This window comes from Phoca vitulina, unplaced genomic scaffold, assembly GCF_004348235.1.
Source record: "Phoca vitulina isolate PV1807 unplaced genomic scaffold, GSC_HSeal_1.0 scaffold1, whole genome shotgun sequence".
NCBI lineage: Eukaryota > Metazoa > Chordata > Mammalia > Carnivora > Phocidae > Phoca > Phoca vitulina.
In genome coordinates, this window is record NW_022589704.1 from 50,000,185 (window position 1) to 50,072,273 (window position 72,089).

Below are 72,089 nucleotides of genomic sequence, written 5' to 3' on the forward strand. Positions count from 1 at the left end.
CTGTTGTGTTCTTTTTTCCCCCTCCTAAGTGGAACAAACTTTCTTCTGCAAAAATTTACTTTAGTCACAAACTGGTGTTTATGGTCATTTTAGAGAGAAAATTCCATAAACCCAAGTGAGCACTGCTGTTTTGTTATGCCATCAGGTCAATGCTGGCGAATGGAAACCAGCATCTCCCAGTGCTCTGAAGTGGGGGCATCTTTTTTTCGGCTTCTTACTGACTGTGAGAAATGGCTGGATTAAAGCAGCAAAATATTTCAATGATGCAGAGCAAAGGTGACTTCCTGTTTTGTTTTAGGGTTTGTTTCCTTCTCTTCTCAATGAAGGCTGTGTTTTCTGACAGTCTGCAATCCTTTTGCTGGGTGAAAGGGCAGGGTGCAGGGCCTCTGTAGGTCATTCCATTTACAATATGCCCTGAGAAGGCAGAGGGGGAGAGGAAGGAAAAGGGGTGGCTCATTAGTGGAAGGAGCAGACCAGGAGGGGATCTGTTTTCTATTTTCTTCTCTAGATTGAGCTAATTTGGATGGGAAGGGTTTTATTGTTGTCATCATCATCATGATTATTATTACCTGTATGGTGTAATTTTCCTGCGCGGTTCTCTCAAGTGTTAGGTGAAATTGTTGGTGACAAGAGATAAATAATTAGTGTCATGTTATTGTAGTGAGTAAAATCAGAATAAAAAATATCCAAATACTTCTAAGCAGGTAGTTTTTTACTCTTAAGAAGCAAAATTCAAAAATTCTAATTCTGCAGGGCAAAGAAGAAAAAATTTAAACCTGTTTCTTGCTTCTGGTGGCCTACTTGTAATTATGTACAGCATTTCTTCTTTCTTTTTTTTTTTTTTGAAAGGCAGTCCCCCCCCCCCCCCCACTTCGTTATTCATAACGCAGACTCGCGTAGACCTGACCTCTGGGTTGATAAGCCTCCACTGCTGCATGCAGGGGGCTGTTTTCTGTGACTTGGACATGTAAAGCGACATTGCTGCAGTCCATCCTCCTCAGGTCTGACTTTGTGCAGAGCTGGTGATCCACAGAGGTAAAGCTGTAGTTTGCTTAAAGACCCACCTCCAGGGAGCGAGGGTGCTTGGGCGGGCTCCCAAGTGGGGAACTTGGGGTACTCCTCCGTGAGGGATTGTGGTTGGCTTTCAGCGAGGGGCTGGGGCCTCTTCTTTGGAGCCAGTGTGGGGATGGGGAAGGAATGCACGTCTCAAGTCAGCGCCGTGTGGGGTTGTAGCGTCCGGGCTGCTTCTCCAGGCTGCCCTCCCCTCTGCCTCCAACCCGCAGACCTTCTCTCCTCCATCCCCGCTCCCTTCCCGGGAAGAGGAGCCGGCGTTGGAGGGCTGGGACTGCACCCGGCGCGGGGGGCGGGCGGAGCTGCCTCTCTGGCCAGGAGGTGGGAAAGTGAAGAGCAGCGGGTCCGAGGCACAGACCTCGCGTCGGGGCTCCTGCGGCCGGCGGGTCCTTCCAGCCTGCGGCGGTCGCTGCAGCCGCGGCAGCTCACACCAAGAGCTGGATCTTTTTGCTCAGCCTGCAAGACTTGAAAACTCTTACTGCACCCTCCTCCCCCATTAAGAGTCTTTTCCCTCTGGTTTCCCCTCCATCCCCCGCACCCCTCCCCCCGCCCCCGACCTCCCCCCTTGGAGAATTTCATGCTTCTGTTAGCACCTTTTCGTAATCCAGGGGACGTGACAGTCCAGAGCTCCAAGTGCCTCAGCTGAATTCTACTTTTGTTTTTATTTCTCCCTCGCTTCCTCTTGTTTTCCTCTAATCTGATTCATCTGCGAGGTCTGACGCTTCTGCCAGAGGGAGCAAGGAATAAAGAGATGCTGCTGCCCCAGAAGGCTTAGACGTCGGGAAAGAAGAGCCAGAGCGGCAGGGGCGGCGGCGGCAGGAGGTCGGCGGAGCTCGTGGGACCCCATTGGGGGAATTTGATCCAAGGAAACTGAGATCGTCGGGGGAGGAGAAGCTCCCAGATCATTGTGTCCACTTGCAGGAGGGGAAGAGGGGACCGCGGAGCGGGCCTCTCGGCGTGCTCGGCACTGCTCCACCCTGCCCCGTCCTGCCGGGATCATGGTCTGCGGCAGTCCAGGAGGGATGCTGCTGCTGCGGGCTGGGCTGCTCGCCCTGGCTGCGCTTTGCCTGCCCTCGGTGCCCGGAGCTCGGGCTGCAGCCTGTGAGCCTGTCCGCATCCCCCTGTGCAAGTCCCTGCCCTGGAACATGACCAAGATGCCCAACCACCTGCACCACAGCACCCAGGCCAACGCCATCCTGGCCATCGAGCAGTTCGAAGGTCTGCTGGGCACCCACTGCAGTCCCGATCTGCTCTTCTTCCTCTGTGCCATGTACGCGCCCATCTGCACCATTGACTTCCAGCACGAGCCCATCAAGCCCTGCAAGTCTGTGTGCGAGCGGGCCCGGCAGGGCTGCGAGCCCATCCTCATCAAGTACCGCCACTCGTGGCCCGAGAGTCTGGCCTGCGAGGAGCTGCCTGTTTATGACCGTGGCGTGTGCATCTCTCCCGAGGCTATCGTCACCGCGGACGGAGCCGGTGAGTCCTGACCTGGCCCAGCCTCTCTGCTGACCTCCAGCCACCCCGCTTCTCGCTTCTGGGAGTTTTTGCTACTCGCCTTTTACTTTCTAATTCTGCCTTTTTTTCTTGGGATCGCTTCTCTTAATCACCCCTCTGTCGGGCGCCACTTCTTTCTTCTGTCTTCCAGACTGATGCACTCCGTGCCAGTAGGTAATCTGTCTTTCTACAACATGCACTTCATTCCACTCCGGTTACACTTGTTGTCAACACTGACCCTGCACTTTCCAAACTTTACATGTCCACGTAGCCTCATCTTGTATGAGTGATGCTCCCTTCTTACTGTCTTAATTTGTTTACAGTCACTGCACTTTCTTCCCGGATTCTCTTGCATTCTCAAGCATCCATTTTCCATAGCTTTGCTGTTTTAGCCGCTTGTCAAGATTGTGTGGTGAAAACAGAAAACCGAAGCACCCTTTTCTTCGAATCATTAGAAATGCCTAGATAATTTCAGTAACCTTACTCCAACCCACAGATGTTAGTGGTATGTGTTTGCTGAAAGTCCAATTTGAGCAATTACTTTCACCTTAAATTTCCTCCTCCTTTCAATGAGATAAATTGTTCTTCCATTCCGGACTGAAACAGCTGTGAAACATTGCTATGCACTGCTAATTGGCTTCTGTGACTTGCTCCCAGCCACAGAGCTGGCGAAGTGAAATTGCTGGGCTCTTTTCACATTCCCACATGCCTTCAAGTCCCTTTGTAAGTGACATATGGATGAAAGGAGTTATATTTAAGGCGTGCTATCATCATTCACTCATGTAATGTTATTTTTAATCTCAGCCCTTATCCCATTGTTAGGCTCTGCAAGTATGTCTTTAATACCTTATTTCATGCCCTTTGTTCTGTGTGTGCATCAACCACACATTCATCTTAATCTTTCCTTACGGAAAGCTGGATTGCAGTTCTACATTTAATGGAATCAGTCACAAGTTGTTTTCTCACTAGTGTTTGGTCTAATTTTGACACTCATAACTCTGAAGACCTCAGCTAGACCTAGTTCATTATGGTTCATTTAATTCTCACTCAATGTCACTCTTACCAGTTACCCCTGAACTCAAATTTCACCCTCATAGAATTTTATATTTTATGGTTGGTCCTTTTTCATATCCGCCCCCCCTCCCCCCGAGGAACTCTGTTATTAGATGTGATGACTTGATTGCCTCTTCTGTTCATTTCCTGGGCATCAGTTTTTTCCTTCTTCTGCCTCTCAACTTGCTCAACCTATGCTCATGCCCTTAGTCCATTTCTAGGTAATAGTTCTTGGTTGTCAGAAAAATGACGTAGGAAAATTGCTTTCTGTGCACATTGACCTGCTTAACGGAAAGTGAGTGAAGAGGCAAAAAGTACAAATAGCTGCAAAACCAACACTGAACAGAAAGATTCCAGAAGCTTTTCCATCGTCCTCTCACTTAGCGAATCGGTCTTATATAGACCTATTGTCCTCTTGATTTTAATCAAGAGCTAAGAACTGGTTGTATACTATAAGCAGAAAGGAATGTATTTCTTATTAATCTTTGGGCTAAAAGAGCGCTCTTGAGCCTTTGTACTCACTAACGTCACAGGCTGCGCAGAATCTGGAAGAGCTTGGTCAGTTGCTGCCCTGGTTTGCCAGGCACTTAGAATCAGTTAAATGCTGGCGCTTCACTCAGGCCAAGGACTAGGAATGAGGTGGCTGTGGTTCACTCTGAAATGCTTTCCTCCCCTTAAAGGAAAAGACTTGCTCTGAAACCTCTCTTAGACATGGACCTCAAATGAGAGAGGTTTGGCAAGGGTAACAGCTTTCAAAAACCATGGTCAATATGGATGGGAAGCAGTTTCCTTAAGTGTCCCTGAATTACCTATCATTGGGGACCAAATGCAGAACAATTGCCTCATTGAAGCACTCAAATAGGCCATGCATGGAAACAATTTGTCAGTACGTGAGACCTGGTTTCTGAGCTCCTTTAAAATGCCATAATATCTGCTTTGTTGACAGCATCCTTGCTAGAAAAATAGGGATGGTTAGGTGGCAGTGGGAACCATATTTTTGTGATGGTCTCCCTTTACCACAACCTTCAGTGTAAGTCCAAGACACCAGCAGCAGGAGGCAGCTGCAGGGGAGGTGGGGATGGGGAACGGAGAGGTGGAGTCTACCCCCAAGGGTCTCCTGGCTTCCCAGGCCAGCTTGCTGAAAATTGCATTCCCTATCCTGGGTCAAACTGTCAGGCACCTGGAATTACTTAGTAACTACCATATGTGGCCAGTTTAATTTACAATGCAATATACTCTTTGGTTCAGTGGGATATGATAGTTCACGAAGCCCTTTTTTTCCCTTCCTTTAGGTATAAACAGAATTGTTTATGTTTTATGATTAAAAACCAGTCGAATACAAAAATGAGGTCTCCCTGAATAAAAGGGGCCACCTTCACATTCCTTCAATGCCAAGAGGATTTTTAAATCCTACCATTCACAGGGGTCTGTTCCTTCCACAAACAAGTTTAGGCCCATTTACAAAGCAAAGTCTTATTGAAATGGAGTAGTGCTTCAAACTATGTTTTGCTTTCAAAATACTAAGGGCCAGCATACATTTAAAAAAAAAAAAAAAAAAGCTCCTATCCTGACCATTACCAACAAATTCCTATGACATTTGTTCTTTTTCCACATTGTCTGTTTACTATGGAGCTGTGACTTCATGCACAACTGCTTCATCTGAGAATTCATTTTGGCCAGTTCAGACCTCGAGTCCAGGCTTCAGGATCGTGTGGCAAGTCAGGAGTGTAGGCCGGGAGCCCGGCAGACCAGGTGCTGAATCTGGACTCTGCCTCCTCTCGAGTGTTATTATGGGGAAATTCTGTAAGCTCTCTGATTGAAAGTTTCTGATCTGTACCATGGAGACAGCCCACCTCTACGTCCCCCCGGGGCCTGGTGAAGATGAAATGAAGCAGCATCGTACCTGGGACGTAGTCCCTGGCAGATTGTGCGGCTGCTTTGCTCTTTCGCCACGATGATCGTCGTTCTAGCAAAGTGAGGTGTTCTTTTTTGAAGTGGTATGCTGGTCAACGCAGATACAGCTTAGAAGTTTGATCACTTCAGCTCTGGAAACCAAGCTCTACGCCGGGCGGGGCCCAACTGGAAAAGCAGATCTTCCTTCTGAACACATAAGCTTAATATTGCATTTTCCACAAATGGACCTGGACCTCAGGCTCAAGAATAAATCCCTTTTGGGGGCACCAGGAAGAAGGAATGAGTCTGAGGGATGTCGGTCAATTACAAGTAGTTTATCTTGGAAATGTAGCGATCAAGAATTTAAGAAAACTTATGGTATGATATTTACCAGCTATTTATCCAACACCCATGGTTCGCCATGCCAAGGGCTTTATAATCAGTCCTCAGTCACTGCTGCTCTCCGTGGCGGTGTTAGCTCGTCAGCCCAGCTAACACACGTCTCCACATCTCTCTCGCCTGCCTGTGCTGCACCAGCTTTCAGGTGCAGGCACCGCTGTGCACTCATTTCTCCGTGCTCTGAGGAACAGGCAGCCTTTTCTTTAGCTCTGGTCTGCAAATATTTGAGGGGCCGAATACCAAGAAGGAAGAATTATTTAGTGTGATAGGAAGGCAAATGGAGTGGAAAGGAGAAATGGAAATTTTAGATTAAGGCCGGAGAGAACCCAGTTCTAAGGATCCCTCATTCCATAAAATACTGAAAGGCACTCTGGACGGGGTAGGGAAGAGGGTATCTCCGCGAGTTCTGGTATTTCATTATAGCTAACCTAATTAGTGGTAATAGAATCTTGCGTAGTCCCCAAATCTTATTTTAATAACTCCTTTTCTATTTCATTCCTACTACCAAACTTCCAAATCATTGTTGCTATAAATAACAAAATCGACTCCGTTCTGTTTGGCCTTTGTCTTTCCACGAGGTGTATAGAAAGAAGAGCTACAGTTTTGAATCATTAAGAATTGGTTCTGTTTCTGCAGTTTCACAGTTTTAGAGGTAGACGCCCTAAGTTGGAATTCCAGTTTTGCCATTAATGTTAGACCTTGAGCAAGTCGTTTGAGATTGACATTGGGAATAGAGAAGAACAAAAGAACTCTTCATATGAAGTGACTGACAAATGGCCAAGCAGAGTGTGAGTGTTTAGCAACAACAGCTAAACAACAATATGTCCTCTCAGGAGAGGGATCTTGGGCAGCAACAGAATGTACCAACATATTCTGTCTGCTGTTTTAAGTGTGTTATGCATATCGACTTATTATAATAACTCCGTGGTAGGTATTTTGAAGAAAAGGAAGCGGAGGCGTACAAGTGATTTGTGCAAGTTCATAAAGCTATTAAGAGAAAAGATTCAAGCCAGAAGCCATTCTCCACTACACTTCCTGTCTCATGAAGAAAGAGGTGATTCATAACTTTAGAAAGAATCGGCGTCTTTTGACTATCAGATTGCAGTTAAAGGATCAAATTTTGTCCATTGTATTTTGAAAGCCCACTTATATGTAGCTTAAGAGAATAGAAGACAGCCCTGGACAGGGATTCCAAGAGATTAGAGATAACTACCTCACTGCCCTTTTGAGATAAGAGTGCATTCCAGACTCTCACATCTAACCCAGAGCCCCTCAATCTCATCATGCCAGAAAGTGAACTCCTCATTTCCTTATCCTCATCTGCCTATACTCTTCTAGTATCTTTTATATGGTTATGAGGCCCCAGCATACCCATGCTCCAGGCCTGGGAGTCAGCTTTGATTTTTACCTTATTTTTTTTTTTAAGATTTTATTTATTTATTTGAGAGAGAGAGCGAGAACATGAGCAGGGGGGAGGGGCGGAGGGAGAAGCAGAAGCAGACTCCCTGCTGAGCAGGGAGCCCAACACGCAGCTCAATCCCAGGACCTGAGATCATGACCTGAGCCCAAATCAAGAGTTGGATGCTTAACAGACTGAGCCACCCAGGCACCCCCAGAGAGATGATTTTTGTATAGATCATTTGTGTGTTATGATTATTGGACTTGTTCAGGAATAAAACCATTGGCATGTTACTTTAACACTTGGATACATTTATCATGAATAAAGTCTTTGAATAGGGTAAAAGTCATTAAATTAATAGTATATGACTGAGTTGAACTAATGTTTTAGAATCAAGTATTTGTTGCCTATTTGTTTATTTGGTGGTTACTATCTTTCCTTGTATATAGCTTTTTAAATACCAGATGAATAAAAATGAAAAAAAGATAAAAAAAAAAATCAAATCCCAGATGATCATTACTAAGCCTGTGAAGGTAATTCATTAATTGTAATTTTGAGTGCTATTGTCCTAAAATGGTATTTAGCCACTCCTTTTTAATTTATTCATGATACATCCTATAAGGAAAAAGGACAGGGGAAGAATGTTATTTTCTGTTAGGATAAACAGATATTAAACTCATTTAACAAAGTGTTAATACAAAATTAAAACTTATATAAAAGTTTGGAGGTGAAGTATCAATAAGAATAGATAGCGAGGTGCAGCAAGTCTCAGCATGCTGTTTTGCTGAGGCACTCTTATTCACTAGAGGCTATGTTCTTAAATAGAACACAGAAGAACTTTATATAAGTACTATTTACTGTGTATCACTACCATTTTCTGGGATTATGGTAGAGTCATTGGCAATTTCCAGTTATTACCATGTCTATTTATCGCACTGGTCCTTGCATGGTATGCTTGCTTTCTGCTGAAGAACTGTTTGGTTTACAGGTAACAAAGGGCATGAGAATGTGTTCTGAATGCTTTCCTGATGCACTAAGAATTTAAATATATGCTAGTCACGTGTGATACATCTATTTATTGAAGAGATGTGTTTGCTTCTTTTAGTTAAGACACAAGTGTTAGGTGAATGCTTAATATGTATGTGGACTTTATTGTGTCAGAAATTTCATGAGACTCAAAAACTTACTAAATCCTGAAATTTTATGCGCAGTTGATGAGGATTCAAGAAAGTGTATCATCTCTCAATCACACAAAAGAAAAGATCTTGTTCTTATTTGACCTAAAAGTAATAGAGTGCCAAGCTCATGGCACTAATAAGAATCCACTTCCTGAGACTCCTGGGTTCTTACCCAAATTAAATTCACGAGTGAATTGGATTTTTATATGGGAACTTTTGAAATAATAATGAATAAAGTATAATTCTTTCTTTATTCTATCACCTTTCAGATTTTCCTATGGATTCTAGTAATGGAAACTGTAGAGGGGCCAGCAGTGGTGAGTGTATCACTATCTTCCTAATTTTCGTTTGTTTTCAAATTAGTCTTTGTAACCTAGATACTCAACTCTTATATGGGTACATTTATGCCCTATGTTTTAAAAGTAAACTTTAAAAATTATATTTTATTTTAAAAATTAGCATATAATAAAATTGACCTTTTCTCTTGGTCTTTAAAAATTGTGTGGATTTCGTGAGTTCTGTGGATTGTAATGCATGGGTAGACTTGTGTAACCACTACCATGATAAAGATACAGAATAGTTGTTAACACCTCAGAAGAAACTTCCTCATGCTATCTCTCCATAATTACAAGCTTCTCTCACCCTTAACCACTGGTCATCACTGATGTATTCCCCACTCCAGCTTTGTCTTTTTGAGATGATCTTATAAATGGAATGGTAGAGTATGTAACCTTTTGAGATTGGCTTGTTTAACTTACCATAATGTCTTTGAGCTTCATCCAAGTTGTTGCTGCATGTAGCAGTATCGATTCGTTTTAATTGCCAAATATTTTATGACTTGAGTCTATTACCATTTGTTTAGCCATTCATGTCTTGAAGGATTATTGGGCTGTTTCTAGTTTTTGTCAGTCATGGGTAGATCTACTATAAATATTTGTGTAAAGGTTTTTGTATAAACATAATTCTTCATTTCTCTAGGGTAGATATCTAGGAATAGAGTTACTGGGGTTATATGGTAAGGGTATGTTTAACTTTGTAAAAAGCTGCCAAACTGTTTCCAAAATGGCTGTTCAGTTTTACACTAGCAATGTGTTAGAGTTCCAGTTGTTGTGCATCCTCTCTGGCATGTGGTATTTTCAGGTTTTTATTTTTTCAATCCTAGCTATTTTAATAGGTTTGGAGTGATAGCTTACATCTATGGAAGTAGTGCTGTATTCTGGATATAAAGAACCATGTTTTGGTTCCATTGATTTTTCTCTATCGTTTCTCTGTTTTCAATTTTATTGATTTCTGCTCAGTATTGCTTTCCTCTGCTTGCGTAGGATTTATTTTGCTGTCTTTTTTCCCCCCCTTAAGCTGGAAGCTTAGATTATGATTTGAGACTTTTCTTCTTTTCTAGTATAGTAATTTAATGCTATAAGTATCCATCTAAGGATGGCTTTGTTTGCTTCTCACAGAGTTTGATAGGTTTTATTTTAATTTTTCTTCTGTTTAAAATATTTTATAATTTCCCTTGAGACTACCTCTTTGACTCATGAATTACTTGTGCTGTTATATTTGCTGCTATTTGGAGATTTTTCTCTTTATGTTGTTGTATTTTATTTTAATTCCCCTATGATTAGAGAACATACTTTGTATAATCTTGATTGTTTTAAATTTGTTAAGGTTTTTTCTGTGACCCAGGATATGATTTATCTTGGTGAATGTTTTATTTGAACTTGGGGAAAAATATGTATATTCTGCAGTTGTTGGGTAGAATGATCTTTATTTATTTACTTGAGAGAGAGAGAAACGGAGATAGAGCACAAGCAGGGAGGAGAGGGAGAAGCAGGCTCCCCGCTGAGCAAGGAGCCCAATGCGGGGTTTGATCCCAGAACCCTGGGATCATGACCTGAGCCAAAGGCAGACACTTAAATGACTGAGCCACCCAGGCGTCCCGGGTGGAATGTTCTTTAAATGTCAATTAGATTAGTTAATACTGTTGTTTAGTACTTTTATATTCTTGCCCATTATCTGTGTGCTACATCTATTGATCACTTTGAGATTAATATTTAAGTCTCCAAATATTGTAGACTTTTCTATTTCTCTTTTCAGGGCTATCAGTTTTCTTTCATGTATTCTGAAACTCTGTTATTTGGTGCATTCACAGTATTTTTATGTCTAATTGGGGAATTGACCCTTCATCATGTAATGTCCCTCTTTATCTCGTAATTTTCTCTGCTCTAAAGTCTATTTTCAGGGGCGCCTGGGTGGCTCAGTCGTTAAGCGTCTGCCTTCGGCTCAGGTCATGATCCCAGGGTCCTGGGATCAAGCCCCACATTGGCCTCCCTGCTCAGTGGGAAGCCTGCTTCTCCCTCTCCCACTCCCCCTGCTTGTGTTCACTCTCTCGCTATGTCTCTCTGTGTCAAATAAATAAAATCTTAAAAAAAAAAAGTCTGTTTTCTTTGATATTAATATATAGCTTCTTCAATTTTCTTTTGATTGGTATTTGCAAGGTAATCTTTATCCTTTTATTTTTAACATACTTATATTATTATGTTTTAAATAAATTTCTTGTAGACCTGGTATAATTGGGTCATTTTTTTGTTGGTATTGTTTTTTTGTCCATTTTACCAATCTTTGTCTTTTGATTGGTGTGTTGAGACCATTTACATCTAATGTGATTATTGATATGTTTGTATTTAGATCTACCATTTTATTATTTGTTTTCTGTTTATTCCTTATCTTTTTCATTCCTGTTTTCTATTTCCTAATTTATTTTAGATTATGTGAATGTCTCTCGCTCTCTCTCTCTCTCATACACACACACATGTATATGTCTGTGTTATATATTTTTTTCACATGATACATGTATCATGAGAATATATATACCTATATTTTTTCTTTCAGACATAAAAAATGTTTCTTTTAAAGATTTATTTATTTTGGGGGGGGAGGGGCAGAGGGAGAGTGAGAGACAGAATCTCAAGCAGACTCTGTGCTGAGTGTGGAGCCTGATGGGGGTTTGATCTCATGACCCTGAGATCATGACCTGACCTGAAACCAAGAGTCAGATGCTTAACTGATTGAGTCACCCAGGCACCCTGACATTAAAAATGTTTTAAACAACTCAGTAGGAGAATAGCCTACTATGTTTACACAGATATTTTTAATTTCTATCATTTTTCCCAATTTCTAGTATTCCTTCTACTTGAAGAGCATCCTTCAACACTTCTTTTAGAGCAGTTCTGGTGGCAACAAATTCTCTTAGTTTTCCTTTATCTGAAAATGTCTACCCTTCACCTTTATTCCTAAAGGACATTTTCATTGGATATAGAATTTTGGGTTGGCAGTTCATTCAGGCTTAAAAAAGTTATTCCACTTACTTCTGTCCTCAGTGTTTCTCATGGGACATTGGTAGTTATTCAAATCATTGTTCCCCTATATAATTCATCAGTTTTCTCTGGTTGATTTCAAGAATTTTTCTTGGTGTTTAGTTTTTAGGAGTTGGATTATGCTATGTCTGGAATTTGATTTCTTTGGGCTTATCCTGTTTAAGGTTAAGTGAGTTTCTTGAGTCTATAAGTTTTTGCATTTGTCAAATTTGGGAGGCTTTCAGCAACCATTTCTTCAAATATTTATTTTTACAGCACATTCTCTTCTACTTCCAAGTCTATGATGATGTGAATGTCAGAGCTTTTGTTATTATCCCACAGGTTTCAGAGGCTCTGTTCATTCCCCTCCCAATCTTTTCTGTTTCTTCAGATTAGATAATTTCTTTTGGTCTGTCTTCAAGTTCATTGACTCTTTCCTTGATCATGTCTGTTCTGCTATTGAGCCCATCCAGTGAATTTTTTAATTTCAGTTATTACAATTTTCCCTGTTCAAAATTTCCACTTGGTTCTCCATTGTATCTTCTATTTCTTTCTTGAGACTTTCTATCTTTCCATTCATTTCAAGGGTGTTCACTATTACTTTTTGGGGAATTTTTATAAAAGCTGCCTTGAAATTATTGTTGGATAACTTTAACATTTGTGTCATCTGATTTTTTTTTCCTGTACATATTGAGATTTTTCTGGTTCTTCATCTGTGGAGTAATTTATTGCATCCTGGTCATTTTGATTATTATGTTCTAAGAATTTGGGTCTTATTTAAAGTTCTATGAAAAATGTTGATATTTTTATTTTAGCAGGAGTCAATCTTGCTGCAACTTTGCTGCAACTTTGCTTAAAGTAGCAAATTCTGACTTGTCTTCTGTGGGTTGTGCTTTCAGTATCCGTTTAATTGTCAGTCTTTGCAATGCCTTTCAGATCCATTCCATGTGTATCCTACCCAGTGGCCAGTGTGAGATCAGGGCAATATCTATCCCATAATTTAGTTTTCAAAGTCTATGGTATACTGCTTAGTGTCAGATTCATATATACCCACAGGTGAACCTACCAGTTCATAAACAATTTTATGGAATTTTTTCTAAGTTCCTCCCTCTCTGTGGTCGTCTCAGTACTTTTCAGTTTGTTGGGGGCTCCCCAGCTTTGGGCTTTTGGCCAGAAAGCTGGAGCTTTATTTATCCCACTCTCTGATGTACTTCCTGTGACTGACTCTGCATCGAGGCCAGATGGTGGGAGGACAAAGCAATGGGACTTTGCCCCAATCTCTTGACACTACATGTTCAATCAGAAAAAAAGGTTCTCTAACATCAGCAGTTTAGGCTTCTGAGGGCCTCCCTTGGTGCAGCTATTGTCAGTACTGCCCCAGGATTTCTTGAGGGATACAAGAGAATGGAGTGTTAGAAGACCCTTTCCGACTTCTTGAGTCAGAACTAGAGGGCTTGTCTTGAAGAATTCTGTCTGCCTAATGCCCACTTACAGGCTATGGGCTGTGTTGAAACTAGGCTGGAGGGTACCAGAGGGGAAAAATTGATGATCCTACTACCAGTTTGATAGTATTGGTCTTCTTTCCCAATCTTCCTGCTACTATTTACTTTTTGGAGTCCTTAAGTAGTTGCTTCATACATTCTGTAACTGTGTTCAGTGGGAGAGACAGGGTGGAGTCTAGTTACTCCATCTTACTATAAAATAAGCTTTCAAATGAAGTATGATGTATGTGAAAAAAAAACCCCACAAATCATAAGCATGCAGCTCAGTGACTTGTCACAAAGTAAACACTCTTGTGTAACCACTGCACGGATTAGGATGTATACCATTACCAGCACTTCAGAAGCCTCCTTGTGCCTCTTCCAAATTGCTCCTTCCACCCTTCTTTCCAAAGGTAACTACTAGCAGAAATTCCAATAGCATATATTAATTTTGCCTAATTTTGATCTTTTATGAATATATATATATAGTGTGTGTGTGTGTGTTGCTTCCTCTGCTCCTTATTATGCTGTGTATAGTAGTAGTTCTGAATTTTCACTGCTGTGTAGTATTTTATCATATGAATATACCACACATTATTCTAATGTTCTTGGATATTTGGCTTGTTTCTAGTTTTTATTTCTATGATTAATGCTGTATTTGCTCTTACAAGAACATTATAACTACAATTAGTTACTGTATACCTTTTCTATTTCACTTTCCTCTAGGAATTTGCACTGATTTGGGTCTGTGTGTCCTGCCTTGTAAGGTGTCTTTTCTTTATTTTTAAAAGATTTTTTATTTTTTTATTTGAGAGAGAGAGAGAGAGAGAGAGAGAGGTGTCATTCCCCTCCACAGCCTTGAGATTAGTGGGAAATTCTTTTATATTTGCTTTCATTTCTGATTTAGCCTCCACAGTCGACACATTCTTTCCTTTTGGACTGGACAAGCTTCCCTGAGCACATCCTTTCCTTCTTTATAGCTCCTTGAGTTCTCAACATCCACCATTCAAAGTAGAAACAACAAATAACGGTTGCACTTTACCCACCCCCCCCCAGAAAAAAACCCAGCTTTAGTTGTCTTTCAGTGTGTTGAATCTCTGTCATAATAACAATATTTAATGAAAAAAAAAAGCAGGATGAATTAGGTTTTCTTTCTTGGCTGTGGAGGATGCTGGTGGTGGGAAGGCTTAAGGGAAGGTCTAAGAATGGGAAACGGGACTTCTCAGTAGAAAGTAGCCAATCTGGTTTTATTTGTGATAATCAGTCAACATTCAACTTTGAATTTCAACTTTCTTCCTGATTTTGTTAAATACTATTAACTCTATACTTCTCTCCAAATTCAAGGGAAAATGGAAACTTAGAGGGAAAATACCATTCCTTTTCTATTGAGAATCCTGTATCTTTAAACTATTAATGTCAGAACAAAACAAACTATTGATACCAAAAGAATTACTTTAGTTGTTAATTTACCTGCTCATCCTCTATAAGAATTATTCCACTGAAACGACCTGAGATCATGACCTGAGCCAAAATCAAGAGTCGGATGCTTAACCGACTGAGCCACCCAGGTGCCTCTGCCTTGTAAGGTGACTTATATGTGGAAGTGGAATATTTATTTTATTGAGTTGTAAATAAGTTCAAGATATGAATTTTCATTAGACTGCAGCAGTTTTCACTGTTGATTTCCATTGAATCTTGTCAGAGTGACAAGGGTTTGGCCAGAGGCAATGTCTGCCAAAGGTGCCCAACAAACATGTATCTTGTGAAAAAACGTAAGTGAATGAAAATGACTTATTTAGAATTATTTCATTACCTTCTTGATGCAATTGAGAATGTTTTGGCAGTGTCATAAAATCAGCTGGAAATTACCGGTGTCTAGCCTTGGTTCTATTTTAATGATCACTCCTACTTTATATTTGATCAAAACAAACCACAAGGCTCACTTGTATAGTATAATTGGTAAGTCAACATTTTTGGTCAAGTGCAGGCATGTGCTATCAAATTGTCCAGAAGTTATGGTTAGAATAACATAGCACTTCAATGTGTCAACAAGAGAAGATGGCATAAACAATACTATAAATAATATACAAAAACAGTTCAATGTGTAAAACTACCTGGAATGAATGTCATTTCCTGGGTTTAGTGTTTACTGTTCCTCTTTTACAAATGTTTCCCTGTTTCCTGGTATAATGGGAACGATGAAAATCAACCAACAAACAGGCAAAACCAAGATCATTCTGCTTGCAAAAAAATGCACTGACGTAGTCACATGTTCTGTAAAAAAAATATAAATTATTCACCCTCAAAATTTTATGCTTTGGAAAAATGGAGCAGCCGAGGTTGATAAAACAGGGAATGAGGAAGGTACAAAAACACTGTAACCCACATAACCTCACTTTCAAAAGTGTCAAGCTATTTCTGCCTGGAACTTGGAAAAGAAACTCCAGTTAATTTATCCTTTGTCTGGAAGTTTAAGAATTCTTTTCTTTTTTCTCTCTTTTCTCTGTTCTCTTATAGAAGCGTAACCAAATTACTTTTCTGATTTGTTTCCAAATACAAAATCAGGCTGTATTGACCTCTGAGTTTCCATCGGATGTATTTTCGAATCACGGAAACATTAGCAGTATCCCCAGTGTAAGTTGGGTGCTCTACAAAGTTTTCACTAACATCTTCCTGCCCCTATCTCAAAGGTGCTTCAGAGAAACTCTTCTGGGGGGCTGAGGGGCAGCTGCTGAGTAACTGGATTCCTGATTGCCTGCACCTGCCAGGTCTGCCCCGGCTACCCCTCTTTTGGGGATGGCCTAGGCCTGGCTTGGGTAGTATAGATTCATTCTCTCTCTCTCTCCTTCTCCAAACTTCTTTCTTCCCCTTTGACTTCCTCCTAATTTAGAGAAGGAATTTGTTTTTTTTCCTTTGGTGCAAATGTTTATTGACAATAGCAGCTGAATTAACCTGGGGGCAACTTCTGCCCTTTGCTGGAAAAAAATTAGGGTAGATAAAAAGTAGTATATTTACAATTTTACAGTAGCCTACAAGTATATGCATCCTTTATTTTATTACTTTGCAATATTTGACACTTTTGACTCATTTTTATTCATAAGCATTCTCCTCCTCGAGCTGTTACCCAAATCTGCTGGTGCTTCTCCTGCCCCCCCAGCAAGTGGGCATTCCCTGAGGCTCTGTGCTTGGTCTCTGCCCCTATCTCTCTGCAGTGGTTTCTTCCCACTGGAGTGCAGCCAGCTCCATGGGCTTAGTTATCACTCTTGTGACTCCAGGTCTTATCACTGCCACGGGGAGAGCACCACATTTCTCCTTCAGTAAACACTTCTACCCGGGCCACCTAGTTGTACTTCAAATACAACCTAGTTAATAATTAAAGTTATCTTTGTATCACAGATTTCTTCCTTGCAACTTTCTTTTTTAGTATGTGGCACCGTTGTTTTCTCAGGTCCCCAGTATCAAAACTTCATAGTCCGCTAATTGGTCCATCCACCCCACTGTTCCTTAGAAATGTCATGGCCGCCTCCTCTTGCCAGGCATACTGTATACCCGGGACATGGGGTGAGGGAGTGAGCAGTGACCGCACCTCCCTTTTCTGCCCTCTTTTCTATGTGCTTGAGAGGGCTAGATAGATACCTGATGTTCTTTTTTTTTTTTTTTTTTTTTTAAGATTTTATTTATTCAAGAGAGAGAGCGAGCATGCCAGAGAGCCCAGGTGGGGGAGGGGCAGGGAAAGGTGCCAGGGAGAAGCAGGCTCCGCACTGAGCAGGGAGCCCAGACGCAGGGCTCCATCCCAGGACCCTGAGATCCCAGGACCCTGGGATCATGACCTGAGCTGAAGGCAGACGCTTAACCGGCTGAGCCACCCAGGCACCCTGATATATGATGTTCTAAAAGACTGTGAAGCCCACTTTATGTTTTTGTTAATTGAGCTCTTTAGGGTATATCGCTGAACATAATACTTCAGCTCTCACAGGAGAAAATGGGCAAATCTCATTGATTATATTTTGTATATCCTGAATGACCCTTGGATCCAGAAATGTTGTGAAGGACAGTTTATTTAAAAATTTCCAAAGACCTAAATCCTAAAGGAATAAACTAAATTTCCTTTTCTTATTAATACAGTGTTAGTCCTCTCAATCTTAAACAGTTCCCTTTTACAAAGTACAAATTACTATGAATAGAGACCTTTATTACAATATTTGAGGTTTGTTTTTTAACTTAAACTGAGCAAATGTTATTTTTGCTTTTTAAAGCCTTATTACCTATGTTCACCAATCAACTGCATTGCATTTTCCACATACTGCTCTTATCCAAAATAAAATCTAATAGATTCTTTGCCTTATGCTTATGATTGGGAAATAAATATTATTTTAAACATGTAATGAACAGCTGCTAAGTCATGGCACAGTTCAGTTTATGGAAAAATGAAAGGAATGTCTCATGAATTTTTATGTTATTGGTACTTTATCGATGTATAATTCACTTACAGTAAAACGCATAATTAAGTGTATGCCACACTGAATTTTGGCAATATATACATCTATGTAGCTATCACCCAGATCAAAATAAAGACATTTCCATCACCCCTGAGAATTCCCTTGGGCCCAATCACCCACCCCACTGTGAGGCAAGCACAGATGTTATTTTTATCACCATAGATTGTCTGTTTTTCAGATTCATGTAAATGGAATCATATAGTACAATATTCTTTTGTGACTGGCTACTTTTGTTTTTGTGTAACGTTTTTGAGATTTATCCACTTCTGTGTATCATTTCATTCTTTTTTGTGGAATAGTAAACCCTTGTGGGAGCATAATACCGATGTGATTTCTCAATGCTATTTTTTTTATATAGTTCCCCCCCAAACTAAATGTAATACATATAAAAGTTTCTATCTCTAGGAAAAAATTTAGTAAATTTTTATCTTTAAACTTAAACTTTTAAAGTTTTTTTTTTTTTTTTAAAGATTATTTATTTATTTATTTGACAGAGAGAGACACAGCTAGAGAGGGACCACAAGCAGGGGGGAGTGGGAGAGGGAGAAGCAGGCTTCCCGCTGAGCAGGGAGCCTGACACGGGGCTTGATCCCAGAACCCTGAGATCATGACCTGAGCCGAAGGCAGACGCTCAATGACTGAGCCACCCAGGCACCCCTTTAAACTTAAACTTTTAAGTATAAACTTTAAACTTTAATTTTTAAATCAACTTGCAGATGATTTTGGTTAGAAAATCATCTCTTCTGTTTCATCATCTGCTCTTGAATTTGCATAAAATATCTTCAGATCTTTTTGTTTATATATTACTACTACTGCTAAGAGCTAACATTCAGTGGATGATTTACTAAGTAATAGGCTTTGTGCCCAATTCTTTAAGTGAATTATTCTTTAAATTCTTAACAATAACCCTATGAGGTAGACAGTATTAGTTTAGAAATAGGTTTTGCCAAAGGTAACTTGCCCAAGGTCACACAACTGGGAAGGAATGGAGCTGGGATTCAAACCCATGTGCCCTTAATCATTTTGTCATATTCTCTTGCATGCTAATACTTATTAGAATGGTTACATATGTGATCATTTTGGCTTGCTAAGTTTGATCCTTCCAATTTTGAATATGTACATGACAATTCAAATGGACTCCTTACATCAGGACAGAAATTAGCTTGGTCTACCTGAATCAAAATAGCAGAATCTGGTACTGTTGAAAAGCCTGATTGCTTAATTTTGGTGGGCACCACAGTTCTGTAGGTGGCAAGGAACCTTGGACAAATAGTCCTTCTCTTATTCATTAGGTGGTCTTTATATATAATGGATTAAAAATCCCAGTGAATCTTGATTAAATCTGACATTTATGAGGCAGGTATACCAGGTACTGTGATAAGTATTTTATGTGTCTTCCCTCATTTATTTCTCCCAGTAATTCTGTAAAAGGTAAGTCTGAAATTACCTAAGGGCGTACTTATTGACACCTCTTATAGGTGAGAGCTGGATCTCAGTAAGGAAGTCATAGTTAAGAATATAGAGGTTCAAATTGTAAAAATTTATTTTTTATGCCTGTTTTAAAATTTGTGGTTTGCTCCTGTTTCTTAAAATGGAGGGAAGAGGGCAAGTGGGCTTGTAGGGTCAAATGCCAAGATATAAAACATATAATACATTTGGTACAAACTAAAATTACTTAAACTCTAATCTGATTAGAATGAGTCAATCTTGAAAGAATTACAGTAGAAATTGTAAAACAAATAGAATTATATTTTCTTTAATCCCCACATACTTTTTGACAATAGATCCTGCACACAGATATAAGATGTCTTCTCCTAGAAAACGCAGAAAAATACTAATTCATAGATAGTAGTATTCCAAAGTCATGGTACCTGAAAAGCTATAGGGGTTTTAGAATCCAGCAGAGGAAGTCAGTTATAGTCTTATGGCTCTGGATGGGGCCCAGCAGTAGTGAATCTCAAGCAAAGGTCAAGAATAGAAAATTGTATCACCCTTAAGCATGAACTTGAACAGATTGCATTAAGTAGTGAAGGTCCACTGAGAATCAAATTTCATAGTTTTATCAGGTACTTATAATTCTTTAGATCTTATGAAACCATATGACTCTAAAAATACTATTATCACTGTTTTCAATAAATGAGCCCATTTTTATGAACAAAAATTCGAATAAAGGAGGATGTGATTACTTTCCTCTCTGAACTATCTTTATAAGAAGCCTTGTTGTTGAGACAGTGCATGGTGGGTGTGGGGAACGGGGGGGTATCTCCTCTGAGTTGCAAACCAGATTCTGTGGAGCTCAGGCATGTTAATTTTGCAAACTAATGTTTGCATGAGGGTGATAAACTCATGTTTGTATGAGGATGATAAACAATCTTCAGTTTCATTAGCAGAGAAGTAGGAAATCATTGATTCTAGGAGAGTGCCTGAGAGAACCAAGCAAAAACGTGAGGGAGAGCTGCCAGAGGTGGTTTCATGATGGAGGCCCATGAATGCTTGTGGGATATAGGACGCCATGCTGTTCTGCAATTCAGGATGTTATATTCGATCCTAGATGTTGAGGCGAATGAATTATTAATATAAAACCTTCCCCACATTTGAAGAATTCTTTTGTCACTTATTTTTGTTGCAGCCAGCTCCTTTAACTTGTTCATGTATTTTTTTTCCTGAGATAAAAACATCAAGGCAGTTCCTTTACAACCTTTTCTTCTCCACCAAATCAATATCTAATGGTTTTTGGAATGCAACCAAATCAATATCTAATGGTTTTTGTGCAAAGCTCAGTAAATAATAGATTTTATTTTGCCACTGTAGAAACCAAAATTTAAGAACCTTGTGCCGTTGGGAAGCTGAGAGAGGGACACTACTAGCAACATTATTAGCAAATTAAAGTAGAAATGATGATAATATTACTGGCTCCATAAAAAGTCTGAGAAATCAACTATTTATAGTAAAAGAAGAAAAAAAAAGGAGGCTGCTACTCTGATTTAGGGTGGCAGGTAAAAAAAACATAATGAATAATGCATGTACTATATCCCTCCATGATTCTTTGCAATTTCTCAGTTCCTGGGCTTTCAGGGATATATATGTAGATGTGAGTAAAAGTACTTTAGAGGAAGAAGAATCGATCTAAGATATATTTTTCATGAATACACTCTCATATGAATATGTTTGGTTTGAGTTAGCATAAATAAGTGAAAGGAAGTCCTTCCATATTTGAGACTTATAGATACAAATTTCCACTTCTCCTTTTATTCTGTTATTTTATTGAGTTATTAGTTCAACTAGGCAGATGTTTGTAGCAAGAGCTACAAACTGAAGCATGACAAGGGTCACATTTATGGCATGGCCTTGCCAACTCTGAGGCTAGCAGAGATAAGTGCACTCTAGATGAATCAAATCTAGTCCCAAGAATAAACTGCTTTGCTCCTTAGCTATTAGGAAATGGTCTAGCTATGTATATGTAGTTGTGTATATATAGGTATGTAAATACCTACTTGAAATCTTCCTAAATCACTTTATGACTTAATTTTTGAAAAATCTCTGCTTGGGAAGGTTATGGGATCTATTTGTTTATGCTTCAAGCAAAGTTGTATGGTAACAACATCCTATTAGACTCAATTCAGTGATGGTTGGTATAGTTTTGCCAAGAATTATTATTAGAGTATGAGCAAATTTCTAAAGAATTACAAATATGTAGATAATTTATGTACATGCATTATGTTTGAGAAATATCTATTTTTAAATGCTAGAAAAGCACAAATCCCTATGTGTATATCAGTGAGGATAATTTGTAAATCAGAGCATAGCAGTTATTTCTTCAGAAATGGTCTCATCTCGAGAATATCTCTCCTTGGGGCGCCTGGGTGGCTCAGTCGTTAAGCGTCTGCCTTCAGCTTAGGTCATGGTCCCAGGGTCCTGGGATCGAGCCCCACATCAGGCTCCCTGCTTGGCAGGAAGCCTGCTTCTCCCTCTCCCACTCCCCCTGCTTGTGTTCCCTCTTTCTCTGTGTCTCTCTCTGTCAAATAAATAAATAAAATCTTTAAAAAAAAAAAAATATCTCTCCTTAAAAAGGAACCCTTGTGAACTGTTCATGGGAAAGTAAATTGGCGTAACCACTGTGGAAAATAGTATGGAGGCTCCTCAAAAAATTAAAAATAGAGGGGAGCCTGGCTGGCTCAGTCAATATAACATGCAACTCCTAATCTCAAGGTAGTGAGTTCAAGCCCCACATTGGGTGTAGAGCTTACTTAAAAAAAAAAATTAAAAATAGAAACCCCATATGATCCAGTAATTCCATTACTGGGTATTTACCCAAAGAAAACAAATACACTAATTCAAAAAGATATATGCACCCCTTTGTTTATTGCAGCATTATTCATAACAGCCAAATAAGGAGGCAACCTAAGTGTCCATTGATGGAGGAATGGATAAAGATGTGGTGTGTACAGACACACAGACACACACACACACACACTGGAATATTACTGGGTCAAAAGAAGAATGCGATCTTGCCATTTGTGACAACATGAATGGACCTAGGGGGTATTATGCTAAGTGAAATAAGTCAAACTGAGAAAGACAAATACCATACGATTTCACTTAAATGTGGAATCTAAAAAACAAAACAAATGAACAAACAAAGCAGAAATGGATCCATAAATACAGATAACAAACTGATTATTGCCAGAGGGGATGAGGTGGGCAGGATGGGCAAAAGGAATGAAGGGGAGTAGGAGGTATCGGCTTCCAGTTATGGGAGAGTAAGTCACAGGGATACAAGGCACAACATAGGGAATATGGTCAACATATCCCAACATAATACAGGGATAAAAGGCATAACATAGGGAATATGGTATTCTAATAGTGATGTATGGGGACAGATGGTAGCCACAATTTTGGTGAGCATGGCATAATGTATAGACTTGTTGAATTACTGTGTTGTACTCCTGCAACTAATGTAACATTCTGTGTCAACTATATTTCAGCAAAAAAAGAATTATCTCCTTAAAAAAATTTGTAACATTTCAGTACAAAATAAAGCAACTATACAATAGAACTAGATAACTTTCCTTTTTTGACAAATAGGAATATAAATGTTTTGCGAATAAGAAAGTTATTATTGGAGGGGCGCCTGGGTGGCTCAGTCGTTAAGCGTCTGCCTTCGGCTCAGGTCATGATCCCAGGGTCCTGGGATTGAGCCCCGCATCGGACTCCCTGCTCGGCAGGAAGCCTGCTTCTCCCTCTCCCACTCCCCCTGCTTGTGTTCCTGCTCTCGCTATTCTCTCTCTCTGTCAAATAAATAAATAAAATCTAAAAAAAAAAAAAAAAAAGTTATTATTGGAGTGGGCTTCTTTAGAATAGCAACCAACACTGAAATTACCCATAATGTATTGATTTGAGATCTTTATTCCACGGAAATTGTGTGTTAAAAATTATCTGCAGAACAAGGGAAGTGCTGTGTGTAGTGTGAGAAAATCCTCACCTCTCTCATGGATGAGAATAATGTTGCCACTACTGCTTTGTAGAATAGCACCGATCCCCAGTAATGGTGATTTCTAGAACTTAAATGCTGCTAGGAAGGGTGCTTGCTACTCTTCTTGGGACTGCTACTTTAAAGCATGTTATCCATAAGTTCAACTGGAAGTAAAATTTATTTTGATTAGAAAACATCAGCTGGTCATCAAAAGCTTCTGCCTTTTATTGGTCTATGCTAACATAAAACATTTCTTAAAATACTTCTATTGGCTTTCTTTCTGTGATTCATGTGTTCTTTTTTCCTTTTTCTGTGTCAAAGCATAAACAGATGCCATTTATCCTTAATGAAGCATTCTCAGGGACACTAGTTTAAAGAAATCTTTACATGAACTAAAATGCCTCCTGAGATAATTGTGTATTATTTTCTATTTTTATATTGGCTTTAATGACTAACAACTTACAGTTATGATGCATATATGACCTATATTTGTTAGCTAAGTAATCTATGAACAGTATAGTAATCCACTTTCCAAGATGTTAAGTGATTTATCCTATATATGAAACATTTTGAGACAATTCAAATTTTAATTACATATACCTGTCTTATATGTAAAAATGTATTCTTGTCACTACTCACCAGATTTGAAAAGTATGGAACTTCTCATTTCAAATTATGTATTAGTAATTTCTTCCAATAAACTTAAAAATACCATTGAGTTAAATAATGGTTATTCGGCCTCTAGGTGGGATTTGTGGCTGCTCTTAAGAACATCATTAAGTTCACCGGGTTGTAATCATACCTGCTTATCTCATTGAGTTGCTTCTTTTAGATCAGGAACTAGGATTTGGAAAAGTGTCATGTGATCTGTAAGGCCTATATGAATGCAGGTGGTACCCCACAGAGGTAAACCAGTTACCTGAGCATCAGCAGGAAATTGCCTTTCAGTAGGCATTGATTCTACTTCCATAGGCACTAAACATGCCTCTTTCAGGATTCGGGGTTGATGCCCTCTTCATGCGTGGTGGTGAACAGGGTTTCCTCAGGATTTGGGTGGTTTGTTGAAGACTAGGAGCTTATGAGCATATTGACATTAAATAAGAGGCTGGGTAAATAGAATAAACATGAATGTATCCCAGGAGAAAGAGATCAGACACAGAATTATGAAGAGCCACCTCACCACCAAATTTGGATCGAATCTTATCAACAAATGTGAACGAATAAAAGAAAGCTCATGTTGAATTTTTGCTTATAGCTAAAATGTTGTATTTTTCAGAACGCTGCAAATGTAAGCCTATTAGAGCTACACAGAAGACCTATTTCCGAAACAATTACAACTATGGTAAGGATAACTTCATGGTTGACCTATAAACTGCTTTGCTAAGAAAGGGGTGTGTGTGTGTGTGTGTGTGTGTGCACGCGTGTGTGCGTGCACGCGCCCATGCACGTGTGAATTCATAGAGCAGTTTAAAAATAAGGCTTAAAACCAAACAAGGACAACTTTTAAGCACAAGTGCCCTGTTGCTCCCGAACAGTTAAAATGTTTCATGGGCAAAATTCTTTTTTTCTTTTTTCTCATGGGCAGAACTCTTAACAAATGCTTGGTTTTGCAGCATCTCGGGCAGCACTCCTGCTGTCTTAGCACCGTGTAATCAAGTAAGTACCCAGAGCTGCGTTTCAAAGGAGATGGGAGGGACTCTTCCTTCCCTGACGTGCTAAAGAGGGTTTGAGCTTGAGTGTTTGGAGCTGCACGGGTTTTCAGTCGTGCTTCGAAGTCCCCTTCACTGGGGTAAACGGAGGAGTGCTTTGATGCATCAGAGAGGGATGGGTAATAGAGTACAGCTTGGTTTCTCCAATCAGTCCATCTCATGGAACACATTGGCAGAGTTGGAAGATAACACTGACAGAAGTTGTTAGTAATTCAATTAAGGAAATGTTTTTTGTCTAGCTTGACCAAGAAAAGTGACATTCTGTTAAAGTATTAATTGAAGAACCACCACTCCAAATGTAGCTGGCAGACTTAACTGCAGGAGGAAAAGCCTCCTGTCTGTACCAGGTACTGTGCTGGGTGGTTCCTATACACTCTCTTTTATAGTTTTCTCAACTGCCCCAGGAGATGTATTGTTGTGCTATTTTTATCAGCGGTTATTGAACCCAGATTGTCCTTTCTTAAATTATTTAAAATGTATTTTTGGGTACTGGCATGCTTGAGAGTCACAGATATCAATTACTATTATATTTGGAAGGCTCAGTTAGAATTTTCGAGCTGATAAAATAAGGGACAAATCAACATCTGTTGTAATCCATAGGCATTTTATTGTGATTTTTTTTTTCCTAGCATCTGTGAGATTAATAAAGGTCGTGTGACTATCTCTGAAGAAAATTGTTGATGCTGAGTCAATGAATAAAAACATGACAAATAGATTTTTAAAGGAAACTTTATTATTAAAATGAGAATTTTATTATTGAATTTTTGTGCCTTATTTTAGAGGACAGAGGACATATAGCACAGATTTATTTTTATTTCTATACTGTTGGGAATTGGAAGGAGAGAAATTGGTAAGACTCTAAGAGTAATCTTTGATATCTATGAAAATACTGTGTATTAGAAGGTATAAAGTAGAAAATTCTCAGTGTAAATCAATCTTTTTGAAATAAATATACTAGTTTCCCAAGTTTTTCTTCAATGGAATCAATTTTTATTTTTTTGCTTAAAACTCATCTTAAGAGGAATCTAATTTCTCTTAGCCAGTGGTGGATGCACTTTCCAAGGTTGAAAGGTCATGTTTTTCTGAGAAGTCAAATGCCTGGCTGCTTATCTGAGAACCCATTCCTCTAAAAACTGATGTGAAAAATCACAGGGAAATGGAGGTCTTGCTTTTGAGGAGATTAGGTTTTTCAAGAGTGAAAAATGTTATGTGAACTTTTAAGTATAGGTATACTAAAAACAAAATCATAATAAAAATTGTTATTTCGAGGAATTTAGTTGACTTCGTATTTATTTTACTTCTCTTATAATCAATTTTTACTTTATCTCACTTTTTTAGTGCTGTGACGGTTGGTGCTGCTATTTTGGTTAAGAGTTAAAATACAAGTGGTTACAAGTCCGAGTGAATATTATAACGTAAAATGGAATACAGGTCACAATTAGTGGGAAGGAGATCATTTCTTCCTCATAGCCAAACAATAACCAGGTTGCCCATAGTTGAAGGATTTTCATGTATCTGTAGTCTACTTAGAGCTTCTTTGGGGAGAAAGCAGGCACTCAAATGATTAAATAGAAGGAAGGACTCTGAAAGGAAAATGCAATTTAAATTCTAAAATATGTTGATTTTTATCACTAGTCTCTGCCTGTGTCTCATGAGAAAACAAAGTGGGAGTGGGGGTGAGAGTAAATGATAATTCAGACAACCTCTGCTTCATTCAGATTAATTCAGTAAAAGCTCTTGAGCTTTAACAAAATTACTTGAATAATAAAGTAAGTCTTGTAGAGAGATATTTATTTTGGAGTGGGTACATGTGCTAAAAATTTCTAATGAAAGTAGTGGACACACTGGATAAATCATTAATTTGAGAACATTTGCACAGTTTGCTGATCTCTAAGAGTTGATGGATGCTCTGAGGCACATTTACATAAACCAGGACACAAAAAAATGTCTGCTAGCCGGGCTTGTCAATTTATCATCTGAATCTCCCAAACGACATTTCAAAAAGGCAATCTTATTTTTTGTTAAAATACAGACTTGAGAGAACATGAAGAAGGGATTCCTTTGCTCACAAGTTGCACCAAGCAGGGACAGCTGGGTAGTTCTCTTTCATTCACGGTAGTCCTCACACTTTCTCCGGAAATTGAAATACCCGTGGAGCAAAAATGAGGTTTTGTCCTAAAGTTTTTAGAACAAGCAACTTAATTTCTATCATCCATATGTCCTACTGGTGGAATTTTTTTTTTTTTTTTTTTTTTAAGATTTTATTTATTTGACACAGAGGGAGAGAGAGCACAAGCAGGGGGAGCGGCAGGCAGGCAGAGGGAGAGGGAGAAGCAGGCTCTCCGCTGAGCAAGAAGCCCGATGCAGGGCTCAATCCCAGGACCCTGGGATCATGACCTGAGCTGAAGGCAGCTGCTTAACCGACTGAGCCACCCAGGCGCCCCAACCTACTGGTGGAATGTTAACGTTTCTCGTTTCTATATGAAGTTGGTGCATTGATAGGAGGAATGGTTTATTAGCTGGCTTTATGTTTTCATGGATTACTTTTTTCTATTCCTTTGTAGTCCAAAAAACCCTAAAATCCATGGGAAGGAACTCAGACCAAAGTGGTTTGCAGATATGTGCCTAAGAGGCTTTGAAAAAGTGGATTCATTTGGATACGTTGTGTCTTCCTCTCTAACATCCCTGGATATTGGACTAGGGAGCTGGGCCAAAAGCCCCTGGCTTCTTGCTAATTGACATTTTTACTTCTTTGCTTTGCAGGCTTTTTCAAACCCCTCCTTAAAAGAAAGAAAGAAAAAAAAAAAAGACAAGCTCATTTATCAGAAGGAGGAATCTAAAACATGTGGCTCTTCCAGAGGACAGAACATACAGATTAGAAGCAGAACTGTACTTTGTAGATTCTGAGTCAAATACTTTGACTTTGCAGCTGAATTGGTTACTTTAAGGCAGTTCATCTTCATACTGAGAAGTGAAGCTGGCTTTTGTGAGCTACATTGCATGCCAGTATTTCCACTGAGAGAGGTACATCATGCAACGAACATAGTAGACCATGTTTCATAGCACATGAGCGGAGGGAATGTTGGAGGGTCTGACTTCAAAGCACATGGAGGAAACAAGGTCTCATGGTAGCAGTTTTTTTTTTTTTTTAAGATTTTATTTATTTATTTGACAGAGAGAGACACAGCGAGAGAGAGAGAGAGCACAAGCAGGGGGAGTGGGAGAGGGAGAAGCAGGCTTCCCGCTGAGCAGGGAGCCCAATGTGGGGCTCGATCCCAGGACCCTGGGACCACGACCTGAGCCGAAGGCAGACACTTAATGACTGAGCTGGAGCCACCCAGGTGCCCCAGCAGTTCTTATTCAAGAAGAAAATGTAGTATACCTATAGGAGAGTATAAAAGGTAATTTGTACTGAAACGAAGGAAGAAAGGAGCTGTTGTCTGAACAGTCCCTAAGATGAGCAAGGTGGAAAGATCGCAGAAGCAGCTGGGGAACACTATAGAAGAGACTTTAAAACACTGAAGAGGCCCCGACTCTTTAGAAAATCCATTAATACATCTGATAGAAACAAAGCATATTAAATACCAGGTCTTTACATAGAGTGAAATTAATAACTGAAACCACATATGTACACATTCAAAATAAAATTTTGGAGGAAAATCACATCAGATTCACTCAGCCTTTGATTAAGTGGATTTCTCACATGCACACATGTGTGCATACACATACACATACACAAATATGTGTGTATACACGAATTGGAAGGGGATCAGGGCTGAAGAGTAAAGGGGCAGGTGTGTTGTGTAGTGTGTCATTCACTACCATCTAAGGCAAAAGTATCTGGTTGACTTTTATGACTTGACTAGAAAGGAGCCTACTTGTCTTTTTTGAATGGGGCGTCTATTGTGTTTCATATTACCACATCAACTTTATTTTCTTTTATCCAGTCATTCGGGCTAAAGTTAAAGAAGTAAAGACCAAGTGCCATGATGTGACTGTAATAGTTGAGGTGAAGGAGATTTTAAAGTCTTCTCTGGTAAACATTCCACGGGACACCATTAACCTTTATACCAGCTCTGGCTGCCTGTGTCCTCCACTTAATGTTAACGAGGAGTATATCATCATGGGCTATGAAGATGAGGAACGTTCCAGGTAATTCACTCCCTAAGGATTCAGAACAATTGCTGTGTCTATCCTTTCTTTATTGCATTTCTCTAGACCTCTCACTCTGGGTTTCTTACCTGGGGCTCTGTCTACCTTCTATGGGCTTATAGCTAGGTTTTTCTGGGTCCCTCAATATCGTGTATTGGATAGAAAAGTGTCTGTGTGCAATTTGCGGGCATGCATTTTTCTGGGGAGAGGGATCATAACATCATTTCTTCTTAAATGAGTCCATGACTCCCCAGTTATTAAGAATTACTGTTCTAAAACTTGGCTGTGCTAGTCTAGAGTAAATAGTAAATCTTTCTTGACAACGATTCCTTGTGTTTTTTCAGTAATATATTTTAATTTTTCAAAAATGGTTGCTTCTTTAAAAAATACAGATTACTGTTGGTGGAAGGTTCTATTGCTGAGAAATGGAAGGATCGACTTGGTAAAAAAGTTAAGGTAAGCCTGTATTTTATGTTCAAAGTGATACATAAAAATAAAAGTAGGAAACCAGCCATTTGTCATTTAAACAAAGAGTTGCCCTTAAGGGCATGAGAAATACTGAAACCTGAGATGTGTGTGTCTGTCTGACTGTCTGTGTCTGTGTCTCAAATTCTAAGGACGGAGATTGTTTTTAATGTCAATTTAATTTAAGGAGTGAATTCTCTGTAAGTGCATCAGAGATTTAGCCATAGTTGCCTCACTTCACACAATGAGAAATCTGGCTGTGGTTAGTCCAGTCCTGGTTGGGTGGCTCCACATTATCATTAGGGCTCCAGGATCCTCCTAGCTTCCTGTTCTGCCATTTTTAAGGGTACTGCTTCAGTGCTCATGTTCACCTGGAGGTCACAAGATGGCTGCCTACCTCCAGCATCACACCTATATTTCAGGGAGAAAGAAAGGGAGGTAAAAAGGGCTTTCCAAGGGGCGCCTGGGTGGCTTAGATGGTTAAGCGTCTGCCTTCGGCTCAGGTCATGATCCCAGGGTCCTGGGATCGAGCCCCACATCGGGCTCCCTGCTCCACGGGAAGCCTGCTTCTCCCTCTCCCCCTGCCTACTGCTTCCCCTGTTTGTGCGTGCTCTCTGTCAAAAATAAATAAAAATCTTTAAAAAGAAAAGGGCTTTCCAAGTGCCTCATCTGGCAATTTACATGTAGGTTTTAGTCTCCCATCCATCCCTAGCTGTAAGAGAAGCTGACAAATATAGTTTTTTAGCTGGACATGTTGCTTCCTTGAACTAATTGTAGTTCTGTGAGTCAAAGAAGAAGGGGAGAATAAATGATGGGCAGAAAACTACCAATGTCCCAATTCAGAGACACCAATTCCTCTGTACAAGATGAAGCCACATTCATCTGTAGGTAAGAGATCTGACCGAATCAGGTCCTTTAGAGCAGTAATGGAGCTTTATTTTTAAGCCAATGATTCTTAGATTCTGGAAATGTTGCATTTTCAAAAAGCACAATAAATGACCTTATTATAGAAAGTTAGAAGGTTTCATTTCTTCTTACTATACTAAACAAATCTGTTTCAAAGAAAGGAATGTATGCATAGAATTGAAAAAGGTGTGTGTGTGTGTAGTGGGCAGGGAGGGAGAAAGAAAGAGTGGGAATTGTACCAAACATAATACATCCCCTTCCTTCTGTGAGTTTGAAGGCTTGGGAAACATTTACAGGGTAAGTTAAATACCCCTGGGCAGTTTATCTTCTACATCTGGCACTTGACAGAGCAGACACATTTGAGTTTAAGTGACCTACAAAAATGTAAAGGGCATTATTTTGCAGGGAGAAACTACCCTTTGGTAAGTTCTTTTTTCCCCCAGTATATTTGTCAAAAGTGAGATGTATTTCAAGTTCAGACTTGTGGGAATTCTCCATTTGTATCTCTTTTCAATTACTTTGGTGTTTATTAAAGAGTGTCTCTTCTTCAGGAAATTGGAATCTCTTACTGTCCTTTTAATTTGGTTTTCTGCTTGCTAATGCAGAACAGGAATTTGTCCTAAATTCCTGTACCAGTTGGAAGAGCTTTCAACATCCCTGCTGCAAAGCATGTAACGAGGCTTGCTGCTTCTCTTTTGGTACCAAAACAATGACCATCATGTAAAGACCCAGGACACACAGCTTGTTTATCCTATTTCTTAGGCAAACATATTTTCCATTGCTTTCTACAGGAGACTCACAGAGTTACTGTGAAATCTTTTATATTCTCAGTCTGGATTTAAACATGCTAAAGGGAAGAATTAAACCAATAACGTGAACAATTTTTAATTCATATGCAGATACTCATGGCTAAAGATCTTGGATAGAAAATCTCTTTAGGCTAGAATTATTGAGGTTCTTACTTTAGTTTTCCAGTCAATTTGAGGATGTAAAAAAGAGTTTTATGGAGGATACCAGTTTTGTTTTGTTTTGTTTTTCAAATGAGAATTGCCCTTTTCAGCTGATTTTTTTTCTTTTTGCTCAGTGAATAGAATAAGAATTAAATAAAGACCTTCTTACGGTTTTGCCATACAAATGGTTGCTCACCTAAGTCTCTTGAGACAGCAGGTTGTTCAAATCAAAATATTTGGTCTGCCTTGGGCAGCGGAGAATCAGACTATTTTGTAATAGGAAAAACAGTAAGATTGTGGAGTAAAGTATGCTAAAATGAAGAATTATTTGCAGTAATAGAAACATGATAATTTATTATGTACTAAGCCCTTTATGTATTTTTATTTATCTTCAGAACAGTCTTGTAAGTATGTTCTATTATTAATTCCAATGTGTTAATGATGAAAATGAGGTTTAATAAGTTCAAGAAACTTTGCACAGTAACTGATGGAATTAGAATTTGAACTTGGGCCATCTGACCTTAGTTCCTTGCTGCTCGAAGTGTGGTCTCTGGACCAGCAACACTGGCATCACAGGGAAGCTTACTAAGTATGAAAATCTTGGGCCCCATCCCAGACCTACTGAATGAGAATCTGCAATTTTAACAGTATCTCCAGGTTATTTCTATCTTTATTGAAATTTGAGAAGTACTGCTGTAGTCCTTATTCACTACCTATAATACCTGAGATAGAACTTCCTTTTAATTTATTATTTTACATGTAGACACTCTTGGCATTGTTAATATGAAATATTAGTGAACTTGATTGTGGTTATTAGAAACATTGGTAATGTCTGCTTTGTCCAACTTTGAGTGCAGAACCTTGTCTGTTGTGATTGTTGCACTTGGTAGAGATTACTTGGAAATATATTTTTAAGAGATCCTATTTGCCCCCCAAATTTCCATTTTTTTTCACTGCTTAAATCACATATGTTTTAAAAGGCTGTGTTCTGATGTGTCGTCAGAGAAGAAGATGAAAAATAGCCCTTTGAATTCTGTGTGTAAATCTTCCATTTGTTGATCACCAGGGGCGTGCCAGACTGTGTATGTTACCTCCAGAAATACCCACAGATTTGGGTAGATATTTGTGTCACCATTAGACATGGAAATTTTAAGTTTAAGGTTTGTTATGAAAACATGACAGACATATTCTAGGTGGCCACTGTTGTGCTTTTTATGATCAGAATTATGTCCATATAAACATCATCTGATGACAAAATTTTATACTTTTTTTATGATCAGAGAATTATGTCCATATAGCATCACAGGATAACAAAATGTTTTACTTTTGGAAAATGCTTTTGAGATCTGACTTTGCGGTCTCACTAAGTTGTTAGAATAATAGAAATGATGACCCTGGCGATATGCGCATGCGACCATTTTCTGTTTTAAATTTCACAGCGCTGGGATATGAAGCTCCGTCATCTTGGACTGAATAAAAGTGATTCTAGCCATAGCGATTCCACTCAGAGTCAGAAGTCTGGCCGGAACTCCAGCCCCCGGCAAGCACGCAACTAAATCCTGAAATGCAGAAAGAACATCAGTGGACTTCCTATTAAGACTTGCGTTGCTGGACCAGCAAAGGAAAATTGCACTATTGCACGCCATATTCTATTTTTTACCACAAAAATCATGTGGTAACTGATATTACTTCTATTTTCTCTCTTGTTTTCTGTTTTTCTCTTCCCTCCCCCCACCTCCTTTTTTTGTGGTCTGAGGGCAGATCCTTAAATATATGCATTCTGTTTCACTAATCCTGGGAAAACTGTTCTTTGCAATAGTAATAAATTAAACATGTTGATACCAGGGCCTCTTTGCTGGAGTAAATGTTAATTTGCTGTTCTGCACCCAGATTGGGAATGCAATATTGGATGCAAAGAGAGCTTTCTGGTATCCACAGAAAGCTAGATATGCCGTAAAACATAGTCTGCTCATCTAATTACCATTGCCTCATTTTCACATGCCTTTTGGGCATTCTCTTCATGCTTAAAAGTTCTGAATGTTTATAAAGGTAAAATGGCAGTTTGAAATCAAATGCCACACAGGCAAAGCAATCAAGCACCAGGAAGCATTTATGAGGAAACGACACACAAGATTAATTATTTGCAAGATTGGCAGGAAGCAAAATAAATAATGGTAGGAGCTGGGGAAAGAACATTTCGCCTGATTGAGAAGCACCACTGAAACCAGTGGCTGTTGGGGTGTAAACAGTAGCATTTTTCTTTGGGCAATACATTTGATTTGTTTATGAATATATTAATCAGCATTAGGGAAGTGAATTATAACTAGACATCTGCTGTTATCAGTGTGGCTCTGTTAAATTTGCTTCCCTTTAAATAAACCCATTGGTGTAAGTCTTTTTTTCCCCATCTTTTAAAATAAATCTTGACTTGCTGCATTGACCAGGGAAAGAAAGTATGTATGCATGTGCACCGGGGTGTTATTTTTAAAAGATACATAGCTCTATAAATTGCTGTAGTTTGCAGGATGGTAAAATGTGTGAGGGTGTGCGTGTGTGTGTGTGTGTGCACTCACACCCAAGCTGTACTGAATTACAGGCCTGTACTTTATCATTTGGATTTATGCTGTTTAATGCTCAGTAAAATATGCCTAATAAAAGGAATTCTGGTTGTCAGGAGAGAGGTTTTTCTGACTTTTGAACCAAATGCACAATCTCACTAGCCAAGCTGCAGTATCCCCAGGGACCTTGGGGAACAACGGATACTTTTCCTTCCTTCCTTCCTCCAGAGGGGTTCTTCTCTTCAATTTACATATTTGATATGAGCAGAATCAAATTTCTAAGCTATGGTATGCTGAAAATAAAACATTTATGAAGCAAAATGGTGCTGTGCTTCCTTCTACAAGGGCAATCGTGCCAGAATGAAATTCATTCTGGAACAAACATTTCCCCAGTAGTAAATAATTCCTCTAAATTCTCCCTTCTGAAGGTAAAAGAACATCCTGACTTTCCAGCTGATGCCCAAGCCCTTACGGTTTCTGGAATTCCAGAAGAGTTCCCACCTTTGCCTCCGTGAAGACTGCATGCTCTTTTGAGCTGCCCAATGGTTGTTATTGGATAATTTGGCCACATGCCCTTTGGGCTTTATTCTCAAATGGCTAGAGCAGGTGCATCTCTTTTTAGATGCTGCTGTCATAGCCTTAAAAAGGTGAGTTTGGGTGTCACAGGGTAGTTGTGAAGTGGTACAAGGGAAGAACTGCACCTTGGGATCTCTCATCATGATGTTGATGCCTCAACTTGAGCTTCAAGGATTGAAGACTGGAAAGTTGTGCTTCTTCATTGTCCTGTTTCTCTCATGCGTTTTTCATGTTCACTATGGGCAGAAGGGCAAGAATGGACCATAGGAGATTGAAAAGAATCGGTTTCTCAAATCCACAAAATGTCATCATCTCTTCCAAAGCATAGTAAAGAAGACATTTTTTGAGAGAGCGAGAGAGTGAGAATGGGGAAGGGGCAAAGGGAGAGGGAGAGAGAGAATCTTAAGCAGGCTCCAGGCCCAGTGCAGACCTGGACACGGGGATCGATCTCACGCCCCTGAGATCACGACCTGAGCCAAAATCAAGAGTCGGTCGCTTAACCAACTGAGCCTCCCAGGTGCCCCACCCCCAATAGTAAGAGGAGTCTTAAGTGATGAAATATTTTGATGTACGATGAAAGACCCAGATGGGTCCAGCCCATGCAGTATTTTTTCAGGGCTGGGAGGTAGCGGTGGTCAGGTGGTAGCATTTAGTTTCTGTGTAGAGATGTGACACAGTTTATGCTCAGAACACATACAATTATAAACAAAAGAGCGCTCCATTTTTGGATTGAGCTGTGATCTTTGCCACCTTCCCTTTAGTGGTCTCTACAGGCAAGGCTTAATTTTGCTTATCTGTGTGGGGTTCTGTCAGTTAAAGTTTCCAATGGCACGAGGTCCATGAATAAACTGCTTTTGGTATTTCAGTTTGATAGTTGCAATATCTTCATTAATAAATTATGTGCAGGCCTCTTTTGGGAGATAACATGATTTTCATCATGATGGTCGTGTTTCTAATCAGACTGCAAAATCATTTCTACTCTGCAATTGCCATAATACAAATGCATCTTATTAGTGCCTCTGTACAGGCTTTTCTGACAGGTACTAACTTTCAAAGCCACTAAAAATTTAATATATATGCACCCTTGTTGGTAACCTTGAGACTTACAGAGTTAATTTAAAATTTCTTTGAAAAATTTTGTTCACCTTCAGGATTTTAATTTCCCCAGCCAAGTAACACCACCAAAATATTAGGTGTGTGCTGAATAGACTAGCACAAATTAAAATAACAGCAAATTTGGATTCTCTTCACAGATATGTGAGTATTTACTGTGTCACATATAGGGTGTAATCTGATTCGGTTCCATATGTTGCACTGAGCATTTGGGGGTGGGGTGGGACAAATCCGTGGCTTTCCACATCTGTTCTGTATTAAGAAGGCAAATACAAAAATTACAATCACTGAGTAAATACCACTACTTATTGCCTTCTGTAAGAAATTACTTGCTATTATTTTTTCAACAAGTAAAATGACAAGTATTTCAAGATTGGTGTTTATTCAGACTGTAAGCTTTAATATTTAAAAAATATAAGCATTCAAGAAGATGGTAAAAATGAGATAGAGCAGAGATTTCTAATACTGTTCCGGAAATCCAACTGATAGAATTTTTTAATATGGTTCCCAGCTGTATTAATAAGAAAAAATGATATAGTCAGACCTTTCTTTAGTTATCTCTTCGGGTGATAATATCTAACGGTGGCTAGAGCTTTATAGAAAACACCTGTATTGTATTACCTCATGTAATCCTTGAAAGTCTGTGAAGTAAGGATTATTTCCACTTTACAAATGCAGAAATCAAGGCCTTAGAACTCAGAGTTTTGTAAGTAGCAGAGCTGGGCCTCAGACTCTCTTATTTTTATTTCCCAAGTTATATGTTTTCCACTATTGCAAATGCTGATAAAAAGATCAGTGCATCCTGACATTGTAAAAAAGCATAGGGTCAGGCATGGAGTAGGCTACTAATGTTTTTTCTTAAACTGAGGTCTCCCGACTGCATGCCAGAAATCATATATAATATAGTTCCAATTCTGATCCCAAGTACTGTCGTTTTTGCTTTTCAGTTTTCCTTGCCTACAAAATTAAAGTTTCAATGGAATGATTCTTATAGAGGATGAGCAGGTAAATGAACAATTAAAGTGATTCTTTTGGTATTAATAGTTTGGTTTGTTTTGGCATTAATAGTTTAGAGATACGTGATTCTCAGTAGAAAAAAAATGGTATTTTCCCTCTAAGTTTCCGTTTTCCCTTGAATTTGGAGAGAAGTGTGGAGTTAATAGTATTTAACAAGGTCAGGAAGAAAGTTGAAATTCAAAGTTGATTGTTGACTGGTTACCACAAATAAAACCAGATTGGCTACTTCCCACTGGAAAGTCTTGTTTCTCATTCTCAGATCTTCCTACCACCAGCGTCTTCCACAGCCAAGAAAGAAAACCTAATTCTTCCTGTTTTTCTTTCATTAAACATTTTTATTATGACAGGGATTCAACAGTTGAAAGACAACTAAAGCTGGTTTTTTTGGGGGGGGGTGGATAAAGTGCAACTGTTATTTGTTGTTTCTACTTTGAATGGCGGGTGTTGAGAACACGAGGAGCTATAAAGAAGGAAAAGACGTGCTCAGGGAAGCTTGTCCAGTCCAAAAGGAAAGGATATGTGGACTGTGGAGGCTAAATCATAAATGAAAGCAAATGTAGAAAAGAACTTCCCACTAATCTCAAGCTGTGGAGGGGAATGACAGCTCTTGGTAGCATAGCGGTGCTGGGGCTGCCCTTCCAAACAGCACCCCTCCGCACACACTTAACATCATGAAATGGGATTGAATGGGCTTGTAGTGTTGGGTCTTAGGAAAATTTGGGGCATCAGCAAGGGTAGGTTGGGGTGACACATGAAGCTTAGGATAGCTCTGAGATGGTAAATAGTCTGTGAAACAGAGAACAAAGTATTTCTTGTCTATACTGGATGGCAAATAAATCTAATAACGTTGATGTGGTTCAGTCTAATTTTATTTCTACATTATTTTGGTGACTCTGGTGTTGGGGGAATCAGGGCTTCTCTGAGATAGGATCCCTATATAGTATTAAGAAGAGAATTTGAGGTAAATACTTATGACTTAACTGGACAAAAGAATAGATGGATATAAACAAAATCTCTACTGCAGAACTCTTTCCCTGTGACTTATAATTTAAGTATATATCACAGCTTTAAAAAGAAGCATGGAGCTCAGAAATATTATACCCACAGAGATTGCATTGTTCTGTCTGTGCATATTTATCTCTTTCCTCTTGTTCATTCTCCCCTATTCTGCTTCTCGAATTGCTCTGCTCATTAAATGAAATACAGGCCTGTAGGAAGTATATGCAGAATTGCTAGAAAATCAAGCATGAAATAAACAGAAGAGATTGACATTCTTTAAGCCCATTGATCAATATCCATGAAGCTCATCTGAATTTCTTTCAAGTTACTAGTTCAGGCAGTCTTTAGCTTCTCTTATATACCCAATACCAATGGTCTGAAACTAGAGGTGCCAGCACTCCTTCCTTAGAAACATTCGATCATTCAAAATGGCCCCCTTATCACACCTTGAAAAGAGCTTTGAAGTTAGGGCACCTGGATCCAAATTCTTGCTTTGCAACTTACTGGCTATTTAGCCTGCTCTCCAAGTTCTAAGATCAGGTGAGTGGAGCTGGGCAGAGCCTGTTGAGCAGTGCCTGGAGCATGGTAAGTGTTTAATAAATATCAGAATTATTCCACATTTTACTCTTGAATTCTCTCTGTAAGGTCCACAGTTCTCAAACAGGGCTCTACTGAGTGCTTAACCAGCTGAGAAGAAAAAGTGGCTTCCAAGAGATCTTACACCCTGCCCTGCTCTCGCTCCACCATCTTTAAGATGCCAAACTCAAAAAATTCCCTTCATTCATTCGCAAATTGAAGAATGAAATCCTCTTTCTTTTCTTCTTCTTCCTAAGCAGATGTGCTTAGACAGTAGCATGGTCAGGAGACAAGATGAACACTCATTCAATTAAGAAAGATATGATTCTGGAAAAACCACATAATACTCAATTCTACAAATACTTCTATAACTGATAAATATTTGTTTTCTTCCAAATATGATTTATTTTGGAAATAAAAAAACCAAGATGCTTCTCTAATCACTTTTAAATACAGAGGATGGTAAACTAATGGGAAGCTTAACATCTTTATGTTGGTTATCTCTATGGAGATGCCAACTTCCAGATTGATTCACTTAATCTTCCAGCTTTGGAAGTTGGTTTTTATGCTTTACTGTTATTCATTGTAAATAATAGATTATTTCACATAGAGGAACAAAACAAGTAAACCAATGTTTTTCTTAATGTTATTGGTAAAATCTTGGTCCCCAAGAACGGTTATTGTTCATTGTTTAGGTGAGCAAGAAGACATCTCTTGCAAAGATATGTGTTCTCAATGTGAGCTGAATTTTGTCAGAGGAGCTTCTTGGTGTTTTTCATTTCCTAGAGAGTTCCAGAAGTACTAAAATTATATCGAGACGAAGTGTTTATGTTTCAAAAGAGCAGGTTCTGCATTCCAGGCTACACACTGAGGGTTCTCAAAACAGAGGTGGCTTTAACTGAAATTTGGGAAATAAGGATAACTCCTAAGGACTTGGACCAGTACATATTGGAAAAATAGAAGAGAACCTATCAGCCAGCTGAAAAAGGAAACAACCTGATTCCGGGGATTGGCACGCCTTTCTGTACAGGGTTGCATAGTAAATACTTAAGGCTTTGTGGGCCATAGAGCCTCTGCTGCAAGCTCTGCCCTTGAGGCTTACCAGCAGGCGTTGACAATACATACATGAATGAACATGGCGGTGTTCCAATAAAACTTTATTTACAAAAACAGGAGGTAGGCTGGATTTGGTCTTTGGGCTGTAGTTTGCCTACTTTGTGGGTCATCTAATCAAATGTTCACTAACTAGTTTGAAAGATTTTATCATTTTTTAGACTTAATGAAATAGTTTTGGTGGCATAGAGAATTAACTACTGAGAAAGGTTAGGCTTGTGCTTAAATAGGACTTTGCCTAGCATTTTGCCATTAGAGCATGAATCTATCGGGTAGAACATTGTTCTCTTCAGGAATAAAATGCAAGGGCTTGGGAAATATATCAAATATATCAATTACATAACTACGGCTGAAAGAGGCCTTAGAAGTTGCAGGAGAATACGTGGTACCTGGCCTAGGGAATAAGGGAGTGAAAGAAGCCAGGAAAGGGAGATGTAAGTTGCCCCCTTTAAGCAATTATTCACAGGACTCATTTGACCACCCAGTAATATTTTGTTGTTTTCCTGCAAAGGCGCATTCTTTAGGACAATCCAGCAGGGAAAATCCATACATAATACAAGATGGTAGAACCTACAAAAGAAATAAGAACAAAAGTAATTCTTTTAAAAGTCCCTCAAACTGCTGGTCTCATTTCTCTCTCACCTCCCCTCCCATTCATTCTAGTTTGGTGTATTGAAATGTGTTCCGACTGCTAATTATCCCCTCTTTTTAAAGCTGGCATGCCTATAGTAATGAAAAACTATAAATATGGTTTGTAGTTGTCATTTTAAAAAATGTTATTTACTCTTTGCTGTTTCCTTAACATTTCCATTTAAGTTGCTAAAAATAAAAAAAGAAAGAAAGAAAGGAAAGGAAAGGAAAGGAAAAAGAAAAAAAAAAAGATACTAGGAAGTGTTGCCCATGCATTAAAAACTCTGTTGTGTGTTTAACCCATTCACCATAAGCTTGATTTACAACTGCTTTCCCTGCCTGATGAATCCCACATGCCCCATAATTTAAACATCTTAATGTGCCTCTCACTGGAGTCCCTTTTTATTTGAACGTAAATTGATTCTGAAACTGCTCCCAGTCAGAAGTTTGTGTTTGAAACACTGTAGCTTAGAGTCGAATATGGTCATACTAAGGTTCAATCTGCAAGGTATAGGAATGAGGTTCAATTGCCGGCATAATTAACCTACCTCGGGTTAATTTCACCATAAAATATACACTCCAGCTGACTGTTGAACCTGCCATAAATAAATAAATGACAGAGATCCTGAGCCATTCAACAAATGGACTGCTGTTTGTTCGTATAAATACAAAAGAACCTTGAATTCCTTTCTGGATTTGTGCAGTTTATTCTTTTTTTTTTTTTTTTTTTTTTGAGGACTTTTAGGGATTTTCAGTGGAAGGCAGACATGATTCTTGTAGCATTCTAGACCTGAGAGCAAGCCCACTAATTCTTATCTAGTCCAGGTAAAACCCAAATATAATCTATGTAAGACAGTGGCTTATCTATCATCTATCTCATTCAAAAAGAGTATTCTGGAAGACATTTAATGATCTCCTTTTGTAGATAATTCTGGAATTTAATAATAATTCCTGCTATTGGCAAGTTCCACCACAGGTTTTAGCACAAGAAAATGTCAAATTACATGAAATATTTAGTGACAATTATAAATGTTATACTTTTTTAAAAGTACTTGTTCAATACCTTACATTTACATAGCCAGATCTGTAAGTATTTTGGACTTAGACTGGATATTCTCTTAATAAGTCTTGGTAACATTTCAAGTCCCACTGTTCTCCTTCAAGCTCAGGAAGGAATGTGTTCGCTTCAAATATGCCTGGGTTCAGCTGTTAGCCGTCTTTGGAGACAAACCACAGACTCTTGACCTGATCCCCTTCTCAGAGCCATAGCCTGGAGAGTGGGAAAACGTCTTGTGTGATGAGGCCACCAACTAAACAACAACAACAACAGCAACAAAACACGGATAAATGAGGCAGTGGGTGCACAAATGTGTCCAAAGATAGGTTTGAGCCTAGAAAATGTCTGGAGTTCCACCGAGAAGGCTAATACCTGGCCCTAGTCTAGTGTCAAACAGTCAGAAGCCGTGTTGAAGCAGAGATCTGCCTCCAAAACACAGAGGATGGTGATTTTGACCCAGGGAACCAACCTCTTGGACAACTGCTTTTTTTTTGTCTCAGGAAATTAGGTTGTGGTCTTAAAAATTCCTGAGGCTTGGAGCAGATAGAAGGGACATAACAATTGTTTTCTCTGCACCAGGAATTGTGCTATACTGTAAACTTCTTTCCTTAGACAGGGAAGGAAAACAAGCCTGCTTTAATAACATGCAAACTTAAGTTGTAAAAGAGCTCTTTACGTTGATCTGGCGTTGTTTATCTTAAAGGACACTTGGACACTTCCTCATTCAAGGGCAAGTTTTTACTGAGTGCTACTGTGGCAGACGCTGCGTCCTTGCACGGTGCCTGCCCTGCTGTAACTTACAGTGTGATGCGGGAAGCAGACAAGGCAAGTGACACACTGTGAGAAGTGCTAAGAAGGATAAATAAGATGCAATGATATTGGGGGTGGAGGTAGAGAGGGAGGTGGCAGGGAGCAGGTGACTACCTGCTGAACAAGGGGAGTCATCGAAGTAGAATCTCCGTGAAGCTGATGAGACTAAGCTTTGGTGTCCTTCACTTGTCCTGGCCTCTTCCAAGTTCCTGAGGCATCCCATGATCATGTGTTTTGTGATGTTTGCAAATTTAAGATTTTAAAAAATTATTTTTCCATAAAAAAGATTCCCCCAAATTGTGTAAATTTTAGGGCTCAAAAAGTCTGAGTTCAGGCTTGGTGGTTGGGGAAGATTTCTCTGTGGAAGAAATATTTTAATTGATTCCAACAGGATAAGAAGGACCCTGCCATGATTGATGTGGGGATAGTGGTCCAGGTAGGTTGCAGGACCATTTGAAAATTCTGAAGCTGGAAATTCTTGCCAGCTGGAGGACCTGTGGAAGGAGTAGAATGGGGAATGGAGAGAGGTGGGAGATAAGGTTGGAGATGTTAGCAGGGGCAAACATGGAGGGCCATGGTGGCCATATTATGTAGTTTGGTTTATGTCAATGTGATATGTAAAACCACTAGCATGATTGAAGCAGGAGAATAACATTATCAGATTTATGTTTTTTAAAAAGATGATTCAGGGGCACCTGGGTGGCTAAGTCGGTTAAACTCCAACTCTTGGTTTCAGCTCAGGTCATGATCTCAGGGTCGTGAGATCGAGCCCTGTGTGGGGCTCTGTGCATAGCACAGAGTCTGCTTGAGATTCTTTCTCCTCCTCTCCCCCTGCCCCTGCTATCCTTCTGCTCCTTCCCCTGCTCGCACACATGCTCTCGCTCTGTCTAAAATAAATAAATAAACAAATAAATTCTTTTTTTTTTTTAAGATTTTATTTATTTATTTGAGAGAGAGAGAATGAGAGACAGAGAGCATGAGAGGGAGGAGGGTCAGAGGGAGAAGCAGACCCTGCAGGGAGCCTGATGCGGGACTCGATCCCAGGACTCCAGGATCATGACCTGAGCCGAAGGCAGTCTCTTATCCAACTGAGCCACCCAGGCGCCCCAACAAACAAATAAAATCTTCAAAGATGACTCAGATTTTATAAGAACGTTTGATGTGAGGTTGGAGACATGCTTAGAGAAAGGAGGCTGTTGCAATATTCCAGGTGAAAGATATGGTGGTTTGGATTAGGGTGGTTATGGAGGGAAGTAGACAGGCTTAAGATGCACATCAGATTTTGGAGTCATAGGACTACCTGATGGGTTGGACGTACAGAGCTGGAAAGAGACAAGAGTGAAAGGTGACAATCCACGAGCGGATTCTGACTTGAGCCACTGGGTGGATGGTAGTGTTACTTACTAGGATGAGGAGGGCCTAGGAAGAGGGAAAAATTGGGTGGATGGGTCGTGGGGAAATAAGAGTTCTGATTTGGTTGCATTAAGTTTGAGATACTTATTACTCAACAGGAAGATACTGAATAGGTGGAAGATACATAGTCTGGAACTTAGAAGAAAGCTATAGGTACAAATTTAGGCGTCACCAACATATATATGATAAATAGCATATTTCCAAACTATGTAAGGTTCCTATTTCTGCTCTTTTTAGCGGGTTTTCATTCCATAATTTAATTAAATGAGGCAGGACAGTTTCTAAACAAGATTAAGTAGAAATGCTCAGTTGAAGAGTTACTTTATGTGGAACTACAGGATTCTTATAAAAAGATGGAGTCTGGAGTACAGCTAGAAGGTTGCAATAATCACAAGAAGTTGTATTAGGAATATCTCGAAAGGCATTTATTATTATTATAATGGGTATGGATTTGTAAGTGTAAATATGTCAATGTTGACATCTCTTTGAAGGTGATATACAAGCAGGATTATGGAGTTAGACGTGATTTGGCGTTATTTAATCCCACTCGAGTGTGCAGGAATGAATTGGGTATGTGAAATATGTACACCGTCTTAATAAATCAGACTTTAACTTTGTTATCAGAGTAAGTTTACATTTCTTAGTGGCCTGTGAGAAACAATTATGTGACTACCAGTGAATCATTCCGATCAATGAACAGACCAGGCTTTTAAAGCACACGTGGATTGTGGCCAACATTGTGTTTGCCTGGGGATTAGGACCTTGACTTTGGGAGGTTTCAGTTAGGCGATGTTTTCCCAGAGTTAAATACACATTTTTGCAAATAAGCAAGGAATAGGAATATTGGCTAATCTGGCTGAGAAGTTCCAAATGTCAAGTATAATTAAACACAACGTGAGGGTTTAGGATCCTGACAAAACCATATTTGTACATGGTGTCAGTAACATTAGAGACAATTTCAAAGAGCTGTGAGACAGAGATACTGTACTAGAAGGGCAAAGTAATTAGTTAGGCTGGTCTTTAAAAATTCTTACCTTTTCCTTATGGAATATAGATTAGTATACATAATCAGTACTTGCAAATGCAATGAAAGTTGTGTTATTCTTAAATAATTTCATTCTTTCATTTGTTCAGCTTTCAAAAAATACACAGGTATTGAGGTAACTTTGGAATTCAGGAAGGAGATTATTAGGCTACAAAGTAAGATTTGTAGGGATGACCTCTGTTAACTATGAAATGTGAAGAATGCCAGAGTCAACTCAACATTCGACTCCATAAGAAATTTTCCACGAGCGGATTCTGTATGAATGAGTTTCTATCTTATTACAGACCCCTTTCTTGAGATTCTTCTCTGTTTTTGATGAGAGTTGGGGACCTAGAAGTTTTTGTATCATATCTTTGTAGGATTTCTGTCCTCTACTACCCTCATACATTTAATTCCTGAAATACTTATTTTGAAGCTTAGGAGTATTTGAATGAAAATCTAGTCTAGAAAAAATAAAGATAGGCGTGAGGAAGGTAGCAGAAAGGAATAAGCACAAGAGACAAGCCGACATGAGTGCTTTCAAGGAGAAAATCATACTTTTTCGGTTGCTTGACATTAGAGTGTTAAACCCTAAAGAAGGACACATTAATGATAAGATAAAAACATTTTAGAGAAAAGTAGGCTAAGAGGCAAAGACTGTGCTAGGATTATAATGGAACAATTGAAGAGACCTTGCTGATAGCGCTGGAAAGAAGAGCAATGCAGTTGCAAATTCTGCTCCTTGTAAACTTTTTGGTAGGTAAAGGAAACAGGGCAGGTCGAACTCACCCTAAGCTGTTTGCTTGTGAAATCTGCCTCCAACGCAAACTTTCTGGAGTCATCAGCTAATAGCGATGTCCAAAGTCAAACCTAAATCGTTAAGAAGTGTTAACACGTGGGAGGTGCACGGTGCCGAGCGTGACCTCCACAAAGTGACCCCTCCCTCCTTCCGGCCGGGACACGCCAAGGGGCTGCTCAACAGACCCATCCATGCCGCTGTGGCGCATCTCCCGGCCCAGCTCCTGGAGACGTCCCGGTGACCTCTGAGCTCGAGCAGGCGACTCGGGGAACTGGTGCCGTTAGACGGCTCCAGGGAAGGACTGTGCCAGTGGGACGCGGAGCTTCTGCGCGGGCACTGCCCCTGGATCCTTCTTACAGAGCCAGAGTTCCCCCCTCCGCCCCCCCCCCCCAGGAGCTCCTCACACTCTGCCTTCCGAGCCCCATCAGCTTACCTGTGCATCGCTGTTCACACGGACCGGATTATCTCTTACCAGTTACATTTGAACGACCATGAGCCGCTAAACAAGGCGGTGTGCTGAGGCCACCCAAATACCAGTGTTGACTGCATCACCGCTAAAATACCCTTATTCCATACTTAACTTTGTTTGCCTGCCTTTGGTTAAAAAAAGATCACTTTTGAAGGAGAAGAAAACCTTGAATGAATATGAAGTCTTTATTATATTGTTGCCAAGCATGGCTTTTGGTAAAGCTTGAAGAGTTGAGAAAATGGATAACTTTTCATCAGCTACTAATGGAAAAAAAAATAGCTTACACATGTGACTTTCCCGACGATTAACTTAAATTTGGGAAAACTGGCTAGACTCTCCCCATCGTGTTCTGCAGTAAGTCCACGAGACAAATGCGTCGCAGCTAAGTTTGCCCTTGTTTTGTATACTGAGAAAATGAGTTGCGTGTGCAGTTTGGGTGACCCTGCCTTCGACAGCCCGGAGCTCCTTTGGCATGCTAGTTGAATTGTCGACAATAAACACAGGAAAGGAGGCCCTTTAAGCTACCATTTACACAAAAACTTCACTTAAAGGCTGCCCGCTGTTTCCTCCAACTACGCATGAAAAGCAATTAAGCAAAGTCTTGTATAACTATAGTCGGCTAAATGAAGGCTAAGCTGTACGCTGGAACTAACAAAAGACACACAAAATGCTTACAAATCTTCTCAGAACCAAACTGTGTGCAGCGGTGCTTGTAAGAATGTGTGGCCCAATTAATGGCAAAACACTTAACTAAAAGTTAAATTGCCCCGTTGCCTTTTGCCCTATAAATTGGTGTCTAGCCTTAAGCACGAGAACCCTAGCTGCATGCTTATTTTACCAAGGCGGAAACACAATGAACCAAGATATGAACCAGTCTAATAACTTTACCAGTCCTGGGCCAACGATTAATGCTAAGAATTTTCACTGAATGAATACATACCTCGTTGTTATTTCTAATTGTGGCGGTGCAAAGGTTACTAAGTTCCCACATGGGATGGTACAAAAGACACTGTACCAACACAGCAACTCTATTCCACGCCGTGGAAGGAAGGGACTGCAGGCCTGGAAGCGGAGTTAAAAAAATAAAATAGAAAAAAGGTGGCATTTGCAGGCAAGTGGTTGTGACACTAAGTTACCAGTTTTTAAATCTGTGTGAAGTTATTCTCTTGTTACTAATAGCTTACGATTTTGACATATAGTGTACCACTAAAAATGACTCATAAATTTTTTAAGCTCCCCATGACATCTCAGCTTGAAGTATTATTAAAATCATCCCTGGGATAAAATACCTATAAGATTCTTTTAGCCCTAAAGCCATTCTCTGGTGGTATAGTGTGTGTAAAAGTGTGTGATGTCCACTTTAATCCGGGAGAGGCCCCCCCAAAAATGGGCCCATAGAATCTGGAGGCATATTTAAAGCCATTGGTCAACATTTTGTTAAAAGTAAGATTTTGAAAATAAAGTAAAAGCTCAAAGGCTGCTAATATAAAATAGTTCACCTTACAATATTGTTCCACATGAAAACAGACATTGTAAGCCTACATTTTAAAATGGAAAGTAAAAATTAATGGTGGAAATATATACAAACTTTAAAAATCCTGATTTATCAAAGTTTTAAAATTAACATTAGAGCAGGCACGAGTTTGTGGGAAGTATATATGAATGTGTATGTGTGTGTGTTCATATATGTATATGGCTATTGGAAGTGAAAATATTTTCATCAGCTGATTCCAATTGGCCCTTAATTATGTTTTTAAGTTAGGGTATGACATACTGTAGTAATTTAATTGTTAAGGATTATTTTTGTTATTTCAAGTGTGGACAGTAAGTGCCTTTACTGTAGACAGCAACATCCTTTGTTCTGTCAAGTAAAAAGCAGCTGTAATAAGACTGGGTTCTTTGCTTCTCTCTCTATTTTTAGTGAATCAAGGATATGTCCTAGAAAATATTTCCTCTGATCATTTTTCCCCCTTTTCCTGACAGTGCCCAATGGAAACTAATCATCTTTAGAAAATTAAAGTCTATATCATACAACATGTTGATTCAAAATCTGTGGATTATGAGGCTAGCATGGATTTGACATTTCTAATAACAAAACTATTGCAACTAAGGGTGCAGAATGGATAAACATGATACTAATAATGCTGCATCACACTCACACTCACTCATGGAACTTTACCTAAGTTCACTTAGGTAAAATACAGTGACTCTCAGGAAGAGGTTGTAAACCTAAGAGGTAGGAAAAGTTTTTCTTTCTCTTTTGGCTCTTCTCATTTTTCTTTCATTCTTGTTTATAAGAATCTTGTGGCAAGAATTACTGGTATTCAAAACATCTACTCTGACATGACTGTCCTTGCTTATCGATTTGAAGCAGTGCAAAACCTGAGGGGATCAAATGAGTTTCCAATTTCCATAGGCATTTAGAAATGCCTGTGATATATCCCACATGATCAGGATTGTTTTGCATTCTTGGAACAAAGCTTGTTGGGTTCCTGGGTTCTCCTTGAGCCTCAGTGAAGGCTTTGCAATTCCTGTGTGTACTTTTGAAAATATTCGGATACCAAAGGAAAAGTTAGCAAAGAAGAGAAAGTTAGTCGTCACAAGACGTTGCCCCTAAATGTTTGCAGTCAATTAAAGCCACGTTCAAGGTTAGGCTGGCGTTCCTCCAGCTGTGGTGTTCCCTGTAAAATAAAATATTGCCAGGTGTGGTCAATTATTTGATTTCCCTCTGAAACTCGAGAAACATGTAATCACTGTTAATATGGTAAAAATTGATCAAGTGTGACATGCCATATAGCTCACTGATTGCAATAGCCTTGTAGGTACCAACTCTGAGAGCAGTACCCACTGATTAGTTTCTAGATCTCTAGAGCTGAAGCAAGAGTTGGATTAACCTTTAGATTTCAAATTTAGCTTTAGTCACATGATGGAGAATTGGTTAAAAGACCTATGGCTTATCTACCTGAGAGAACAGAATCAACTATTAAATGTTTTTTCGTGTTTAATAATGTAAGAAATGTTTATGATAATCTGAATGAATAAAGCAGGACTCAAAGTTGTATATATAATGATTACAGTTGCATAAAAAAAATCTGGGGTTAAAAAAGTCTAGAACATCAAAACAGCTTTTTTTCTGGTTTCCCTTTCTACTGGGAAAAACATTTTGATTCAAAAAGTACAATTGGCAGTCTGCATATGATTTGGGGGAAATGCAGAGGCAAAAATAAAGGAACAAATAAAGCACTAAAAGCACCAAAATTGTAAAGAACCCAAACAAACAAAAAAAACCCAAAAACAAAAAAGTGAAAAATAGAGGAATCTGAGGGCCCAGACATACAGTTCCACCACTTGTGCCGAGAAGTTAAGTCCCATACTTCGTGTGCTTTGGTGATAAATTCTTGGAGGTCTTAATATGCTGATTATCTTTGGAGGAGGTAATAATGATGAGGTCGTATAATTCTGTATAATTATACATAGAGGCTGTATAAGAGGGTGAGTTCAGGAGCTAGTCGTAAATTCAGCATCAAGTCTGCCAGATTTCAGCCTTCTCACCTACAGTGGGGGACCAGTAGGGTTACCTACCCCGAAGGACTACTAGTCAACCAAGTAAGATGATGCACAGAAAACATTTAACGTGCTGCCTGGTCACTAGTAAAAGTTCAGTAAGTGTTACCTATTTTTATGAGTTTCAAAATGTCCTCATTTGTATTTTTCAACTTATAAACTATAATCTGTAGGTTTTTTTCTTAGAAGATTTTATTTATTTATGAGAGAGAGAACACGAGCAGGGGGGAGGGGTAGAGGGAGAAACAGGCTCCCCACTGAGCAGGAGCCCAACGTGGGGCTCGATCCCAGGACCTCAGGATCACAACCTGAGTCGAAGGCAGACGCTTAACTGACTAAGCCAGCCAGACGCCCTGCAGGTTTTTTGGGTTTTTTTTGGGGGGGGGGGGGGGACACAATATGTAATCAGCATTAAAAAATATTTTCATGGGCACAAAATACTTTTAAATCTCTCTGATGAATGGGACACCTGGGTGGATCAGTCGGTTAAGCGCTGACTCTTGATTTCAGCTCAGGTCATCATCTCAGGGTCGTGGGATCAAGCCCCACGTTGGGCTCCGTGCTCAGCATGGAGTCTGCTGGTTCCTCTCCCTCTACTCCTCCCCCTGTTCGCGAGCTCTCTCTCTAAAATAAATAAATAAAATCTTAAAAAATCTCTCTAATGGAGATTCAAGGGTATTGTCTTTTGCTGCCTCTCTGGGTCTAAGCAATCCTGTCCTTTGTTAACTTGACTAGTTTACACACATCTTTCGGGATTCACTCCAGCATTGCCTTCTCTGTGTTCTACTTTTGGCCCTTAAATTCTACCAAAATTTATAAAATCACTTTTTGTATTCAACAATCATGTAATTTTGGAGCAGAAAAAGTCCAGTTTTAACTTTGGCTCAATATAGCCGACTAATCAGCAGACGAGTGAGACAATGGCCGAGGACTAGAGCCGAAGTTCATGTTTCATCTTCTGGGGGTCACAGTGTCATCTAACTTGAGAAAGGCTCTTGAAAGCCCATCCCTTTTATTTTATGGTATTATGTTTTATTTACTGAGGTGGAATTGACATGCAATATCAGAGGAGTTTCAGGTGTTCTGCATAAAGATACACTGAGAAGTGATCATTACAAGAAGTCTAGTGACCATCTGTCACCTTATGAAGTTAATTCAGTGTTGTTGACTATATTTTCCAGGCTCTACATGACCTGTTTATTCTATAATTAGAAGTGTGTATTCCTTAATCCCTTTCACTTGTACTCCCCCATCCCCTGTGGGAACCACCAATCTGCTGCTGTATCTCTGAGTCTGAAGCCCATCATATTTTAAATTCCAATTTTGACTATTTTGTAGCTCCTTAGAGTTATGATTTTATTAGTAATAATGACTCAAAAGGGGAGTAGGGAGCACAAAGTGTTTGAGTTTCCTGTGTGCATTGGTCCATTTAAAGAAAACAAATGAAACATCTCCCTCACAGTTCACAGGCCCTTTGGTCATGCCTCAGAAGAGTGGCTAGGGCAAACTGGCCAGCTGTGGTAGCTTTTACCTGTCTAAGGAAGGTCACCACCTTGGTGCTACCTCAACCAAGAGGGCTCCTCACGAAGGTTATATCTCTGGGTCAAGTCAAGGACTGGAACCGACCACCACCATGGCCTAGAAACTTTCTCTCCCTTTGATGACTGGGCTAGGTGCAGTGGCCATGCTCCTCATCTGGTCTCTCTACTACCACAGGGTGTGTTTTATTTCCTACCCCTGGGCCTTTGGTCAAGTCCTCCCGGGTCCTCTGACAGGTGTCACTCACCAGCAAACTCAGGAGGGTTTGGAATCACTGTGTGCAAATGTGTCTACTTCTTGCCCGACTGCTTTCAGGCTCTGCACATCAATAGTTTGTGGGGTAGGTTCAAGGTGAGCACTCCAGGACATGTCTAAAAACACTGAGAACTTAGTGTACTCTTAAAGGCATATAATAATATGCATCTGACATGGACCAGTGTTCAAATTGCCTCTATGGTGTTTCCTTCCACTTTTGTTTTCCCTGAGTTTTGCAGATAACTTCAAAAACGAGATTCAAGATTTTATGGAATTCTCAGCAGGTAGTTTTCGCAATGAGTATCCATTCCCAGCACTGTTAAGAATATCACAAACAAAGGAACAGATGTGTTTTCACTACTTCTGACTACATGCTTTATGATTACCTAAGTTAAAAGTTAAAAGAAAACCCCCAAATCAAATCAGCTGATGGTAATGGAGGCAGAGTAAGTCAGAAAAGGCATGAATGTTGCAGTACCCTGGCAAAACAGTAAAATTGCCTAGAAACTCTGGGCCCCATCAGAGCCCAACTGAAACTGATTTCTAGGGGTAGGTCCCAGGAGTCTCTACATCGTAAATGTTCCCCAGGTGATTCTGATATAAAGGAGGGCTCAGTGAGAACCACGTGGCAGTGCTTACTATTATTTGTGATAGAGATTTGTGTGATTGTGTTATTTTATCTAAACATAAACTTTACTGGTGAACCCCCAAAGCAGTGTCTCATTTCCATTGGGAACATTGCAACTGGTGTTTTTTCCATTGTCTATTTTGGTCCTTATGAAAAGAAAGTGGAAAATGGCCTGATGAGGTGGCATAATGCTTAAATCCACACCCGCTCTCTAACTTTTCTCCCCACAGGGTTCAGTCTACAAAATCTCCAACACTTGCTGCTATTAATAAAAACTGAATAAAATGATGCCTTTGTCTGAAGACATTAGCAGAATTGCAGTCATGTTCCAAAGTACTGGGGGCTGAGAGGAGGGTGTGAGGAGGCCAGTTGCCCAGGGCGCAAACCTAAAGGGCTGCTCTATTTGTTAAGGGGAAAGGCACCCAGCCAGCCAGCCATGAACCACAAGGGCTCCGTCGCCAACCTAGGTGTCCATGCTGCTTGAACAGTTCTGCTTGCTTTAAGCAGTTCTACCACATGTGCTCAGGGATTCTAAAGACCATTTATATATTTTATTGAAACAAGTTTTAAAAAGCTGGACAAGCAGTATTGCTCTCCGCTCATGTTAACAACTATTCTAGAGTTAAGGTTATAAAGATTAAACATTCTGGACTTAAACCAGGAAACTAGCACCATATCCTCCCTCCCCACAACACCCCAACTCCCAAACCCTCCACAATAGAGGAGGTGAGTGTCCCAAGCACAGGTGGGCTTCCCCTGGGTAGTTGTCAGAGTTGATACAGGGCTGGGACAAGATACATCAGGGCCGAGAGGTTCTGGGCAGTGGGGCGTGCAGAAGAGGCATGTGATTTGGTCAATGGAGACGGAGCATGGATGCTGGTAGAGTGGCCCACGGTACCCACCACAAAACTCTTAATTGCTCATGACAGGAATCTACACATGAAATAAAAACCAGCCACACAATCCCAATAAACCATTTGTTTCAAAGTTCTATCTAGATTTACTAACTCTGCAAATTCAACAGACCAAGGTAGGCTTCGCCTTTGTTTATAGTGCCCATTTTCACTACAGGAAGGATTAATGAGCAATATAAAATGACCCAAAAGCAAAATTGGAACATGGGCTCTGGTTATCAATTAACAGGTTCACTGATTTCTGAATTAGTGAAAGTGGGTGCTGTTGGGATGGGAAAGAAGTGGAATTTGAAATTTACTTTAGAAGAATCAGATGGAATTCATTATACCTTGGTATCACAGTTAATTTTTTAGCCACAAATAATAGCAAATACTTTTGGCACCCCACGGTTAGTAGGAAACCAACCAGTTTAGCAGTCAGAAAACCTGAGATCTAGTCCGAATTTTGTTGATTTTTCTAGTCTTCTTACAGAATGATGTTCTTTAAGGGCAGTCCTGACAAAGTATCCTATGAAACAGAGGTGAAGAATCTGATGTTATGTCCTAGTTAGGCACCTAGTTTTTCAAGCATGAGCTAAATTTGTCCTCCTTGCCTGTCTTCAACTCAGATTCAAATTAGAGAAAACTCAGATTTGTTGTTTCCTTGGGTTAGGGGGTGAGGCCAAAATAAGGTTTAAGAGAGCACAAAGAAATCAGTAGAGCCTTGTCCTCCAGGTAGGAATGTACAGGACAAATATTATGACAGTTCAATTTTGGTAAACAAGAAATTTGGCTACGTTAACACAACACTGCAGTAGAGTTTAGTAACTTCAGTTTCTTTGTCTTTTCTGGAGGTGGAGGGGAGTTTATATCCCTCAAAGGACATTGACTAAAATAGATGAGACTTAGACTGGAATCTTTTTTTTATAACAAACAGCAGACTTTCTTTCTTTGTTTCTTCTGTCGCCCTCTATTGGTTCTGATACTGGAAGAGCAAAACAACAAAAAAACCTCTTGAGATTCAGCCATTTATTTTATGTGAAAATTAAATACATTTGTTCCTTATTCTTGGTCCTATTTCTACCTTACCTTCAAAGGTAACGTGTCTTATAGCTACAGTAGAAAGTTTTTTCTAAAAAATTAAAATTCTAATGGAACAAGTACAAACTCTAACTGGGTTATTAAGGATTTAATCAAGAATTTAAAATCTGATATTAATATTAGCTATTTCATGTAATTGCATTATTAAACCAATAAGAAAATGAGAATTTATTATTAAATAATTAAAAATCATCCTTTACAGGTCATTTGTGGCTTATCAGTGACATTCTGCAGTCCTACTGAAACTTAATTTTCATTGGATTATTAATATAAAATTTATCCTTCCACTAGTTCCTGGTCCCACCTCCCATCTTCTCGCAGAGCTTTCTCATTCTATTTTGCTTTCTCTTTCCTGTGTCTTAAAAATTTCCCTATGGGTTATTTTATTATTATTATTGTTATTAATTTTTTTTGGAGAGGGAGAGTGAGAATGTTAGGGGTGGGGGAGGGGCAGAGGGGGGGAGAGAGAGAGAGAGAGAGAATCCCAAGCAGGCTCCACACTGAGCCCTGAGCTTGATCTCGATCTCATGACCCTGAAATCATGACCTGAGCCAAAATCAAGAGTCTGACGTGTGACTGAGCCACCCAGGTGCCCCCCCATGGGTTATTTTTGCCTCCACACATAAATATACTTACTTGTCTTGCTTTCTCTGTTCTTTTTTCCCTTCCTGTCTCCATTTCTCTCTTCTCCATAGCTCCCCTTCCTGTCCTCCTCCTCCTTCCTTCTCCTCCCACAACCTCTCCCTTTCATTCGCTCATTGGAGAAGTACTATTGAGGGTGGGGGTGCCAACGATGTGTCTAACACTGTGGTGAGTTCTGGAAAACAGGAATGTACTGGAAAGACTGGGATGTGCCCTCATGGGGACTAATATTTGGCAAAGAAGACAAACGTGTGATAAACAAGTAATGGAGTAGCCTCGCCTTCACTTCTTACCTCAAATCTATTGCAACTGGGCTTGATGCTCCAGCCCAGGCTGTCAATGACCTCTCAGTTCCAAAAGCAATGAACCCTTTTTGTTCTACTTAAACCTTTAATTTCTTATCAGAGCTTATCACATTATTCTTCTGGAAACTTCTTTCTCATTTGCTTTGTGTCCCCATTCTTCACTGGCTTTCTTATTCTTTCTTGTCCCCTAGGCCTTTATGGTAACTTTTCCTATGCTCATTAATGAAATGGCTGACATTTCATAGTGCTCTATGATTAGTCCTTTAGTAATTTTTCTTCTCTGATTTCCTGAGGCAAACCTATTGTCATGCATTCTGTTGCAACCGATGCACTGGGAACTACATAGTCAATCATCTCTCTTTCCCAAGGATGAGTTCCATCTATTTAACTGCTTGGTAGCAGCCTATCTCAAACGCAACAGGTTCTAAGTTGAACTCAAGTCTTTAAAACTGTGCTTCCTGTCTTATTTTAGAGAATCCCCATACAATCACCTAAACTAGGTGGTAGTAAAGAGCAGCAAGATTTTCAAGAACTGGCTTTTTTTTTTTTTTAAGATTTTATTTATTATTTATTTATTTATTTGACAGAGAGAGAGAGAGCGAGAGCAGGAACACGAGCAGGGGTTGTGGGAGAGGGAGAAGCAGGCTCCCCACTGAGCAGGGAGCCCGATGTGGGGCTCGATCCCAGGACTCTGGGACCATGACCCGAGCTGAAGGCAGACACTTAACGACTGAGCCACCCAGGCACCCCAAGAACTGGCTTTTATATGTAAGATTCAGACTGAGATTTAAATGACAAGGAGGAGTCAATTACATAACTACCTGGGAGACAACGTATTCTAGGCAGAGGAAGCAAAGGCCCAGAGGTAGAGAATGATTCTGAGGAGTTCACAGGACAGAAAAAAGACCAGTGTGACTGGAGGGTAGTGTGAAAAAGGAAGGCTAGTATCAGATGAGCTTGGGAAATTGGCAGAGATTACATCAAAGTTGTAGGTCACCGAAAAGGTTTAATTTTATTCTACATAAAATAGGATGCCATTGAGGGATTCTTCAGCCAGAGAATCACATTTGATTATACTTTATAAAGATAACTTCTACCACTCAATAAATAACAAATTGTGAGAAAGTAAGAGTACAAACATGGTGTTCAGCTAGGAGGCTCTTCAGGAACACAGGCAAGAGATGCTGAATGTTGGAAGGAGTAGTACCAGGGGAGCTGGAAGGAGGAGAAGGCAGGATATATTTTGGAAGTAGCATCAGTAAGACTTGCTGACAAATTAGGTAATAGAAGGTGAGGTGAAGAAAGGCATCAAAGATTACTCCTAGGTTTTTGGTATGAGCAGCTGTGGAGCTATTTTACCAAGATGCAAAAAACATGGGAGGAAGTGGAATTTTGAAGAGGGGGAAGCAGATAGAAAGTTTTGTTTTGATTATGTAAAGTATGAAATACCTTTAAGATCTCCAAAAGGAAATGTCAAGTAGGCAGTTGGATGAATGAATCTGGAGCCTGGCGCAGAGATGTCAGAGCTGAGACTTAAATGTGGGAGCCATTGATAAATAGATGGTATTTGAAGTCATGGGAATGAATATGATCATCCAACAAGTGAATGTAGGCAGAGCAGAGGACAGGAGGGCTGAGGATGGAGTCCTGGATTACACTAATATTTAGAGGTCAGGTAGGACAGAAGCGGGCAGACTAGTCACAGTGAGGAAGCAGAGACCAGGAGAATGTAGTGTCCCTGAAGCCCAGAGAAGAGTTGGCTTTACTAGAGAGTCATCAGTGCTACTGAGAGGTTAAGCAAATGGAGGGCAGAAAAGGAATCCTAGGATAGTTTGTCAATGACCTTGACAAGAGCAGTTTTGGATTAAAAGTAGTCCTGTCTTTGAAAGTGAGTGCTTCAAATTTTCCTGATATACTTTACTTGTATTATTCTTTAAGTTTACAAATGGCTGTATTAACACTGCTATAGTCCTTTATAATAGTTAATAACCGTCACTGTTAATGAAAGCTTCTTAGAATAGTGTGTGCAAAAGCATAGATATCTAGAAAATGGTATGACCTTTTAGAAGCTGGGATTAGTTGAATATGGCTGGAGTTTACAGTATTGGGGGGGAGAGAGTGAAAGTGAAGTTGGGACAGGTAGACAGGACAGATTAAAAACAGTAATGTTTTATAGTTTTGTAGTTTTTTGGAGTTTTGTCATTTTCCTCATATAGATCTTAACATATTTTGTTAGATTTATACCCAAGTATTTCATCTTTGGGGGTGTTAATATAAATGATATTGTGCTTTATTTCAAAGTCCCCTTGTTCATTGCTGGTATATAGAAAAGTGATTGACTTTTGAACAGTAACCTTGTATTCTGCAACCTTGTTATAATTTCTTCTATGAATTTTCTATAAGGAAGTTTGATTTGTTGATTCTTTAGGATTTTTCTACACAGATGGTCATGTCATCTGCAAATGAAGGCAGTTTTATTTCTCCCTTCCCAATCTGTATGCCTTAATTTCATTTTCTCATTGCATTACCAAGACTTCCATTACAATGTTGGAAAGCAGTGGTGAGAGGGGAAATCTTTGCCTTGTTCCTGATCTTAGTAGAAAAGCTTACAGTTTCTCACCATTAAGTATAATGTTATCCATAAGTTTTTTGTTTAATTTTTAAAAATGAAGTTGAGGAGGTTTCCCTCTATTCCTAGCTTACCAAGGGTTTTTATCATGGATGGGTGATAGTTTGTTTAAAACGTTTTTTTCTGGGGCGCTGGGTGGCTCAGTCAGTTAAGCCTCCTACTCTTGATTTCGGCTCAGTTCATGACCTCAGGGTCCTGAGATTGAACCCTGTGTCTGGCTCTGCTCTGGACGGAATCTGTTTGAGATTCTCTCTCTCCCTCTTCCTCTGCCCCCAAACCCCTACCCCGGTGTGCACATGTACGCTCTCTCTCTCAAATAAATAAAAAATCTTAAAAATTTTTTTTTCTGCATCTGTAGATAAGGTCCTGTGATTTTTCTTTTTTCACCTATTGATGTGATGGATCACATTTACTTCTTTAAATTTTAATGTTCACCCTTAACGTGATTTTTGAATGTTGAACCTACCTGGGATAAATCACACTTAGTTACGGTGTATAATTCTTTCTTATATGTTGTTGGATTTCATTTATTAATATTTTGTTGAGGATTTTTACATCTACATTCATGAGAAATACTGGTCTGTAATTTTCTTATAATGTCTTTGGTTTTATGGTATTATGGTAATGCTGGCCTCATAGAATGGGTTAGAAAGCATTTTCTCTGCTTCTATCTTCTGAAAGAGATTGTAGAGAATCGGCATAATTTTTCCTTATGCGTTTAGCAGAATTCACCAGTGAACCTATCTGGGCCTGGTGCTTTCTGTTTTGTAAGGTTTTCAATTATTTCTTGAATAGATACAGGCAAAGTCAGCTTGTTTATTTCCTCTTGTGTGAGTTTTGGTGGATTGTGTCTTTCAAGGAATGGTCCATTTCTAGGCTAACAAATTTGGGGGCATAGAGTTGTTGATAGCATTCTTTTATTATCCTTTTAATCTCCATAGGATCTATAGTGATGTCCCCTCTTTTATTTCTGATATTAATTTGTGTTTTCTTTTTATCTTAGCCAGGCCTAGAAGTTTATCAACTTTATTAGTTTTTTAAAAAATGGCTTTTGGGTTTTTAAATTTTCTTTAGTTCCTGTGTTCAATGATTTCTGCTTGAATTATTTCTTCTGCTTACTTTGGAATTAATTTTCTCTTCTTTTTGTAGTTTTCTAAGGCAGAAGCTTAGAGGATTGATTTTTAGATCTTCTTTTCTAATGTATACATTCAATGCTATAAAGTTCCAAGTATGGCTTTTGCTGCATCACACACATCTTATTAAGTTGGGTTTGCATTTTCATTTAGTTCAAAATATTTAAAATTTTCTCTTGAGATTCCTTCTTCCAACCATGTGTTGTTTAGAAGTGTGTTGTTTAATTTTCATATATTTCAGGACTTTTCAGTTATCTTTGTTACTGATTTCTAGTTTAATTCCACTGTGGTATGAGAGCAGACATTGTGTGATTTCTATTGTTTTAAATTTGTTAAGGTATGTATTATGGCCTACAATATGTTCTATCTTGGTGAATGTTCCACGTCAACTTGAAGAATGTGTATTCTGCTATTTGATGAAATAGTCTGTGTTTATTATCTTCAGTTGATTGATGTTGCGTTCAGCTATTTTTTATTTTTCTCCCTGCTGGTTCTGTCCATTTCCAATAGGGAGATATTAAAGTCTCCAACTATAATAATAAACTCACCTTGCCATTCTATCAGTTTTTGCCACATGTATTTTGATGCTTTGTTGTTAGGCACATACGTGTGAAAAATTATTACATTTTCTTAGAGAACTGACCTCTTTGTCATTATGTAATGCCCTCTTTATCCCTGGTAACTTTCCTTGCTCTGAAGTCTGCTCTGTCTGAAATTAATATAGCTACTCCTGCTTTCTTTTGGTGTTAGCATGGTATATTTTTCTTCATCCCTTTACTTTTAATCTATATAGAACTTTAAAGTGCATTTCTTGTGTGCTTGGCTGCCTGCCAGTAGAGCATGTGACTCTTGATCTCAGGGTTGTAAGTTTGAGCCCCATGTTGGGTGAAGAGATTACTTAAAAATAAAATCTTTGAAGTGGGTTTCTTGTAAGTCAAATCACTATGCTGTACATATTAAATTTCTACAGTGCAATATAGCAATTATATTCCAATAAAACAAAGAAAAAAACCCCAAAGATAACAAGTGTTGAGGATAAGGAGAAAAGGGAACCCTTGTACAGTGTTGGTCAGAATGTAAATTCTGGGGTGCCTGGGTAGCTCAGTGGGTTAAGCAGTTGACTTGAATTTGGCTGAGGACATGATCTTGGGGTTATGGGGTCAAGCCCTGAGTTAGGCTCCACACACAGCATGGAGTCTGCTTGTCCCTCTCCCTCTGCTCCTCCTCCCCCCAACCCCCATCATGCACTTGCTCTGAGATAAATAAATAAATAGAATGTAAATTGGTACAGCCGCTGTGGAAAAACTGTGTGGAGGTTTCTACAAAAATTAAAAATAAAACTACCTTATGACCCAGCAGTCCCATATATGGGTATATATCCAAAGGAACAAAAATCACTATCTCAAAGAGGGGGGTAAATAATAAAGTGAATTTCTTGTATACAACCTATAGAATATTTAATTATTGCTATAACTTTGTCTTTAACAAATTTAAGTCTTATTTGGTATTAAAGCATGTAGTAGGTGCTTAATAAGTATTTGAGTTAATGAATGGTATTTAATTGTCATTGACATTTTTGAATGTCATTTTTAATGAGTGTCATTACTGAATGAGAATTATTAATGAATGACAAATGTCATTTAAAAATACCGGTTTTTTTGTTGCTAACTAAAAAAATTAGTATTGTGGTTTATGTTAATAAAAAGGAATCCTTACATGAAATACATGTCAAAATATAGTTGATTCATTATTTGTGGATTCATATTTATGAATTTGCCTACTCACTAAAATGTATTTGGAACCCTAACATCAATACTCATGATGGTTCCATGGTCATTCCAGACATGTGCAGAGCAGCATAAAATTTCAGTGACCTGATGCACACATTTACAGCTTTGGTTGAGCAATGTGGCTCTCTGCCTTCTACTCTTAGTTCTCATACCATAAAGAAGTATTCTTATGGTCTACTTAGTGCCATGTTTTTCACATTGGGTGCTTTGTTATTTTGCTATTTTAAAATGGCCTCCAAACATAGTGTTAAGGTGCTGCCTAGTGTTTCTAAGTACAAGGAGGCTGTCATGTACCTTATAGAGAAAACACTCATAAAGTAAGGCTATATATTCACCAGTTGTCAAAAATGTGACCAGAGTCTTACAGGAACCTAATTCTATATTCCCCTAGAAACAGTGGTTCAGTATTTGCTAATACAATGTTTGTGATGAATTTGTAGAAAAAAGAAAAAACTACACAGAAAAGTGAGAATTGACTGTATTAACTGAGGAAGTGATGAAATGACTAGGGGTTGCTTAAAATAATTCAAGAAGTGCAGGAAATTGTGTTGGGGCATAGATGAAACACACAGGCAATGGGCACATGAGGGCTCATTAGACTATTTTCTCTCTTTTGGTATATGTTTGGCATTTTCAATGATAAAAAGTTATCTTTAGGGGCGCCTGGGTGGCTCAGTCGTTAAGCGTCTGCCTTCAGGTCAGGTCATGATCCCGGGGTCCTGGGATCGAGCCCCATATCGGGCTCCCTGCTCCGGGGAAGCCTGCTTCTCCCTCTCCCACTCCCCCTGCTTGTGTTTCCTCTCTCGCTGTGTCTCTGTCAAATAAATAAATAAAATCTTAAAAAAAAAGTTATCTTTAAATCCTATTATAAGTATTTGAAGACTTGAATTACAAATATTTTCATGAACGTTTGATACTTCCAATCAATTTCAGTACTTGACTCAAAATTTTCATAATTCTTTTAATCTTCTGTTTCCTCCAGCTCTACCCCTTTCTACTGTTGTAAGGGAAAATGAAAGGAAGTTAGAATACAATCTGAGGGCTTTGAAAATAGTTTAATTAAATTGCACAGACCCAGAACAATTATGTCTTGTGGGGTTCTGTCTGGCTCTCTAGAATAGCCAACACATTAAACAAGTAAGGTGCTGCCAGGGCTTTTATTTACATAGCTCTCTCACCTACCTCAAGGACTCCGTGACATCCTGTGCTCTTTTGCTTTTCTGAGAATAAAGATTCTCTAAGGGAGCCCTCCTAGCAAGTATTAACCCTTACACACTGGGTCCAGCAGTGATTGACTGAGAGAGTTTGTTTCCCTTAAACTACAGAACATTTTCTTCTTAGTTTCGTGTTGATCTTGACCCTAAAGTATAGAGGACAATCTCCGGACCGCCCTTGATAGATGAAGAATTTATAAACTGACCTGTGAGGTTGGCTCACAGAGAGGGAGGGATAGGCCACCAGGTCTGTTTGTTTGTTTGTCTTAATAATTAAGAAAAAAAAAACCCAGAAATGAAAGAAACAGGAGAGAAATACAGGGGGGAAAAAACATAATTGTACCTTGTGCTTTCCTAATGTTTCTTGCCTGTGGGGCTCAAAATATTCTCTAAACATTAACTCAGACATCAGTAGCTCCAAGGTACAGACAGGGCAAACATTATTACCTTCCTCTGAAAGACGAGGTTAAACAGGGCAGGGAATTGACAGAGCCAAGATTAGGACTCAGAATTTGAATGCTGTTCAGCAACCAGCTAAGTTAACTCCAGGACCCCTACTCTCCCTTCACTGGGTGGTTCTTCGTTCCTCTCCTGAGTTATGATTCCATCCCTCACCACAGGCCTCTTGTGATCTCTCTTCTCTTCTCAGTGAGGCCTTCCCCAACCACCCTATCGAAGTAGTATTCCTCCATTCCTCATGGCCTCATCACTCTCTCCCCTTCTCTAGCTTTATGATTTCTTTTTGCCCTTATCATCTGGCACCTGTTTACTTCTGGTTTCCCTTCATTAGCATGCTCCATGAGGGAATATGCATTGGTCTATCTCCAATGCCTGCTGACCCCAAAGTAGGGGCTGAGTAAATATTTATTAACTCCCTTCTTTTAGTAAAACCTGCTTTTAGTTAAAATCCAATAGTTACCTCAAGGTGCTTGAGACGGCTTAATATAAGACATCTTCCGGGGCTTGCTTTCATTGTAATAGGAGAAAGCTTGCTGTGAGTTACCCAAAGGAACAAGCTCTAATTTGTAGCAACTAATAGTTTCAAGAAAGTATTTTTGCACAGAAAGGGATCCTTTTGATGATTTCTGAGCTAAGCCCAAGGCTCGCCTTCCCAAGAGCTATCATCAGAGACAGAATGAGAGAAAAAAAGTGGATGAGAAATAGACTTTGCATAATGCACATCAGTAGTGCTGAGAAATCAGAGGGAGGCTCCTTTTAGAGCCCAGACCCTCACTAATCATGGATAAAGCAGAGAAATCCCTTTCCTACTGGCCTGTCTGCTGATGAAGAGTTTCATGCAGTTTCCTAGTGCCAGTCTTTGAACAGTTAGGTGATATAAAGGGTGAGCCTTTTCTTACAGAAACTCATCAGGACAAATTGTAATTAGGAGCAAATCAGAACATGCATACTTCTAGTAGCTTCTGAAAGGTGCAAGTACCAGGGTAAAGTCTATTTAGATAATAATCCATATTATGGTTGTTGTGTAAGTTTACTATTTATTTTTATTTTTAGAGAGTGTGGGCACATACACGTGTGAGTGGCAGGGGGGAGGGGCAGAGGGAGAGGTAGAGAGAGAGAATCTTAAGCAGACTCCACACCCAGTCAGAGCCCAACATGGGGCTGTATATCATGAGCCTGAGATAACGACCTGAGCTGAAATCAAGAGTTGGATGCTTAGGGCACCTGGGTGGCTCTGTCAGTTAAGCGTCTGCCTTCAGTTCAGGTCATGATCCCAGGGTCCTGGGATCGGGTCCCCAGTCAGGCTCCCTGCTCAGCAGGGCATCTGCTTCTTCCTCTGCCCTTCCCCCCTGCTTGTGCTCTCACTCTCAAAAATAAATAAATAAAATCTTTGGAAAAGAAAAAAGAGTTGGATGCTTAACCAGTCGAGCCACCCAGGTATTCCTGTGTAAGTTTACTTTTAAAAAGTTAATATTTTCACATTGATAACTTCTAATTGATTCTTAATTGCTGCATATATTTTGGCATTTTTTTGTGTTCATTTGCTTTTGTTTACACCCAGTTTTGTTCAAGGAAGCATTTAAGAAAGCTTACATACAATAAAAATTAAAAATTGGTGAAAGGAAATCAATATAAAGGAAAAGTGAATAGGACAGGTGAGACAAGAATAATAATGCCTAAATATTGCCCATGAGCTGAATGGGAGGTACTTTTCTGAGCGCTTTGCATATGTGAATTCACTTAATCCTGACAACAACCCCACAAGATTGGTACTATTATTCTCTCCATTTTACAGATGAAGTAACCGAGGCACTGAGAAGTGATGGAGACTATAAGTAATAAGTGGTAGAGCTCTGGAGCTCAAACTTGGGCATTCTGGCTCCATAATGCTTTACTGATTTAACAATGAAGCTGCAAATAGGATAATGCACAAAGTAGAAATTGTAAGATCCTGCAGTCGTGCTAGAGACCGACCACAAATTTACCTCTAAGATTTTTGGCAGACAAAATCGAGAAGGAAAAACGATCAGTTACATGATTCACAGTGTTTAGGAGATAAAAACAAGTTAGTTGCTCAAGAGCAGCATAATTATTTCTGGTTGGGAGACCAGGAAGAAAATTCTCTTATAAATTCTCACAAAGAAGTCACTATGTAATGAAGTGGACACTATTCTCCAGTAAGGCTGTCAGATTTTCATAGGGCTGTTTCTTACAACATCCTTCACTGTGTCATAATATATAACTAATGCCAAAGCCAAATTCAGTAAAAAGCAATTCTACAGGGGTGTGGGTTTCAGAAGATGTGGTCAGGTTTGTGGATCTCTGCTGGTCTGGCTTAATTTAGGAAAACATTTTAGGCTATTTAGGGGGAAGAATGGACTGTAGATTCCACAGGCCACTGTCCATAATTATTATTTCTCTCAGTTGAGCTTTTGTAAAATTTTGAGTGGTAGCGAGTTTGAGGTTATTTCCTGACCAGCACCGGGAGTGCAGCTCTTCTATGCTGCTGGTTAAGTCTGGAGCTGTGGCAGCCAACTTAATCGGGCGAGGGAAAGATGTTTTTGTAAAAGCTGAGGAAATGCAAGGATAGGGTTTGAATAAAGGGCCACCCAGTTTGCACAGGACCACATTCAAAGGAATAGAATCTGGGGCTGTGACCACCCCCAAAATACATGGAGCCAAAGTGACTTTGTGGAGATCCAAAAGTTCCTCCTAGAGAATTTCAATCTAGAATTCTTAAAAATATTTTTTTTATTCAAGAATAATTGACATAAATATTGCATTAGTTTTAGGTGTACAACCTAGTGATTTGACACTTACATACCTTACACAATGGTCACCACAGTAAATCTAGTTACCGTTTGTCATCACATTACAATAATTGTTATATTATTGACTGTATTGCTCACTATATTCCCTTGCTGTGTATTATATCCCCAAGTCTTATTTATTTCATAACTGGAAGATTACATCTCCTAATCCCCTTCACTTATTTTCTCCCTCCGCCACCCCCCTCTCCTCTGGCAACCATCACTTTGTTCTCTGTATCTATGAGTCTGTTTCTGTTTTGTCTTTTTCTGTTTTTCAGACTCTATGTGTAAGTGAAATAGTATGGTATTTGTCTTTCTCTATCTGACTTAACTCACTTAGCATAATACCCTCTAGGTCCATCCATGTTGTCAAAATGACAAATCTCACTCTCTTTTATGGCTGAGTAATATTCTATCATATGTATACACCACATCTTCTTTATCAGTTCACCTGTCGGTGGGCATTTAGGTTGCTTCCATATCTTGGCTATTGTCAATAATGTTGCAACGAACATGGGGGTGCATATACATTTTTGAATTAGTGTTTCCATTTTCTTTGGATAAATACCTAGAAGTAGAATCGCTGGGTCATATGGTAGTTCTTTTTTCCATTTTTAGAGGAACCTCCACACTGTTTTCCACAGTGGCTGCACCAGTTTACATTCCCATCAACAGTGCATGAGGGTTTCCCATTCTCCATGTCTTTGTCAACACTTGTTATTTCTTATCTTTTTGATACTAGCCATTCTGACAGGTATGAGGTGATAACTCATTGTCGTTTTGATTTGCATTCGCCTGATGATTAGTGATGTTGAACACCTTTTCATGTGTCTATTGGCCATCTGTACATCTTCGAAAAAATGTCTGTTGAGTTCCTCTGCCATTTTTTTAGTTAAATTTTTTTTCAATGCTGAGTTTTGGAGTTCTTTATATATTTTGGATGTTAACCCTTCATCAGATATATCATTTGCAGGGGCAGCGCCTGGGTGGCTCAGTCATTAAGTGTCTGCCTTCAGCTCAGGTCATGATCCCAGAGTCCTGGGATCGAGCCCCGCATCGGGCTCCGTGCTCCACGGGAAGCCTGCTTCTCCCTCTCCCACTCCCCCTGCTTGCGTTCCCTCTCTCTCTCTCTGTCAAATAAATAAATAAAATCTTAAAAAAAAAAAAGATATATCATTTGCAAATATCTTTTCCCATTCAGTAAGTTGCTCTTTGATTTTTTTTTTTTTTTAAAGACTTATTTATTTTAGAGAGCGAGAAAGAGAGCGTGTGCATGTGAGCTGGGTGGGAGGGGCAGAGGAAGAGGGAGAGAGAATCCTCAAGCAGACTCCTGGCTGAGTATGGAGCCTGACACGGGGCTCGATCCCAGGACCCTGAGATCATGACCTGAGCCGAAGGCAGATGCTTAACGACTGAGCCACCCTGGTGCCCCTGCCCTTTGATTTTATTGATGGTTTCCTAAAAATTTTTAGTTTAGTGTGGTTTTATTTGCTTAATCTTTAAAAAAATATCACCAAGACCAATGTCAAAGAGCTTACTGCCTCTGTTTTCTTCCAGGAATTTTATGGTTGCAGATAGTAAAGTCTTTAATCCATTTTGAGTTTATTTTTGTGTATGGTGTAAAAAAGTGGTCCAGTTTCATTCTTTTGCATGTTGCTATCCAGCGTTTCCAACACTATGTATTAAAGAGTCTGTCTTTTACCCATTGTATATTCTTGCCTCTTTTGTTGTAGATTAATTGACCATACACATGGATTTATTTCTGGGTTCTCTATTTTTTTCCCATTGATTTATGTGTCTATTTTTGAGCCAGTACCATACTGGTTTTATTATGGTAGCTTTGTAGTATAGTTTGAAATCTGGGAGTATGCTACCTTTAGCTTTGTTCTTTCTCAAGATTGCTTTGGCTCTTCAGGGTCTTTTGTGGTTCCATACAAATTTTAGGATTACTTGTTCTAGTATTGTGAAATATGCCATTGGTATTTTGTTAGGGATTGCAATGAATTTGTAGATTGCTTTGGGTAGTATAGACAGGTTAACAATATTAATTCTAATATATGACAAGGTATTTCATTTATTTGTGTCTTTTCATCAGTCTCACATAGTTTCCAGAGTACAGGTCTTTCACTTTCTTGGTTAAATTTATTTCTAGGTATATTTACTCTTTTTGATGCAATTGTAAATGGGATTATCTTCTGAATTTCTCTTGATAGTTTGTTATTAGTATATAGAAATCTGTTCTATACATTGATTTTATATCCTGCAACTTTACAACAATTTTACTGAATTCACCTATTCTAATAGTTTCGGGTGGAGGCTTTAGAGTTTCTTATATACAGTATGTTATCTGTGAATGGTGACGCTTTTACTTTTCCAATTTGGATTTTTTTTTGCTATTTCTTGCTTAATTGATATGTCTAGGACTTACAGTACTATGTTCAATAAAAATGGTAAGAATGGGCATCCTTGTCTCATTCCTGATCTTAGAGGAAAAGCTTTCAGCTTTTCACTGTTGAGTATGTTATCTGTGGGTTTGTCACTCATGGCCTTTACTATGTTGAGGTACATTCTATACTCACTTTGTTGAGAGTTTATCATGAATGGATGTTGTACTTTGTCAAATGCTTTTTGTATGTCTACTGAGATGATCATGTAATTTATATCCTTTGTTTTATTAATGTGGTGTATCACATTAATTGAATTCCACATATTAAACCATCCTTTTATCCCTGGAGTAAATCCCATTTGATCATGGTTTATGATTTTTTTTAATGTATTGTTGAGGATTTTTACATCTATGTTAATTAAGTATACTGGACTCTAATTTCCTTTTTTTGTTGAGTTTTTGTCTAGTTTAGGTATCAGGGTAATTCTGGCCTCATAGAATGAATTCAGAAGCATTTGTTCTTCATGTGAAGTAGTTTGATATGGGTAGGTATTAACTATTCTTTAAATGTTTGGTAGAACTGGCCTGTGAAGCCATCTGGTGCTGGAGCCATCTGGTCCTGGACTTCTGTTTCTTGGAAGTATTTTGATTACTGATTCAATTTCATTACTAGTGATTGGTCTGTTTACTTTTTCTATTTCTACCAGATTCATTCTTGGAAGATTGTATGTTTCTAGTAATTTATCCATTTCTTCAAGATTGTTCAATTTGTTGGCATGTAATTGTTTGTAGTAGTCTTTTATGATACTTTGTATTTCTGTGGTTTCATTTGTAACTTCCCCTCAATAGTTGAGTTTATTTATTTGGGGACTTTTTTTTCCCTTGGTGAGTCTTGCTAAAGATTTATCAATTTTATCTTTTGAAAGAATGAGCTTTAATTTCATTGATCTCTATTTCATTTATTTCTACTCTGATCTTTATTATTTTCTTATACTAACTTTGCCCTTTGTTCTTCTTTTCCTATTTCCTTCAGGTGTAAGTTTAGATTGAGATTTTTCTTCCCTTTTGAGGTGGGCCTCTATAGCTAGAAATTTCCCTCTTAGAACTGCTTTTACTGCATCCCATAGATTTTGGAGGATTGTGTTTTCATTTTCATTTGTCTCAAGGTACTTTATTTGTTTCTTCTTTGATTTCTTCATTGACCCAATCGTTGTTTAGTAACATGTTGTTTAGTCTGCATGTGTTCATCTTTTTATTTTCCGGCTTTCTTTTTATAAACTGATTCCTAGTTTCATACTGTTGTGGTTAGAAAAGATGCTTGATATGATTTCAATCTTATTAAATTAGTTAATACTTGTTTTGTGCCCTAACATGTGATTTATCCTGGAGAATGTTTCATGTGCACTTGAGAAGAATGTGTATTCTGCTGTTTTCATATGGAATGTTCTATATATATCTTTTAAGTCCATCGGTCTAATGTGTCAATAAGGCCAATGCTTTCTTATTCATTTTCTGCCTGGATAATTTATCCATTGATGTAAGTGGGGTGTTAAAGTCCCCTGTTATTGTATTACTGTCAATTTCTCCCTTTGCATCTGTTAATATTTGCTTTATATATTTAGGTGCTCCTATGTTGGGTACATAAATATTTATAAGTTTTATCTTCTTGCTGGACTGATCCCTTTATCATTGTGTAATTCTCTTCTTGGTGTCTTGTTATGTCTTTGTTTTAAAGTCTATTTTGTATGATATAAGCATTACTACCCCAGCTTTCTTTTTGAGTCTATTTTTATGGAGTATCTTTTTCCATCCCTCCACTTTCAGTCTATGTGTATCTTTAGATAAAAGGGGAGTCTCTTGCAGGCAATATAGATGGACCTTTTCTTTTAAAAAAAGATTTATTTATTTGAAAGAGTGCGTGTGGAAATGGGGGAGGTGCAGAGGGAGAGAAATATCAAGCAGACTACCCACTGAGCATGGAGCCCAACATGTAGCTCATTCCCACAACCCATGAGATTGCGATCTGAGCCAAAATCAAGAGTCAGATGCTCAACCAACTGAGCCACCCAGGCGTCCCATTGTCCACTTTTTAAAATCCATCTCAGCCATTCTCTATATTTTCTTTTGAGAGTTTTGTCCATATACATTTAAGTAATTATTGATAGGTATGTATTTATTGTCATTTTGTTAACTGTATCCTAACTTGGGTAGTTTTTCTCTTTTCTTTTGCTCTCTTCCCTTGTAATTTAATGACTTTCTTTAGTGTTATGTTGGATTCTTTACTTTTTGTTTTTTTTGTGTGTATCTACTACAGGTTTTTGGTTATGGTTACTGTGAAGTTCATATATAATAGCTTACATATATATAAGTGTATTTTAAGTTGGTGGCTATCTAGTTTGGAAGCATTTTAAAAGCACTTTTTTTAACCCTCCTACTACCCTTATAAGGGATATCCATTACTTTTTCAGTATGTTTGCCTTTACTAATGAGATTTTTTTCTTTCATATATTTTCTTATTTTTAGTTGTGATATTTTCTTTCCATTCAAAGAAGTCCCTTTAATATTTTTTGTAAGGCTGGTGATAAACTCGTTTAGCTTTTGCTTGTCTGAGAAACTCTTTATCTCTCCTTTAATTCTTAATAATGACCTCACCAGGTATTATATTCTTAGTTGTAAATTTTTCCTTTCAGCACTTTAAATATATCATGCCACTCTCTTCTGGTCTGCAAAATTTCTCCTGAAAAATCAGCTTATAGTCATATGGGGAAATCTCTTATATGTAACAAATTGCTTTGCTCTTGCAACTTTCAAAATTCTCTATCTCTAATGTTTGACATTTAAATTATAATGTGTCTTGGTTTGGATCTCTTTGGGTGCATCTTGTTTTGGACTTGCTGTGCTTCTTAGAGCTGGAAATTTTTTTTCTTCCCCAGATTAGGGAAGTTTTCAGCTATTATTTCTTGAAACAAATTTTCTGCCCCTTTCTCTCGCTTCTCTTTCTGAGATCCTTATAATGTTAATGTAAGTATGCTTGATGTTGTCCCAGAGGTCCCTTATATTAACGTTATTTTAAAAAATTCTTTTTTCTTTTTGCTGTTCTATTTAGGTGATTTCCATTACCCTGTCTCCCAGATTGCTAATCCATTCTTCTATATTATTTAATTCATTGTGTATTCCCTCCAGTGTATTTTTCATTCCTGTTGCTATATTCTTCAGCTCTTGCTGGTACTTTGTTACATTTCCCATCTCTTTGTTAAAGTTCTTTTTCATCCATTCTTCTCCTGAGTTCAGTAAACCTCTTTATGACCATTTCTTTGAATTGCTACCTGTACCTTCCTGTTGTGGCTGGGTGTGAGTGCTGTGGGCATGGTGGTGGTTGGGCTGGCCCCAGCCTGGCTGGCTGCAGGCCCAGCCAGGACTCTTGTGGCATCCTGGTGGGTGGCATTATTGTCCTGCTGGCTGTGAGGGCCAGCCAAGGCACAGGGTTATGTGGACCTTTTAGCAGAGCAGACCCCATAGTGTTAGCCTAAGAGGAGGATTCCAAAATGGTGTTCTTCAGTGCTGGGATCAGGCAGAATGAGAAACAAAAATGGCTGCCACCAGGGTCTCAGTCCCATGGAGAAGCCCAGCTGCCTCCTTCTCCAGCTGGCATTCAAGATTATTGAGTTTCCTTCATCTATGGTTTATGAGCTTTTCAACCTGGTGTTTTTGCACTGGTTTCTGGCTTGTGCACATCCTTTAAGAGTGGGTTTTCCTTTTCCTACAATTCTATAGTTTTCCTGTAACCCTGTTAGTTTTCAAAGCCAGGTTATTTGGGACTCATTTCCCCTGTAAGGATCTATTGGTTGGAATGCCTGACATCGAGCTCAAATCTCTTGCTCCACAGGAAAATGTCCTTTCCGGACTGTGGAATGCTGCATGTAGGGTGTGATTTTTTTCCTTAGTGAGACTATATCTGTGCCTCTTCTATCTTGGTGCCGTCCCTTGTAGAAGCTCTGCTCTTTGAGTTTCTAGGTCCCCTTTAGAGGGAACTATTCCATATGTAGTTGTAAATTTGTTGTGTCTGTGGGAGAAGGTGAGCTCAGGATCTTCCTATGACACCATCCTGAATGGGAATCCCTCAATCTGGAATTCTTAAAGCAGATGCAATCAAATATTTGCCATGGTGATAAAAAATCTCAACAAAGGACTCTGCCAAAAACTTTTCTAATCTGGGGAAAGAAACAGACCTCCAGATTTCGGAGGCACAGAGAACTCCCATGAAAGTCAACAAAAGCAGGCTAACACCCAGACATAAAATTAAACTTGCTAACTATAGCAATAAAGAAAAAAATCCCCAAAGTAGCAAGACAAAAGAAGTCCCTAATTTATAAGGGAATACCCATAAGGCTAGCTGCGGATCTGTCCCAGAAACTTGGCAAGCCAGAAGGGGGTGGCATGATATATTCAATGTGCTGAATGGGAAAAGTCTGCAGCCAAGAATACTCTATCAAGCAAGGCTATCATTCAGAAAAGGAGTGACAAAGAATTTCCCCAGACAAACAAAAACTAAAGGAATTTGTGACCACTAAACCAGCCCTGCAAGAAATATTAAAGGGGGTGGTGTCTTTGAGTGGAAAAGAAGGTCGAAAAGTGACAAAGACAAGAAAGGAACAGAGAAAAATCTCCAGAAACAATGACAAAACAAGTAATAAAATGGCACTAAATACATATCTATGAATAAATACTCTGAATGTAAATGGACTAAATGCTCTACCCAAAAGACATAAGGTGTCAGAATGGATTAAAAAAAACAAGACCCATCTATATGTTGCCTACAAGAGACTCATGTTAGATCAAAAGACACTTCCAGATTGAGAGTGAGGGGATGGAGAACCATTTACCATGCAAATGGACATCAAAAGAAAGCTGGAGTAGCCATACTTATATCAGACAGACTAGATTTTTAAACCAAAGACTGTAACGAGATGGAGAAGGGCACTATACCTTAATAAAGGGGACTATCCAACAAGAAGATCTAACAATTGTAAATATTTATGCCCCTAACATGGGAGCAGCTTTTGCTTATTATATAAACCAATTATATAAACCAATTAATAACAAACATAAAGG

At 39.1% G+C, this 72,089-nt stretch overlaps 1 protein-coding gene across 2 annotated transcripts; it reads left to right on the plus strand.

The window, feature by feature from the left end:
- The first annotated feature begins 886 nt into the window (after positions 1 to 886).
- FRZB (frizzled related protein) lies at positions 887 to 34,370 on the plus strand. Of its 2 annotated transcripts, XM_032406819.1 has the most exons (7): positions 887 to 1,035; positions 1,785 to 2,547; positions 8,757 to 8,804; positions 24,570 to 24,635; positions 28,950 to 29,154; positions 29,547 to 29,610; positions 32,915 to 34,370. In XM_032406819.1, the coding sequence occupies exons 2-7, from the start codon at positions 2,070 to 2,072 to the stop codon at positions 33,029 to 33,031; spliced, it is 978 nt and encodes a 325-aa protein (XP_032262710.1). In that variant the 5' UTR covers positions 887 to 1,035; positions 1,785 to 2,069; the 3' UTR covers positions 33,032 to 34,370. The 2 variants fall into 2 exon arrangements, with proteins under 2 accessions (XP_032262710.1, XP_032262701.1); XM_032406810.1 differs by lacking the exon at positions 887 to 1,035 and having other exon boundaries at positions 1,673 to 2,547.
- The last annotated feature ends 37,719 nt before the right edge of the window (positions 34,371 to 72,089 follow it).

Bases quoted from the DNA above. Each gene is read 5' to 3' on its own strand.
- FRZB (XM_032406819.1), top strand. From the start codon at position 2,070: ATGGTCTGCGGCAGTCCAGGAGGGATGCTGCTGCTGCGGGCTGGGCTG. The intron at 2,548-8,756 runs GTGAGTCCTGAC...ATCACCTTTCAG, and splicing joins CGTCACCGCGGACGGAGCCG to ATTTTCCTATGGATTCTAGT. The intron at 29,611-32,914 runs GTAAGCCTGTAT...TAAATTTCACAG, and splicing joins GACTTGGTAAAAAAGTTAAG to CGCTGGGATATGAAGCTCCG.